Source organism: Peromyscus maniculatus, chromosome 15 (assembly GCF_049852395.1).
Source record: "Peromyscus maniculatus bairdii isolate BWxNUB_F1_BW_parent chromosome 15, HU_Pman_BW_mat_3.1, whole genome shotgun sequence".
NCBI lineage: Eukaryota > Metazoa > Chordata > Mammalia > Rodentia > Cricetidae > Peromyscus > Peromyscus maniculatus.
Window position 1 is genome coordinate 55,062,106 of NC_134866.1, and position 72,089 is coordinate 55,134,194.

Consider the following 72,089-nt stretch of genomic DNA (forward strand, 5'->3'; position numbering starts at 1 on the left):
GATGTTGCTATCCCAAGGATATCTAGGAACATATAGTTATGGGAAGCCTCAGACATGTTCATAAGCTTGTGATTCTAAACCACAATGCTGTGAAATATCCCAAGTAGACTACTGACTCCAGATGAGGATATGACTTTTTGTTGTCTCTGAGGATATAATTCGTCATTTTGTTGTCAGTTGGTGGAATCAGACTGAGAAGGTCTAGACTGAGAAACATGGTTTAAAACACAGTATTAGTTGTTGTATGCAAATGAAATAGGGGAGATGTAGTGACAGGCTGGGGTCAACTCAGGTGTCTATTGCAGTGAGTCATAGGAGAATTTTGCTCTGTGCACATATAAGAATAGGCAGGCAGACATCAGTTCTAGCATGAACAATTAAATCGTGCTGAGTGGAGTCCATATGAAGAATGTAACAGCAATGCAGTATAAGCTGTTTTCCTGGAGCACTGACTAGTTTGTAACAATGGATGGCTTGCTCAGTGTTGTTTTGAGACTTTTAGTCTCTTCAAGTGAGACCATTCTTAATTCTAGTATTCCTAAGTTAACAGTAAAATATTTAGAATGACAAAACAGGGAATTGAAGACTGATATGGAAATTAGTATGGTTCTATTGGATTGTGAGGAAGTGAAAGCTATAAAGAGTCTGGTATATCTGAAACAAACACAAAATGCCCTGGGCCATAGATACAAGACTGCGGGTTTGGTCTTTAATTATCAGAAATAGTAAAGTCAGTAGGTTCCCCAGTGGACTTTCTTACATGCACACATATAGACAATCTCTATTTGTTGTTAGTCCGCAGCACCAGTACTTTGAGCTCAAGTCTACCTGAGTCCAACACAAGAAAGCTTCCCGTTCAAGGCACTGCTTGACTGTCACATGTATCTTATCTTTGTGGCAGAACAGACCCATGCATAGGAATGTTTTTTTTTTAACTATTCCTGTTTATTCCAATACCTGCAACATTAAGATATTTTTTGAACAACTGTTTCAGTAGGGAAAATTTCATAAAATTGAGTTTGTTTTCATTGATTTCATACCTAGGAACACTCCGAGAGTTTCTTCCAATCATCCTAAAATGTCTAAGAGCAGCAGATAAGGCGGTGGCAGCCCCGTGCTTGTTCCCCAAGAGCAGTGTCCAAGTGAGAGCTGTTCTGACCAAAGGGCCACTGCTACTCTATGCCAGCCCACTTGTCTGATTTTGGGGCTGGTACAACAACAAAGGCTATTCCTATGCTTATTTCTCACACTTAGCTCCTTTCCATACACTTTCATTGTCCCTTCTGTGTGTTTTCTCGGATGATATTCTAGAGGCACAAATTTATGTATTTATACGTGTGTAGAGAGATGGCTCTTAGTCATATTTTAACATTCCTTTAGCTTTTCTTTTGTGCAAGGAGTTAAAGGAAGCTTCCTTAAAACTAATGAACTATTCACACAGTAAGAGACTCTGTTATTGTTTTCTAATTGGAGGCAAAAATATATCAGAATGTTCCTAAATTTAACTACCATCATCTTTGGCTTCTCATAGTGATAGTGGGCAAATACATAAATAAAACATCTATCCAGGGTGCATCATAGTATATGTGTCATTGGAGGGCAAAGAAATGCACTGACTTTCTAGTATGAAGTAAACCCCAATTCAGCATCAGATACATGACTGATCCTACTCAGATGATAACGTAAGAGATGCTTCTCTATCCAAAAGAGAGGTCTTCAAAATTTTTTCAGTAAAAATGCTCCTTTTTTCAAAATTAATTTAAGCCAAAGTTGCAGAAGTTTCAACACAGAGAGCATTGCTGTTCTAATTAAGAAAGAGAGTATCACTGGATGATGGTAGAGCAAGCCTTTAATTTCAGCACTCAGGAAGCAGAGGTAGGTGAATCTCAAGGAATTCAAAACCAGCCTACAGAGTGAGTTCAAGGACAGCCAGCACTACACAGAGAAACTCTGTTTCAAAACCCCATTCCCCCCTAAAACAAAAACAAAGACAGAAAGAGAATACCATCTGCCTCTCCTGTGGTCCCTTTTCCTTCTATAGGGCACTGAGTCTCTGATAAAGTAGCACTTACTAAAAAGCTGAAAACCTCAGGTGGTGATGTTGTCTCACTCTTTATTACCCTGTGTGCATTATCTCCTCTCTCCTTTCCTCATATTCATTCAACACTGTCCACATGAGGACTCCTGTGAGTTTTTGTAGTTCCCTGTGTAAATGTCCCATTGATGCTATTGAACTGACACATTGCAGCATGACTGACTATAAATGAACTATGGGGCCATATAAAAGAGATGAATATGATATGAAGCATGCTGTGAAGGTGAAAACTATGTGCCAATAGGAAAAACTAGTTGCTAAACTGGTTAGGAAGACAGTAACTGAGTAGAAGGCCCTGTTCACAAAAGCAACAGCCAGCTAGGAAAGATCTCTATGATGTCAGTAGCATTGGCCCTTTCTGCAAGGATGAGTTAGGACTTGAGAGCAAGTTAGAATATAGGAGGCTCTTGTTGGTGGGAAGAAATGGAGAAGAGAATTAGTAAGACTTTTCTGTGTTCAGGAAGCAGAGAATATGGCAGGAAGGAAGGGGTGTATTGTGAGGAATGAGAAGTATTCATGAATGCATACACTGGGACAAAGCTGTAGATGACATTTGGAATCAGGCCACACAGGTGTGATTTCTCAGTGGGTAACTGTCACCTGCATCTAACTAAGAGAGTGATGTGGTGAGAGTGGTCACTTAAGTTCCTTAGGAAAAGAGTAGCAGGATTCAAGTCGTAGTCTAAGAATATTAGTTCGGCAATATTTTGCTGACAAAAGAGAGTTGCTGGAGGGCTGTTTTAATTATGAATGAGCTCTCTTCTCTCCTGCTGATAAGGAGATGTACATGCCTCCACTCAGATTCACAAACTCCCACATAATTTACAGCAAATGCTGACATCAGCCACATAGCCCTTCTTATATAGATGACAGCAATTCAATGCCAGATTTTAAACAACTTCATATGTTTGCAAACAAGTAAATTTCAAAAGAAAATGCAACAAAGCAGAATATTATCAACATTGTATCACATCAATAATAACGTTTTAGCTATTTTCAAACTTTATTTGTATACTCAATTACTGGTATTTTATTAACTTCATTTAAAAATTTGCATATGAGTGGCTAGTGTCTGGTTGTTTTTCTTAGCAGTGGCAGGGGTGTTGTTATATGTAGATTCATGTGCATTTCTAAATTGCAAATCCAATTCACTCTTTTTAGCTTTAGAATTTGACTTGAGAATATTCCTTTCCAGCATAAGGGGCTGAATACAGATGAACAGTAAGTGAATATCATGAATCATAGAGCTCTTATACCTTATTTCTAATGGGTCCAATTCCTATTCCTTGTTTTGAATAAGTCTAATTTCTAATGGAAATGCTACCCCTTTGCTTACTAGCATCTGGTGCATGCTGCTAGGAGAAGGGCAGAACTGATTCTGGCTGTTTGGTAGAATCAGCATCAGTGATGGATTAACATCACCTTATCATGTCTTTCCACTAATTTTTGCCCTTCCGGTTTTGTATTTGGGGCTCATCTGCTTTATTGCCACCTTAATTTGGAAAAGAAGGAATCATATTAAAGGAACAATGGAGTCAACAAGTCTAATATATGATTCAGACAAATTCCTAAAGTATTTTTCTCTAAAGCAGAATTTGCACATAGAGATTCACATTCATTAGTGAAAGGCACAGCATGTCAAGCCAGCTGCAGGTTTAATAGAGAGGTCAGAACCTTTTCTCTCTGTCATTGCTACTGAAGACATCATTAGAGCTACAGTAAAACGAGAGAATGTCACAGAATGTCAGCCTAGTCATAGTGCAACTGTTCTTTTTTCATTAGTGACTCAGCTGGTTGCTATGGAAACACCACTCTAATATCAGGGATGCTAGAGCTGATGCTTCTCCACCTCTATTTTCAGTTAGCATAAATTGAGCCCCCACCTCATGGGTTCCTGCCATGATATTTATATCTGGGTCATGATAATAAAGCCATTTAGAAATATGTCTGTTGAAATTCTATCCAGGCAGAGAGGCTTCCCACTAAAAGGAAGGAAAATATGAGATCTCTGGGTTGATCTTAGAACCAATTACCCTGTGGGAGGCAGGTATTCCCTTCAGCCCTGTCTCCTGGGGAGACTGCAGTCCTCACGGGGACTTGTTCTCCAGTTTCCGTCCTGGCCCCTGACAACATATGTAGGGTTTTCAGGGCCCCCTCCATGATAAGATCCAACAGATGTCCGTTTATTTATATCCTTCCTCTGGATGAACTCAGTTTCACCTCATTTATTTACTTATGCATTGAGTTGCAGAGAGACGACAGTGAGCCAAATATCATGCTAAATAGCATGTTTAGAGACTATCTTGAACTCCAGCCATTCACAGTCTAACTAGGGACTGACCCAGGATAAACTCTGCAAGAATAGATTCTTATATATACTTTGTGATGCTTTTTAAAAAAATACTTTTGTTCTGGGGCTGGAACACAGGCCTGTGTGTATACAGCGCGAGTACTCTTACTGAGTTATATCCCCAACCATATGTGATACTTTTCCAAGTTTTATTCACTATCATTGACAATTATGTATTTTCCAGATAAAATGTAAAGCTCTGACACATGTACATATTGTTGAAGTATCACATTGTCTTAGTTAAGGTTTTTATTGCTGTAAAGAGACACCATGACCATGGCAACTCTTATAAGGAAAATATTTAATTGAAGGGAGCTTGCTTATAGTTTCAGAGGTTTGGTCCAATATCATCATGGTGGGGAGCATGGTGGCTGAGTGTATGGTGGCATACAGGCAGACATGGTGTTAGAGAGGTAACTGAGAGTTCCACATCTTACAGGCAACAGAAATTGAACTGAGACACTGGGCAGTACCTTGAGCATAGGAAACCTCAAAGTCCACCCCCATAGTTACACACTTCCTCTAACAAGGCCATACCCACTCCAACAAAGCCACACCTCCTAATAGTGCCACTCTCTATAAGATTATGGGAGCCAATTACCATTCAAACTACCACACAAATTATCTAATTATCATATATATATATATATATATATATATATATATAAACTCTAATATCAGCTCATTGTAGCAGTGCTTAAAATTCTATAGGATGCACGTTTTAGTTACGGCTTGACAATCTTTTAGAAGTTGAGAAGGAGAGGGTAACTGACTGTATTGTCTGGTGCACTTCCGAATCAGGAAAACCATAAACTCAAAGTGTTGAAAATTCCCAGGATTTACAACTGGGGCCAAAGGACATTTGCTACAGTGCTATGTGGTTGAAAGTCCATTTACTTCTTAAAAAAGTATTAATGCAAAGCATTTCTAATGCAACTAGGATGGTACTCATTTTAAAATGGGAGAAAAACTGCAAGACCAAGTTAAGAGGCTCATTTTGGAAAACTGTTCTGGAATCAAAGCAAGCCTGAATGAAGAAAGCAATTTGACAAAATCATTTTCTGTTAAACTTTCCCCTAGAAATGATATAACATTAGAGGCAAAGCCAACAGTGAAATATTACTAAACAAAATGCTGTGTTTGTCTTACAGTGTGGTATATGAAAAGAGTCTTTGCAGCACCTATTTCCTATACAGCAAAGCTAATTTATGACTCTGTAGGATTAATAAACATTATCTCTTTCCTGCATATCAATCATTTCTTACAAGCAAAGATAAATAAAGCTATTGCAAAGAGGACATGGTTGTTTATTAAGTATATTAGGGCCTCCACAGTGACCCAAATGATATTTATAATGAGCCAGGGAAAGTCCTTTCCTCCTTCTCCTGTGTCACTACATAGCCCAGAAACTCAGGCAGCACCTTCTTTGATGAATGATGAATGTCCTGCAGTCTGCTGGTGACAGTCTTATACACATGGTCAGAGAAATATAAAGAACATACATGTCACAGCCTCTCCATATACTGAGATCTGAGGTGGCTGGGTGTCTTCATTGATGTCCCCTGCCCAGATCCTTGATGATCATGTTTTCCTTTAAAATCCTAGCAGCAGTTGAATCTAGTAACTGCAGTAGTTAACAACCAAGCAAGCTGGACCTTTATAAAATATTTTTGTGAAGCATGCTTTCATGTTTTCATAAGTAATACATATGATATGATATAAACTATATCTAAATGAAGACACAGTGACAACTGTATCTCACTGCTAGTCAATGGTTTGGAAAGCTATTGAAGGGAGCTACTACTACAAAGGAGTACAGAGGAAGGAGAGTTTTTCACATCTTCTTCCAGATAATCCCAATCTTAGGGAAATCATAGAATATGATGCAAGCTTTATGCTTTCTGATTTCATTTTACTTAAAATACTTGTTGGATATGCAGAAACTGAAAATATCTTTTCTTCTTTCTACCCCAGGTTCATGGCTGGGGCCTCTGTGACATGAGACTGACTAACAATAATACATTATACAAGCAGATTTAACGCAATCTTCAGGAGTGGTGGGAGCTACCAAAAGGGACAGGAGATCAGACCAATGGTGATAACTAGGTTAAAAGAGTACTAGCTGGGGCTTCTTTGTCCAGGTTTTCTTGGCATTCTATGTCTTTGGAAACAAGGAGGCTATTTCTGCACATAAAAAAGACACTTTTCCTTCAGGGGGTTGAGAGAATCTTCCCCACCCTATTTGATGTGCTTCAGGGGAAAGGTTCTGGAGAACAACAGAGAACTTCTTTGACTATATTCTCAAGTTTCTTCAATTTAAAATATATTCGGGTAGCCAGGTGGTGATGGTGCATGCCTTTAATCCCAGCACTCAGGAGGCAGAGCCAGGCGGATCTCTGTGAGTTCGAGGCCAGCCTGGTCTATAGAGCGAGATCCAGGAAAGGCACCAAAACTACACAGAGAAACCCTGTCTTGAAAAACCAATATATATATATATATATATATATATATATATATATATATATATATATATATATATATATGGGGTAGTATGTCCTTAACCCTATAAAACCTTATTCCACATTCCAAATGAGCTGCCTCAGATTTCTTAATGAACCACCCTCTATTACATGCAATGACAGTATAATATATACTCAACCAACCCTAGCTCCCTGTTGAAAGCAGCACCCACTTTTATGCTATCAAAGAAAATCCTAGTTTATGTTATTGTACACCTAGGCAACACATTTACAGTAAAATTTGTAGAAGTATAAATTATGGATGAACTAGTATGTATACATGAAATTTTGATAATTTTTCAAAAACTGCTTTTGATTAAGGTTGTATCATCTTTTACTACCACATAATATATATGGCATTTCTTGTTTTCCCACATCCTTATTATAATTTGCTTCAATTTCTTTCTGCTCAATACTATTGAAGAGATAAAAATGTCTGTTTCATTATAGCTTGTATTTGTCTTTCCCTTGTTGAAAGTTAAATTGAGAATTTTCAACACATTGATGCATTTGGCTAACTAGACCTCTAATCTTGTACTCAGGAGACTGAGGCAGGGAGGATTCAAAAATTGAAGCCAGCCTGAGCTACAAAATGAGATCCTCAAAAATTAAAAGACATGTATGTGTGTGCCTGGCTGTGGTGGTGCATGCCTTGAACTTCAGCACTCAGTAGGCAGAGGCAGGTGGATCTCTGTGAGTTCAAGGTCAGCCTGGTCTAGAGAGTGAGTTCCAGAACAGGCAGAGCTGCAACACAGAGAAACCCTGTCTCAAAAAACAAACAACAACAAAAAAGACATTTGTGTTCATTTTCATAATTAAATATTTGTTCATATTTATACATACATTTTTGATAGGGTTCATATATTAGATATCCCGGTATATCAGATTTTTATATTATGATTCATAACAGTATCAAAATTATAGTCATGAAGTAGCAACAAAAATAATTTTATGATTGGGGTCACCACAACATGAGGAGTTGTATTAAAGGGCCGCAGCACCAGGAAGGCTGAGAACCACTGATCTAGACAATAACGAAAATGTCTAGCTGGAGTCGTCACAATCCTGACTTGAGTCACCACTGTGTGGAGTCATAGCCTCCTCTCAGTTTCAGTCCTATGTCAATTCATACACCCTTTGTCTCTTTTTATTTTAATTTTGTTTTTAGCTAGCACACAAAGTAGTGTTTCATTATATTTTCATAAATGTATATCATTGTATATTTCATGATGTGCTCTCCTTACCCCCATTTCACTTTTAGTGGCTTCTTTTCTCCACTCAAATAGTCTCCTTTGTTTTCACATACATATAAAATGTGGTTCTCACTGTATCAGTGAATATTAGAAATCTATAATGTGAATCTTTCTTTACCCTTTCCCAGTGGACTTAGAGTGATCACTTGCTGGATAAGAGGATACATTCAAACCTTTGGGGAATTACTAGATACTGACTATACAACTATGGAATGTTTGGGAACTTAAAATCCCACCATGGTCTCTCAGTCAATTGTGGGGGTTTGTGGTTCCAGATAATACAGTCTTACTTCAAGTCACTATGGACCAAACTGATTTAGGAACCTATCTTTGATTTATTTTCCCATTTTTTAATGTAAAATTGAAATATATTTGGCAACTATCATAATTCTTATATTGATTTAAAACCATTAATAGGAATAGTAATGAAATAATAGAAAATATTAATAGTCCTATCACCAAAGAAGACTTGGCAAGAAAAAAGAGCACATGAAAAGACACACAAATCATTTGTCATTAAAAGGTAGAAACTTCAAACAAGCATTCTGTACCTACTATAACCCTATTGTAATGGAGAAACTCAGGAGTTGACAGTGACAACTACTGGAGAGATTATAGAGCATATGAATTCTCATTGCTATGTGCTGCAAGTTGCAGGAAAATTTAATAGATCAGCTACTATCACAAAAGTTACTACTTGGAAAAGCCAAGGACTTCTTCAAAGTTCAAGCCATGGTGATATTTTATCTTGGTGATATTTTAGCTTTTGAATATACATTGGCCGATTTCCACAATGATTTTCTTGTATGTTATGTGTGGTTCCAGAACTTCTATATTTGTCTAAAATGCCTATCAAGCATCCAAGGCCAAATGATCTCTTGAACTAAGGTAATACCCTTATGGAAACAACAACTGTCTCCTAGGTCAGGCAGATAGCTTTATTTCTTGTGCAATTTAAGGTAAGACCCTCCTTTCTTATACAGCCTTACTAACATTATAGACTCCAAACTTCTCATCTAACCATTTCTAGGAATGTAGTTTGAACACACAAATTCCCCTTTTCCAATATACTAACTGATCATTAGCTCTCAGTTGACCTTCTCCTTTACCACTTCTCTTTTGGATTATAAAAGAAAGTCTGACAGTCATTGCCTGAGAAAATTCTTACCTGCCTTTATGACCCTGTAGGAATTCAAGCCTGGTGATCTGGCTGGAGGGGAGGATTGCTATTGCTTGGGTTTATAACTGAATACCCTAGAGAATTTGAGAAGGAAGAACTGGCCGGTACAAGGAGATTCAGAGGAAGAATTTGAGAGACTTGACTTGAGAATGAGACAGAAAGGAGAAAAGAGAATGGAAGAACTAGATGGGTAAGAACTGGAGAAGAACTAGATTGAAGGGCGAGAAGAGAGTACTAGAGGAACAAGATAGAGGATGAAGGAGAGCCAGATGGAAAAGAACAAGATGAGGAAGAACAAGATGATAAAGAAGGAGATGAGAGAAGAGCTAAAATGGGAAAGAACTAGATGGATGAGAACCTAGATGGGGCAGAACTAATATGAGAGAATTAAGATAGAACTTAGAGAGGACAGCAGATAAATGTAGAGAGAATTCAGGCAAGAAAGGAACTAGACATGAGAGCAGAATAGAAACTGTGTAGAGAGAGAATTGACACAAAATAATAAAATGTATAAACTAAGGAGTTTTGTGTACATAGATTCATGTCCTATCTTCAAAGATTGTTATTAGTTGGTTGTAGATTCTTCCTGGACCCTGGGAGAGACTATTGAGGGGCTGGACCCCCATAGTCCCTGATAGCTATGAGGATGCAAAATGTCACGGCCACCTTGAAAGACAGTCAACAGTTTCTCATACTATTAAACATAGATTCACTTTGACTAGTGACTCCCCAGTTGTCTACCTAGATCTTTACACAACTGAATTTCAAACATACAAACAAAATATGCACATGGTTCTTTATAACAAATTTATTCTTAATTGTCCTAAAGTGGACCACCAAAAGTGTCCCTCAGTAGAGGAGCTGATAAACTCAGGTACATGGACAGAACTATATGTTATGTATTACTCAGAGCTGACCTTCCAACCTAAGAAATCACACAGAAGAATCTTAATTAGTATTTCTAAGTGAGACAAACCAGCCTGAAATGACCACATCCTGTAAGATTCCAATCATTTGTCATTCTGGAAAAAAAAAAAGATAAAATCTCATTTGTGACCATGGATTTGGGAGAAAGAGTAGAGTGATGCAAGAGAGGGTTCTTGGGGCAGTGAGATAGTTTTGGAAAAAAATAAAATAAAATGATAGACACTTCAGATTTTGTGTTTGTCAGAACCTATAGAGATTTACAACACCAAGACCAAATCTTAGGGAGGACAAGGACAAAGCACAGAAGTGTGTTGCACATGTATGCCACATTGCTTCCTCTGATGAAGAAAGGGCTAGGTGAGAAGCTAAATATCCTTAAAAATGGAGTTTTAAACTGAAAGCAATAAAGCCTTTGACAAAGTGTGACAGCAAATGATTTTTATTCAACCTGAGCACAGATTAACAATTCCAGAGTGGCTATGCACATATACTGTCTTTCAAATGAAAAAAGAATTAGAGAAGTTTGAATGGACCCAGAAATTTACAAACAACATAGGCTATTGCCAATGTTCCTAGTTGCTACTATAACTATATGATAAAACCCTAGTGTTAAGGACACCACACACTTTGGTTGCAGGACATAGAGAAACCAATTTCAAAATAATCAGGAACTTCCTTACCACTGGTTATCTTTCATAGTTCTGTTGGTGCTATGCAAGCTGATGTGTCAGGAAAAAAGTAACCAGTGGTCATAACCAGCATTGGACTTCCTGCTGCCAGGCAAGATGTGCCATGGTGAAATAGCAGCACTGTTACCACTGTTATGATGGGGTAACTAAACACTTTCTGACTGAATATGAGGCCTGTTCCACAGAAGTAATTTATTCCTGGAATTTAATAATTGTCAAAACCATTGGCTATGGTGGTCCTAGGCCCTAGGATAGAACTTGCTATTCTTATTTTGTTAAATGGTCATGCTGTCGAATTGGCTTCTAAATACACACACACACACACACACACACACACACACACACACACACACACACACACACACGTATATACACACATAATAATATATGCATACACCTGTAGGTCTAGGCTGCTCTCCACCTTGGTCAGAGAATCTTATTTGGGGGGAGTGGGTAATGCAGATAGCACACACACACACACACACACACACACACACACACACACACACACACACTACCCCCATCAAGACTTAGTAAACATGTTGCAGGGCTCTGTGAAATGCTGTCTTCTGGAAATGGTATTGCTACTGCATTCATGAACTCACAGCAGCTGTTGAGCACCAGACCTGCTTAAGATCATAGTACCCAAAATTCTGGCATAGACAGGTAAGTGTTTTCCAGGTCCCAGCAATGTGTAAATTCTCAAAGAATAAAAAGTTATAATAAAAAAAGAAAAGAGAATGTAATCATGTCAAGAATGGTGCAGTTAGCAATGAATTAGAGCTGAAGATGAAAGAAATCACACTTAATTTAACATAAATATGTCTAATTTCAAATAAAATAGAACTATAAATACAAGTGCATACTACTAGGCAAGAATATATTTCATTACTATATTAGGTCAAAGGGAATGAAGTGAAATCCAATTAGCAACACAAAGGACCAGTACCCAGATCTTGGTTTCTAATTCCATTCCCAATAAAAGGCAAACAAATCTCCTTAAAGAAGTGATTGTTTCTAGAAAGGAGAGAGGTGCAAAGTGAGCAAAGGAACTTCTAGTAAGAGATATTCAAAAATAAAACAGCTACACTGCTATATGTTATAGGGCACAGAAGCCAACTAAAATAGTTCCTAGTGTCCAAAGTTAGGATAGTCTAAATCTAGCATTGTATCATAATAAACTATATAATATTTATGAGGTCATAATGATAATTTTAAAGTTAATGATAGAGAAGGGATACTTTTTTGTTTATAGAATTCAAGTAAATTATATTGATAGTCTGTCTTAAAAGAAATGATATATTCTGTGATTCCTGACAATAAGCATTATTTGGCAAATTTGAAAACAATGTGTAGTCTTAAAATGTAAAGGCCTACAAACATTCTATCAGTAGACCGAGCTCAACATCATCAGTGATAGAACATGTTGGTAGCACACATGTCCTTGATGTGATGTGACCCACATGCCACTCCACCTCTGTGATCTTTCTCCCGGAAGTCCAAAACCCTGGTGCAACCATGACAAACATACCCAAGAACTTCCAATAGAAGAGTGTACTATGACACAACTGACCAATTCTGCTAGAAAATTTCAAGGTCATCAAAGCCAAGGAAAGCATCAGGAACTGTGACAGCTAAGAGAAGCTTTTAGAAGACTGAATACTGAAAGTCATGTGGTATTATGCATGGGATGAAATATGACTTTAAGTAAAACTGGAAGAAATCGGAATGTACTGAATTTTAACTGCATATACATTATTTTTAGTTAATAATGGTTCATTAATTATAATAAATGTACCATATTCATATAAGATGTTGGTAACATACAGTGTTAATGTGGAGAAACATTTCTTTGTAAATCTAGAGATGCATAAAAATAAAATCATTAATGAATATTATATGGAGATAAAAAAGGTAAACCAAACAATTTTCCAGACATTCTAATCTGAAAGATTCCATGTGGTGATATTTTGTTTGTGCTCTAACAAATAAAGCTTGCCTGGAGAGCAGAGTTTGGAGCTAGCCACTAGAGGCCAGGCAGTGGTAGCACACATCTGTAATCCCAGCATCTGATCCTTTGATCTCAGTACTTTGGAGGTACATGCCTTTAATTCTAGCACTTGGGAGGAGAAAACAGGAAGTGATATGGCTGAGTGGAGAGACAAAATGATAAGGTGGGTTGGAGACAGAAGCTTGCCCCTTTTGGTCTGAGGATTTGGCAGAGGTAAGAAGTCTCTTTAGTGGTTGGCTCCTTTATTTCTCTGATCTTTCGGCATTTACCCTGATATCTGACTCTGGGTTTTTATTAAGACCAATTAGAATTTGTGCTACAATTCCATCCACAGTAGACATAGAAAACAAGAAAAGTTAAAGTAGATCCTCCAGGCAGGAGAAAGCTGACAGGTGGACATCTAGATATTCACACAGTATTAAACAGCACTGATAATGTTGTACAATGAATTTTTCTTATGATTCTTTTATTAGTCATATGTTATGTGTATGACATGCTTTGGGGAGTGTGTTAACATGTGGCATACACACAGGGGTCAGAGGACAACTTTTAGGAATTTGTTTTCTCCTTCCACTTATCTGACGATCAAACTCAGGTTATCAGTGGTTTTACTTACTAAGCTATCTCATTGGTCCTCTTTTGTGATTTAAATCTACTTTAAAAATAACAGTTTGAGCTGATAGTAAGTGGTAGTTTAATATTCAGTCATAAACAGGACATTTGTACCACTCCCTCCAAGGCTCAGGGTATATCACTAATGAGTGGGTAAATAAAATCTTAAGAACTAACTGGACTGAGAAATTCTGTCTTCCAGACATGATACAACCATTGTAATCATGGCCCCAGTGCAGCTGAGGTGTTTTGCACAAGATAAGATCTGTTAACAGGTAAGTATGGGTCAAGGAGAACCTCATGAGGACCTCAGCCTCCCTGCTGAAGTGTTGGCTGCTGACAGACTATGCAGTTCTGCACTCACAGGTGAGGCATGGGGTGCCAAAGGATAGCTCAAAACCCAGAGTCACACAGACAGCTCTACTTACACTCAGTGGGACACAAAACAAAATAAAAAACAAAAAACAAAAAACATGACTATAAGAAATGGACTTGTAGACAGAAGGGTGGGGTGGGGTTGGCAACGGAGAGCAAGAGATTAAGAGAGGGTGGGAACAAAAGTAATGAGAGAGCATTATATGCATGTGTGAAACTGCCAAAGAACAATTCACATAATGTCTTGAAGGAAGTAAAAGAAAATAAATGCCAACAAATGCAGTCAATAATCTAGAGAAAGCCATTTTACACTGCCGATGAGTACATAATCTAAAGCAACCATTCTGGAAATCAATATAGAAATTTCTAAAATAAAACTAAGTATATAAATGCCCTATAACACCTCTTGCTACTCTTGGGTAAACATTCACAAGGCCGTAAGTCCACATACCACAGTGACATTTGCACATTCGTGTTTATTTCTGTGCTTGTCACAATAGGTATTAAAACCAGCAAAAAATATCTACCAGCAAAAGAATGGATTTAAAAAGGTGCTATATATCCACAGCTGAATTTTACTTAGCAATAAGTTAAAACTGAAATCATGATATTTGCAGGAAAATGAGTAGATCTGGAAGTCATGTTAAGTAAATAAACCAGACATAGAAAAAAGTACTAGCATGAAACAAATAGTACAATGCATGGTAGAGCTTGTACATATCTTGTACATATAAAGGAATTTTATAACAATAGTAATTTATAAACGAGGAAGAGAAAAATAGGAGACCACTGTGATAAGAATTTTATGCTACATAGTGGAAGGTGTATTGTATGACAAATATGTCAACTACAAATCCCAATGTAGTCAAGAAAATAACAACAAAGTTGTGCCTATAAGGCAAAAATGAAGACAGAGCAAAAGTAAAATCATAAAATATCCAATTCATAATAAGGCAGGGGAAACAGGATACTCCCCTGCCACCATCAAAAGCAACAGATGGGTATTACATAAACAAGTTAAAAGTGAAACAATGGAAAATGATGACATATCAATGTTAATGAAAAGAAAGAAAGAGTAATAACTTGTCAAGATAGACTCCACAGAAATGAACATTACTCAAATAGTGTCAGCTTCCAATAATAAAATGGTCAATTACTTAAGGAGATAATCAATTCTATACATCTATGCACTTAGTAACAAAACATGAGGTGTCACCAGCTGTTGATTCTTTACTCTCAATTGGTATGACAAAGAGTTTCCCAGTGTGTTTGAACAGGCTTATGTAGTTGTTGGGGGTAAGAAGTGAGGATTGAGCGCCGGGCGGTGGTGGCGCACACCTTTAATCCCAGCACTCGGGAGGCAGAGGCAGGAGGATCTCTGTGAGTTCGAGGCCAGACTGGACTACCAAGTGAGTTCCAGGAAAAGGCGCAAAGCCCCACAGAGAAACCCTGTCTCGAAAAACCAAAAAAAAAAAAAAAAAAAGAAGTGAGGATTGAATACAGGAACCTATGCATACCAGGCAGGCATTCTGCCACTGACTCTACTCATAGCCCTCAAACAAGCTTTGAGTGTATTTCTTTAAGTTTTCCTCAGTCACTCAATATATTACTCAGGGCTGAACATCATGAGTCAGTACTGATGAATTTTTTAAAAGGGTGATATTTTGACATTTGCTGCAATTGTCTTCATATATATTTTTATAAGAAAAAATGCAAGTAAAAGAGAACAGAGACTGGATTTTTTTTTCCTGCAAATGTTAGTGCTTGATCTAGCAAGATCACAATAATTGGAGTTCTGTTTTCTGTTTCATATAACATTCAGAGTGATGTGCTATTACAATGTTGACCAAATAGAAGGAGCTCCCTTTTAGGATGACATGATAGCAGCAGAACTATTAAAGTACTTCTTTTATGAGTCACTTGGTATTGACTTTTGATGTTTGTGTTTGTCTGTGGTGATGACTGAACTTCGACCTTGCACATCCTACGCAAACATTCTACTTCAGCTATATCCTTAGCCCTGCTGAGTTTTGGTCTTCTTTTCCTGAGATATTTTTAAATCCCAGTCCAATAATCTTATATTCTATAACCAATAGCATGACACAGATATTGTATCCCAAAGGTCATTCAACTTCCTGCAAAAGAGCATGTAACTGAGGGAAGTTCAAGAGGCCTTATGTACAATGGAAAATACAATGTTTAGGTACTAAATGTTCTGCTACTTTTCATTTCCAACACATAAGCTAAAAATTTTAATGTTCAGTCAGTTAAGAACCACTGACTATTTGAACACCTAACTTGCTTATTAATTATTATCAGTTCAGATATTCAATTGGTGTTCCAAACTTAATCTAACATTGTCTCATGCTTTATAACTAATAGGACATACTTGTCTGGTCCAGTGTTTGTTATCAGTCTACATGATTTAAAATTCTTTTACAAACAAGTTATTTTCAAGGTATATCCCCCAAGATTGCCTTTTACACATGAGTACACAAGAATGTCCTTCTTTCCATAGGCACAAACAGTACATCTGTATGTCCCCATGGCCTTTAATTCCTTTATGAACTGCCATTATCAATCTCCTTTTTTTCAAACTTCAAATTAACTAGTGATTTTGTTTGGAGAAGCTGGTCCACTGGAATAGAGCCCAGCTGGTGGAGTGCTTGTCTGTATTAATGAGTCACTGGGATCAGTTCCTAGCATGCCCACAAACTGGGTATGGTGATGTGCCTGCAATCCTTGTACTCAGGAGGTGGAAGCAGGAGGATCACAAGTTCAAGGCCATCCTTCCATAATACTGAGTTTGTGGACAGCCTGGGATAGAAACTTCCATCTTAAAAAAAAAAAAGAAAAAAATGAGTGGATCTAGAGCTTGCTGCTCATGATAACCTGTCTAAAGACAGCTACTTGCTGGAAGGTTTGAAGGATACTGCTTAATTCTGGGGGCTAACAATTTTCCTTTTTCTGGCTTTAACCAGTGACAGAGGACACATTGTCAGATCACGGTGTTAAGAGGGCTAAGAAAACAGAGGTAACCTGTGAGTTAGAGAGGCTGAAAAGGGAAGGGTCAACTGGGAGATAGAACTGAAGAGTAGAAGCTACTTTAGGGAGATATTTTTTGGGAAGAACAGATGATCATAAAGAGCGTATGCAATGTCATCCCCTCTCAAAACATTAGCAAACAAATGTATTAATATTCTTTAGTTTTGAGGGAAGAGATGTACATGAGAATGGTCTCAGGGAGAAAGAACTATGGCCCAAGAGATTCAGTGACAGACAGGAGTACTTCCAAAAAAAAGAAGAAAGTAGTTTACCTCCTGCTGGTATTCCACTATTTTGATACCAAGGTAAAAGAGTCTTCGGATAAAATAGAGAAAAAATTTAATGAAGTGGAACTAACCTTTTTGAAGAGAACTTGTTGAGCCATTCCATGAGAGCCAAAGACATAGGAATTTTTTCTCACTTTGCTGTGTTGCTCACAGAAATACAGTAACAATATTTACGGCTTTTATCACCCTAAATTAATTGTAGATGATAAGAGCTTCAAGGCGACATTTTCATATCATGTATTTCAATTATATTTAACATTCAGTAACTTCTCTTTCCCTTTCTTATTCCTGCTGAGTCTGTTCTTTACCCAACTAGTTAGGTTCTTCTAATGTCATGTATTTTCTTTACTTTTTTTTTTGTGTGTGTGTGACCCAATGAGTTTCATTAGGGATACTAGGAATATGACAGAAGAGTCATTCTGTTTAAATAACAAGTTCTCATCTGAAGACTATCAGTGGCTCATCTTACATACATATGATTTCAGCAATCAAATTAGATGGATTTTCAAACCATAGCACAACTGATGGAGGGTAGAGTCCTTAGAAAGCTTATATAAGAGTAGGTTGGCATATGTATTTCAACCTAGTAAAAATTATGTTTCAACATTTAATAAAAATGGTTAAAGACTGGCAAATTATTTCTGTATTTTTGATAAAGACACCAGTTCAAATCCAGTTCTGGGTGAGAGGAGTTTAAGGGGGTAGGGAAGCAAAGCATAGTAAGTGATTTGGGCTGAGGATATAAATAACAGATTTTAGTTGTCTGGAGAAGACATGAAAAGTAATAATACCAGTTGAAATGCCAACATAGATGGGGGAAATCTTATTAGGCCCTACTCCAAGATTAGGTACTATACACAATTAAGGATGGCTGAGAGGGAGAATCAGTCTGTTTGAGGGATGAGGCCTCCGATAAGTCATCTAATACCAGGTGGTCACCTCTACACATATATGCAGAGCAGCACTGAAAGGACTCAGCAGGTTGTATGTAAATGTGTGTGTGTGAAGAAGAGTGGTGGGTGTGAAAGGAGTTGAAGGGGGGGGAGAAAATGCTTTAAATATAGCACTCACATATGAAATGATCAAAATAGGAATGAAGACAGAGATTAACAAGGGTCATGTTACAAGGCCAAGGACAAGTCTGAATGTACTAGCCACTGTTTTGAAAGTTTTTGGAAGTAGGTACCATAGTTTACTCATATTGTATTTCTCTAAGACTTATATGTGTATTATATACTTAATATGAACACTGTTAAGTTATAAGGAATTTAGAATTTCAGGTCAAAGACAATATCAATGTTCCTGAAACCAAATATAATAAATACAACCCAATCTCTTCTGTTCAACTTCCTAATCATTGGATGCTATCTCTCTTTCCTTCTCTTCTTTACTTTTAATAATTGATCTTAGGTGTACAACATGTGGTTATTTAATGCATAATTAAATGGCTCAACCATCCCAAAGGCCCATTATAACAAAATAGTTTCTTTAGTTGTATGTCAAACCAAATAAAAATATGGGACACTCAGTCAAAAAACTTGAATTTCAGGTTTGTTATACTCTTAAATAAAGGTGAGTTCAACTTATACTAAAAAAGGGTTCATTATTTTTCTGAAATTAAAATTTAGCTGAAGTTCTTGGATTTTTATTTGGCAACAAACAGCACCATGTTTAATGTCTCCTCTTCACTGTTCCCCAGGGCACTAATTTCTACATTTTGGGTCTGTTGCTCTTGGTAGTCAGCTCTATATTTCTAAGCAATTTTCCCTATTTTTTTCCTATTACCTTTTTGCTTCTGTGATGGTAACTGAAGATGTAGCTTCTGGCATTGTTTTTACTCTCCCTTTTCTATTCAGTCAGTAGGATTATGCCTCTTGTGTTGATTGTTGTTTCTTTAAATATTTAGTAATGTGCCAACAATTTTGTACTTTAATCCAACAAACTCTAGGTAATGTCTCTGGGTTTTCTAGAAGATGAGAGAATTAGTTCCTTTACTCTATGATATATGTCTGCTACTATTTCTACTTTCCACTTTTCACATTTGTCTCACTGAGTACACAAAGTTAACACTATTAATTGCTATATAGCATATGGCATGATGTCATAATCATTTCATACTTTGTTGCATAAATGACTATTACTCTATTTCCCACCATAAATCAATCGTTTTTGCTTATGTGACTTTATAATCTAATATATTAAGTATTTAGAAAATCATGTTTCATTTTACTATATAGCTCTTCAGAGTATTGTTACAATTAGTTTTATAATATCAAGAGATAACATTTGTTGATGTCATCACCAGTCTCATCAAATCATTTAAGGAGTGAGAATCTGTTTGGCTCATAGTGGTGAAAATAAATTTCAAACTCTTAATTTCTGCTTGAATGTCTGTATTTTAGAGTTGGCAATAGATATTGTCAATTGTTTTTATGGATTAATAAGTACATTTCAATCATTTTAGCAAAATGTCTGTCAGAACTCCAAGTTTAAGTAACCATGGTTTGTCTAAATGGCTTTCCATAACAAAAGCATCTAATTCAGCTAGAATTGAAGCAATTACCCAATACTTATGTCTAAGAATGATCATCTATTTGAGTAAACAAAAGATTATGGACACTTCTTGTTAATCTATCATCTATCTGTCTGTCTGTCTGTCTATCTATCTATCTATCTATCTACCTTTCTACCTATCTATCTATCATCTATCTTGTTACAGGATATTTGATTGCACTGTGATACTCTGAGACTGCGTTAATAAAGTTAACCTTTAATAAGTGGGTGGAGCCAGCAACTAGTTGATGGGAATTAGGCATAGAGAAATCAGTAATGGGGATAGAGAAGACACACAGAAAGGATAGGGTGGGACTTGGAGTTTGGCTCTTCTTTTTGCTTTGGGTTAAGTGAAGAGATGCATCTCTTGTTGGGTCTCTGGCCAAAATATGTCAGTGGTTTGCTTCTTGGCCTCTCTGATCCAGCAGGTTTTCATACCCACATCTGACTTCTGAGTCTTTGTTGGTAAATAGAACAATAGAAACTTAGTTTAAACCTACATGCCATGGCCACAGGACCAAAAGTCTCTCTAGGTCAGGATCTGAGTGGCTGGTGGGATGCTGACTGCAGGGCCATGGGGCCACAGAAAATAATTAAAATATCAGTAGATTCATATGTAGCTGATAAGCTGACAGGAAGATCTCTCTTCTCTCTCTCTCTCTCTCTCTCTCTCTCTCTCTCTCTCTCTCTCTCTCTCTCTCTCTCTCTCTCTCTCCCTCCCTCTCTCTTATGTTGATTGTTGTTGTTGTTCTAAAGATTTATTTATTTTTACTTTGTGTGTAAGTATGTTTTACCTGCATGTGTACAAATGGCCCACATTCATGCCTGGTGCCCTTGGAACTAGGAAAGGGAATCAAATCCTCTGGAACTGGAGTTACACATGGTTATAAGTCACCATGTGGGTACTAGGAACTGAAAGAGGGTCCATTGTAAGAGCAGTAAGTGCTTTTAATACTGAACCATTTTTCTAGCATCCCACTGTTGTTTGGACGTATAATATACTCAGGGGTCATGATCAATAAAGCTAACCAAGTTTGCTGTCTGCAATGACATTTTAAAGTGAGAAGTGTCACTGTGGGCTTTTTTTTTTTTTTTTTAATGCTCCACTGACTCATGCTAAAGTGTCAGCAGTTTTCCACCATTGCTTATGCATCATCATTGCATACATCAAAGCAATGACAAAGACATATTTATGTCATCATTCTGAAAATAGTTGTGATGTCAGTCTTGTTAATTAACATTTTATACTAATGTGCTTGTTAGAAAAGTAGTCATTATTGAACCTTGGAAATCGCTAGAGGAGAGGGAGGGGCTAGAGGTGGGGATATAGTTCTCTAACTGCTATGGGAGGAGATATTTTTGTGCATACTAGAAATTCAGAAGGTAAGAGTAAGGCAGATAGAACACCACCAGTTGTGTGCATCCTTTTAATAAATTACTCACCATGACAACCACGTGTCCTTTCAATCTTGACCACCTGGCATATTCTGGGCAGTTCCTGGATCAGCCTGAGGTCTCTTGGAGCCTAGAGACCTTGTGTGTTCCCTCCTTGCACTTTCCCTGAGCTGTGATTTCCTCTGTAATGCACTGTCACTTCTGTTTGCTTACCACCCTCCAAAAAGCACTGATACCAAACTACAGATAGTGACTCCTTTCCTGGGAAATTTGCTCCTGTGAGTTTATGTCTTCATTTATTTTATTATTTGTCCATCATTTAACAGAGTCTTGATATAGGAAGGGCAGAAACAGTCATGCTTATAATTGCACATTTTTGCCAGTATTTCTCTCTTATCTGTCTTCTCTGAGAAGATATTCCTCTATTCTTCCTTTCTCTAGCTGACTATATAGAATCCATTTTTTAAATTGAAAATCATTTTATACATTATATTCTTATTATAGTTTCCCCTCCCCCAACTCCACCCAGATCATTCCCAACTCTTCACCAGCTTAAATACACACCCTTTTTCTCTCTGTCTGTCTCTGTGTCTTTCTCTGTCTCTCTCTTGAATAAAATGGGTAACTAAACAAAATAATAATAAGATAAAATGAAAAGAAACAAACAATAAGACAAAACAAATAGAAAAAAAAAACAAAGAAAAAAGCACAAGAAACACATACAGACATCAAGACACACACATTCCCCCCCACAGAAAACCCATAAAAGCAAAATCAGAAAACATAATATATAACCAAAATATTAGTAAGGGGGAAAAATAGCTCAGACAAAGCACTGTGAGAAAAAACAAATCAACAACAACAACAAAAAAAAAAAAAACTACCAAAACTACCACTGAGTTTGTTTTTTGTGTTGGCAATGTGTTGCTGGGTATGGGGCCTGCCCTTAAGTGTGGTTCATAAATCCAGTTAGATTTCATTGGAGAAAGCTAATTTTGCCTTTGCTAGTGTCTATTAGTTGAAGATAGCTTCTGGTTTAGGGCTAGGGGTTTGTGTCCACTTCCCCTCTCAGTGCTGAGACCTCTTCTGGCTTAGACCTGTGCAGGCCCTGTGCCTGTGCATGTCTCTGTGAGTTTACATGTGTGTGAATCCTGTTGTGTCTTGAAGGCCTTGTTTCCTTGGTGTCTTCCATCCCCTCTAGCTCTTGTAATCTTTCCACTTCCTTTTCCTCAAAGTTCCCTGAATTTAAATGGAGGGATTACTATACATAATCTTTCGTCTACTCTGATAGCTTGAGATTGTATGCTTCTTTCTTCTCTGTCCCCCTTTCCTGGTCAGAGACACCCCTGTGTTTTCTTAAACGTTTCCTGGTTTCCTCCTGGTTCCTGACTATTTTCCTTACTCTTTCTCTTGTATCAAGACCTTACTCTTTGTATCTTGTGTATCTTTAGCCTACGTGACATCTACACTTCAGTGTTTCACATATACCTCAAATGTGGGCTTCTAGTATCTCCTCTTCTAAATCAGTGTTTCCTGATTAGTCCTCCCTACCTTTGCAAGGACCTCTCACATCCCGAAACCCCTCCCAGAATTCCATTTTCTTCTCTTTCTTGCTTGACTTTTTATCCTTCTCATCCACTGATCTCCACTTTTAAGTCTTCTGCTCTGAGAAGTCTTCCATGATTATACCAGGTTGCTCCCTCCTTCCCACCTCCCGTGCCTATTTTGTCCACAGATCTCTCTGTCCACGTAGTACTTTTCAAATTAGAACGTATTCACTAGTTTGCTTTTCTCTGTCTTGTGTAGGCAGACCCAAGAGAAATAGAGAGGATACCATCAGTTTTATAAAATTAACATAGATTGTTTGATAGGCTGTGAACATTCAGTTCAAAAAGAAATATGATTCACTTGAGAACATAGGAATAATAAAGAAGCAAGAGTTTTCTGCTAAATCCAGACAGCTCTATCTTATCCCTTTAAACCTGTCAAGTAGAATGTTAGCAAATACAGGAGACAAAGATGAGAGGATCTTACTGTCAGGATGAGCTGCACTCACCAAACAGATGCAGTTGTCCCACTACAGATTCTTGGCTTGGTCCTTAACACCTGCTTCTTCCAAGAAGACCCAGAGTTGGAAACAGTTATACAGAAAACTCAGAGTTGAGAACTGACAGAATAAGATATTATTGATGACAATGGCCGTAGCTGGACTAGAGCCTTCTCTTACCCATTGAAACTAGAAATAGTCATGTGGGATTAAGTTTACAGATGTTAGAAGCTAATGATTTACATGCTATCATTCTTGAATGTAGTGGGAAATATCTTTTAAATGAACATTTTATTCAAATTTGGAGTGGAGTACACATTTGATGTAGTAATAGGGGCATTTTTCTGTTGACTAAGAAGGCCATATCTCTGTGTATTAATAAGACCAAGCAAGAGAGATCAACTTCTTGGGGAAAGCATTTATTCTTGTCTCCTGTGTCTTGAGAGACACTTGGAACATTTCTAATATTCTTCTGCCTGGTGCTCCTATCCTGCAAAGATATTGTTCACAGGATCATACTCGAAAGGCCTTCCTCTGCTCTCAAGGGAAAAGCCTGGGTCTGGGGATCAGTGTTTGCTCAGAAGTGACTGTTGACAGAACCACAGGTGGGCAGGAAGCTTCACTAATTAATTGGATTCCACTCTTTAGCTTCCTTGGCCCCTTAAGCCCAGGGTGACACCTGCCTCCATCAGTGTGCTTCAAAATGCTTTGTGATGAGTGAGACTGAACAATTCTGAGCTTTGAAGACAGATGCCTGGATTCTGACCAGCTCAGCCATTTCCCAGTGGTGAGACTTCAATGAGTTATTTAGCCTTACTGAATTTCAGTTTTCCATTCTAAAAATGTACAAGAAATTAGAATCTTTCTCAGTATTTGTGTTTTGCTCATGAGAGTTAAACTGAAATATTCTTTTTTAAAAAAGGGTGGAGAAATAAAGTGAGTACCAATTATTATTATCTTTTATGGACCCATTGCTTATTTTTCTATCAAGGGGTTACTATTCTTTCTCTCAGGAACCACCTCACCTATGTTTGTGTTTGGGGGGACTCATCTCTAGAAGGATTTTGTACTTTTTTTTAATACTTTAGACAAAATTCTACATCTCCCTGGATATGACTAATATATTCCTGGTACTAGTCAAGGGCACAGAGGTCAGACATAAAGTAAGAACAGAGTCATACTTCCTGACCATTGTTAATAGTTCTCGGGAGGGCTTGGGGTGATTTTCAGGGTGGAGCTAGGGCTTCAGAAAAAGAATATCCCTTTCAGAGGTTTCAGAGGGGCAGCATCTTTGTTAGCGATGCTATGTTGTGACAATGACTGTTGCAGTTTTCCAGAGGATATAGATGTTTACATTCCTCCATTTCAGAGCGAGAGGTCAGAACCACATATCAAAGAAACCAGCAGGATTAACTGAGTTTCCCATGATCTTGGGTTCAAGGATGCTGTGGTCATAGTCATGGAAGGACTCCACAAGTAGACTTTCTAAGTCAAGATCAAGGTACTAAGCAACCTGGGATCAATGGAAAAAAACCTTTATTCATGAATTTCCTCCCCATTTTTGTAGTTAGTTCTCATATCTCCAAATCTGAAATTCCTTTTCCTTCCTGTTGTGATTCTGTGTGTCCATCACCTGGTTGCTTCCCAAGTCTCATGTATTTGTCTGTTCCATGCATATCTATATAATTAAAAATGTTTTTTTCTATACTCTGTTTTATAGTAATCTAATTCTTAGACTAGGCAAATAACCTAGAAAAGTAAGAGAAGGCATTTTTCTTTCCTACAGGACATTAGAATCTTGAAAAAAAAAAGGAGTTCTTGAAGATCCATGCCTTTCTTCCAACAGCATGACCAGCACAGAAGGAAATGTTCCAATTCTGGCAAGTTTGTAAAAAGAAAAACAATGACATCTCTGAGGATACCATGGTTGCAAGCGAAAGTGAAAGTCACTTATAAGGTTACAGATGCAAGTTTCAAAAATCTACAGCATGTGGGCTAGCTGTGGGACATAGAGAATTTTTCATTATTTGGGCAATCAATTATTACTCTGTCTTTATTCCTATTTGTCCTGGTTTGATGCTCTTCATGTTAAAAAGAATTAACATCAGACAGTAGAAGCAGCAGCTGACAATAGTTTCCAGCCTCCCGCTGGCAATTACGTTTATCCATGTTTGAAAGAAAATCTTGGTGTGTCAGTTTTCAAATTGTCAGCCTCTGTAGAAAGCATCATAAAGCTAGCTGTTATTTATAGTGTATTTATTGTTTGTTTATCCACAATACTTATATTTTTAAGCTTAATTCAATGACCACATAACGAGGTCCTTTATATCTGATTATCAGAAGCAGCATATATTGACAAACAAGAAGTTCTCTCAGAGTCTTTAGTCATACAGATAATATTTAAATATGCACAGAGAAAGAATATAACCAAGTTGGATTTTCAATAGCTTTTTGGAAAATGCTTCATGAATTTTTAACTGTAATAGGCCAGGAACTTGTGTTTATGACTCAGCAGAATGATGTTTCTTCATAATCCACTGGTTTTATTAGACATTCAGAAAAAGAACATTATCTACTAAATTATCAATATCCCTGGATGCAACACCTTGGGTTTCCCCTAGAGACTTAGTTTCAGCCTATAAATCTGCAACCAGCCTCAGATACAGAGGAAAAAGATCCTGGTGAGTACCAACAGGCAATATTCCTCCTCATATACACAACACTGACAAGAGAGAACTCTCTTCTGCCTTTTTTCAGAATAATTCATTTTAAAAAAGGAACCAAAAAAAAAAAAAAAACCTGGTCAATGACTTAGCATTCTTGATGAACTGACAAAGGATGATGATCTCTTGGATTAACTATTATACCTGTGGCCCATGTAACAGAACAGACTGAGCATCTGTCCTTAATTTGTTTCTATCCTGAAAGGCAGCCAAATAGTTTTAGCTCAACGTGTTAAAACAGAACACAAGACGAATCAAAGAAAACATATGAGGAACTAAGGCGAATATTCCATTAGTGATGAATCTTGTTCTTACTTCTATCCTTGAGCCTTGGAAATAGCAAAACTACATGAGAATACCATATAAGGTCTCTTCCCAGAAGGCTTAAGCTCTCTGTCTTCAGCTCTACTCTTTCTTTAAAGCATAACAAATATGAAGAAACAACCCACATTAAGTAAATGAATAATCAAAAAAGAAACCCTATGATGTTGGAAATATAAGATTCTTCACAAGCTTCTATCTGCCTATGATGGTATAAAACACATCCTTGAGTTCATTTTGGGAAGTGACTTTTACCATTTTAGGGTTACATTATATGTTGTCTTCATTAGGATGCCCAGAAATAGGAGACTATCCCTTTCGTTTTGGGCTCACATTGGTCATTCTTTCTGGGAAATACGTATCCTCAGCATAAGAACCACCCCTAGGTTTGGAGGTGCTTCAGAGCCTGTATCCAGCTCCGGCCATTCTTGCAAAGCATATGTATGGCTCAGAGTGCTGTGAACCATCATGGCATTGATCTCCACTCCATGCTAGACACATAGTGGATGGTTTCATGTCACCTTGACACAAGCTAAAGTCATCTGAAAGGAGGGACCATCAATTAAGAAAAGCCTCCATAAGATCAGGCTGTAGGCAACCCTATAGGGTATTTTCTTAATTAGCTATTGATGGGGGAAGGTTCAGTCCATTGTGGGTGGTGCCATCCCTGGGCTGGTGTTCTTGGTTTCCATAAGAAAGTAGACTGAGGAGCAAGCCATTAAGCAGCAATCCTCCATGACTCTACATTACCTCTTGCCTCCAGTGTCCTGCCCTGTTTGAATTTATGTCCTGACTTCCTTTGATGATAAACAGTAATGAGGTAGTGTACACTAAAAAAAACCCTTTTCTCTCCAAATTGCTTCTAGTCATAGTGTTTCATCACAGCAACAGTAACCCTAAGGTAAGACTCGAAGCTCTATCTCCATCCAGCTTCATGAAAGTACCAAAGCCCCTTCCCTACTTGAACTGGCCCAGCTCTGCTTTTCCTAACCTCTGTGGTTCCCTTCTCTTCTTTGCACTTTGGTGTCACTGCTTTCCTGAACTTGTGCCTCAGAAACAAATGCTGAGGCCTTGGTTTACCTGCTCAGTACCTGTAACTTCTCATTTTATCCACACACTTGAAGGTATTTTTGGCATGGCGAATATCTTAGCAGTTGTTTTGATAGCAGGGAGGGGCATGTATTAATCTTAGTAAGAAGAAAACGCAAGTCTTCCATACATCATCTTGTCCCATATTGCTATGGGTGCACAAGCAAGTCAATGATTTGTCACAGCTTAAGGGGGAAACACAGGCTACATTTTCTTTAAGTCCCTTTACAGAAGATAATGGCTGTTTTTCACTGGGAAGCATCTGTTTTGATAATATATGGACTTGGGACAGGCTAAAATAGTCTTTTCTAACAACAATCTAGAGCTATTTAAAAACTGTATAAAAAGATTTGACTTCAAGAAATTAATACTGTCTTACATATAGATTATGTAGGAGGTAATCAGTAGGTGGTGTACTGGTGTACCATTCCACTATAAATAGAGAGAGAACATTCTGAGGACAAATAACTTTTTACATTTAAAGAGTAACACAAGTGGAGAGTGGGTGGCCAGCCAATAAAACAAGTGTATTTATTTAAAAGACTCATTTGAAAAGAAAATTCCTAATTTGCTTTGACAATAAGGCTTTGAATCCTGTTTTCTGTGGCAGTTTTAAATATCCTGAGGTTTGTTCCTTCTCTGGTTTTCCTACACAATACCATGAAGAGCTACACAAATTTATACTTTCATTTATATTTACTATCCAACATTACCTATCACCTGTTGTTTTCTAGACGTAGAGACATGTCATATGAAGGTGGTAAGAATGGAAAGTTCAGTGAATTATAACCCCTGTTCCTTGGGGTATTAAGTGGGGAAGAAGAAAGACATAGGTAACAAATCATTGCAAGATAACATGACAAATGGATCTACGTGACTGTATTACCAGAATAAGAAGTCTATGGGAAATGTGTGACATGTGGGGCTATGTAATCTTTTAGTGTCACTGGCTGGCCACAAAAGCTTTCCTCATCTACCATGAAGATCATGATCTTCCTTAAAGCAAAAGACAGACTAACAAGAGAAAAGTATGACAAATTTGCTTTATCAAAGTTTTCTGTGATGTGAGCACTTCAGAAATAAAAACTAAATACACAAGGAAAGTTATTTTTATGCTTAGATTTAACCAAGAGTAGACAAGTATGTTTAAATATGATGTGATGGAATGGTGTGATCTAATGATAATATACTTTATAGGGGCTAGGTAGGCAGGAAACCTAGAAAGGCCTGTCTCTTTAGATTCTTCTTGATGTCTCTGCATAATATTTCTCCCTCTGGCATGATTCCTCTGGGTAAACAGTCCTCAAAACAAGAAATAAGAAGGAATAATTCATCTTCCTGGGCTCTATAGCTTTCTTTTGAGAAAGATAGGATCGAATTTGAAGAAGAATTCTGAGTTCTAAGAATTGTTTCAAGGACAAAAAGTCTGGCCTGAGACAAGAAGACAATATGTCAGTGGGTCCTTGCTTCTGAGAGCTTCTAATCTGTTTAGGTCACGGTGCTCAGTGTCAAAGTGACATAATTAGGATATGGTGTGCTGAGATGCAGCACCATGGATAATAAGACTTTATTAAAAGTAGGTAATTTAGTCGGATTTGGTGGCTCACACCTGTAATACCAGCACTTAGGAAGCTGAGGCAGGAGAATCACTATTGGTTCAAGACCACCCTACCTGGGTGTGTTAGTCAGGGTTCCCTAGAGGAACAGAATATATAGAATATATATGTGCATACACACATAGAATGAATATATGTTTATTAGAATGGCTTACAGACTGTGGTACACCAAAAATTGCAATATACCAATAGAAGTTCCAAGAATCCAGTAGCTGTTCAGCCTGTGAGGCTGGACATCGAAGTTGCTCTTCAGTAAATGCTGGAATCCTGAAGAAGCAGGTTGTAATGCCAGAGCTTCCTTCTGCATCCTTTCTATGTGCTGCCAGCAGAAGGTGTGATTCAGATTAAAGTTGGATTCTCCCAGCTCAAAATATCTGGATTAAAAAGGTGTCTCCCTATCTTAAAATATCCTGATTAAAAGTGGGTTTTTTACTTCAAATGATTTAATTAAGAAAATAAGTTCCTCACACATATATCTAGCCACTTAGGTTTCAGTTAATTCTAGAAACAGCCAAGCTGACAACCAAGAATAGTCATTACACTGGGCCACATGATGAATTCCAGGACATCCTGGGTGACAGAGTAAGGTACTGGCTCAGAAAACAAACAAAACAAAACAAAGTTGTAAAGTTAACTAGATGATTTCATAGAAGGCCTCTGGAAATTATAGAGAACGTTATTTAGGAGGATGAGAAATAGTTTAGTGTAGCTGGAGCACGAGAAGCATGCCTGGGGGCTTGGTAAGACACGGAGAGAAGGGCAGTTTGGGACCAGCGTGAGAGAGAGGACTGTGTGTCCTTTTAAGAAATGTGTACTCAAGCCTCTGGCACTAGTGACCCATTGTAGGATTTTAAACAACAGAGTGATGTGATCAAACTGATATTTCTGACAGCTGTTCGATCAACATTTATGGAGTTCCTGTTTGGTTCTGAACTTAGGAAGCATAGCAGACCCACGGCAGAAGCTACTCTACATTCTCTATGATTCCCATGGTCCGCAGAAGCTACTCTACATTCTCTATGATTCCCATGGTTCGCAGAAGCTACTCTACATTCTCTATGATTCCCATGGTCCGCAGAAGCTACTCTACATTCTCTATGATTCCCATGGTCCGCAGAAGCTACCCTACATTCTCTATGATTCCCATGGTCCGCAGAAGCTACCCTACATTCTCTATGATGCCCATGGTCCGCAGAAGCTACTCTACATTCTCTATGATTCCCATGGTCCACAGAAGCTACTCTACATTCTCTATGATTCCCATGGTCCGCAGAAGCTACTCTACATTCTCTATGATTTCCATGGTCCGCAGAAGCTACTCTACATTCTCTATGATTCCCATGGTCCTCAGAAGCTACTCTACATTCTCTATGATTTCCCATGGTCTGCTATGAAATTTTCTTCCTGACATCTATTTTAACACAGCCTCATTTATTGGTCATGATACTGGGGCTTACCACACCATGTTACAGCAATGGTCTTGAGTAGCTATGTTCAGCTTATCTCAGCCTGGAAGCCTTGAGCATGTTCCAAGATAAACTAAACTGAGTCTTGCAGATGTTCTAGTAGAGTAGAATCTCAAAGACATTCAGAAGAATTTTTGGCAAAGTATAAACATTGGAGTATTTGTTAGAGTGAATACTTTTTAAATGAAAGTTAAGATAAAATATTAGTTTTTGTCATTAACAGCACCTAGACATAGTTGGTGGCATTTTCTGATAACAATAAAAGGAGACAAAGGATGATTAAAGATATGATTAAAGGATGATTTAAGTTATACAATGACTAAAGCTTGAATATTTAATTAGAAGAGAAATGGGGCTGTCAGGATGTAGCAGGTTTTCCTTCTGCTAAGCAGAGAATATACACAAAGAACAGTATTTGATTGTGGTAAAGAATTCCTTTTGGACATCACACGTTGTGGCTGCTATGGGATATCTGACTGAGCATGTGCAGAAGGCTGTAGGGAAACACAACCGAGCTGAAACAATGTGTTAGCTGCTGTTTCCTTTGCTGTGTCAAAATACCTGACAAAAGTGACCTAAGGGTTTCATTTTGGCTCAGAGTCTCAGGGGACAGTCCATCATCGTGAGGAAGTCATGAAGACAGGAGTTTGAGACAGCTGGTGATATTGCAGCCACAGTCAGAAAACAAAAAGAGATGTATGCTCACCTTGTTTTCTCTATTCTATTAAGTCCAGGACCTCAGTCTTTAGGAAAGTTCCACTGACCTTCAGAGTCTTTTCTCCTCAGTTAAACATCTCAAATGCACCCATAGAGGTGTGTCTCCTAGGTGATTCCAAATGCAGTCATGTTGACAATGATGATTATCATCACAGGAAGGAAGATGGGGATTGCAGACTTGGGACATTCCTGATTCTTTCCTCTGACCTCTAGAAAATAGCAGATGGGAATTTAAGGGAAACTAAATAAAACACAGTGATAGACAACAGGATGGGAGACTCTTATTGACTAGAAACTGTGAGTAATCTCTGAAAGATAAATGCAGATAGATCAAATTAAAAAAAAAAACATATCACAGCTTAAGTTCAGGAAAAAGTGAGGCTGGTTTTGAGGACTAAGTATGGAACCTGCAAATATGGAGACTTAGAAGACTGGAGGACATGAGATTGATTACAGTGTCAGCAAAGAAGTAGCCAAGTGGGTATGCCACTTATTTTACTTTGGGTTCTCTGTTGCTGTGATAAAACACTGGCCAAAATCATCCTTTGGTGGAAAGGGTTATTTCATCTTACATTTATAGTCCATCATCAGGAGAAGACAGGGCAAGAGCTCAAGGCTGGGACTTGGAGGCAGCAACTGAAACAAAGACTGTGAAGGAACTCTGCTTACTACCTGCTTCCTTTGGCTTGCTCAGCTACCTTCCTTACATGACCCAGAACCACCTTCCCAGGGGAGGTATTACCCACAGTGGACTGGGCCCTCATCGATTGGCAACCAAAAAAACGCCTTCATAGATATGCCCATAAGCCATTTGGACGAAGTGATTCTTCAGCTGGGGTTCTTTTCCCCAGGTGTACCAAGTTAACTGAAGCTAACCATGACCCTATTCTTCCTCCAAAACAACATTTAATCAAGAAATGATTCATATAACACATATACATTTAACATAGTTTTTTTAAAAAGACAAAAACAAGAAATGAAACTATCTAATGAAACTAGGTATAGTGTACATTGAAAAGCACACCACAAAATCTTATATGCCTCCTAGATAGAAATGTGTTCATATTTTTCTGTAAATTTTCAATCACAGAGAGAAATGAAATTATGTATTTATATAATCAACACCATCCAACGAACTAAAACAAATTATTTGCTTCTGATATGACTTAAATAAGCCCAGCAGGGGAATTTGTGTATGTTCAGGGGATCTACACAATTAAATGTGGTAGACTAGAAAGGAGACCACAAATAACAGTACATGTGCTCAGCTCAGGAAATACAATTATATTTTCTAATATCTATGTCAATATCCATAACAACTTACCCTTGTTTCTATCCAAATACTTGCTATTACCTAGTTATTAACAATTTGCAAAGGTATCTTCCACAAGATTTTGTTTTATTAATTGAAAATAAGTTTTTCAGATAGTATATTCTAATCACAGTTTCCCCTCTCTTGTTTTCTCCCAGATCCTACGTACCTCACCATCCAACCAATTCCACATATTCTTTCTCTCTTTCTTGAGAAAACAAACAGGCCAATAAACAGACAAACAAATAAAGCAAAGCAAACAGACAGAGAAAAGAAAAAAGAAAAACAAACAACAAAGAAAAAAATATAAGAAACACACACACATACACACCATTAAAAAACACAAATTCAAAGACCTTAATATATAAACAAAATACAAGAAAGGTAAAAAAAATTATTAGACAAAACATCTCCAAAATTTAGTTCATCATGTGTTAGCCATTTGCTACTGGGTATGGGGCTTCCCTTGAGTGCTCCTTTTAATGGATGAATGTAACCAACATCACTGAGACAGTTATTCTTTAAGTTTACAATAAATTCTGGTGCCTGAGGTTCAAACAAGTTTCACTATCACCATATACTTTCTGATAAAAGGTTTGTGGATCTAACATAATGTATCCTGGGATCCTAATAATCTCACTGAAATATTTATGTTCTTTGGCAAAACTTGGTCATTGGGTGCTGTCCACCTGTGTTCTGAAAAGAAACTGAATTTAGAAAGAGGAGCCAACATCATTCCAACTGGATCTAACTTTTGAATCAATTCACATGGATAGCTTAAATGTATATATTAGGGTAAATTGTACTCAAATGCCTATCAAGAGTTATGTGTGCACTGAAGTACAAAAATGGTATAATGTGGGAATCTGTATTTTCCAAGCATGACTGTCCCTGATACTCATTTAGGTATCCTAAGTGAGACTTTTAAATATCCCCCTTTCCCTTTTTAGCTATTTGGTGTGAAATCTGACCTCTGCATCTTGGAATACCTAAAGATGTATATGTGGTGAGTAGGAAGAGGCAAATGAGTATTTAGGTTTAACCTATAATTAAATACTAGCACAGATGTGTGTAGGTGCTATAAAGACACAATATTGCCCTATTATTTTTCACTAGTTATCATTAGGTGTTATTTTTCATTAGTGCATCTATTTCCTTGATTTGAATTGAAGCACTTTAAAAAGAATTTCATCTTATTAGAGTATAGAACTTGATGAGACTGATTTGACTACTAGCATCTCCATTTTCTGGGCAATCTTGTACAAAGTATTTAATTTCTACATCTCAGTTTCTATTTGATAGAATGGAGAGAATTTTCATATTTCTTTTTTAAAACTATGCTTCAAAGCATGTGTGTGTGTGTGTGTGTGTGTGTGTGTGTGTGTGTGTGTGTACAAATGCAGAAGTAAAGACTTTTAAAGCCACCACTCTACTATTGGTGAAATTATTCTGGCCACTTCACGTAGTTAAAAGGAAGATTTATTTAGTGGGTAACTTACAAAAAAGGGAAAGGTAGGTTGTAGGGTCTGGGGAAGGTGTATCGAAGTCCAGTGGTGTTCTCTGGAGCTCTGCTCGGTCAACTTCCACTGTCTAGGGTCAAGGAACTGAGAAAGCGCGCAGGCCCATCCAGATCTCGGGTTTCCCAGTGCCTCCCTTCACCCCGCCTTGTAGGCATGACAGTTGCTGAACCCTCAATGGGGGTTGGAATTTCCAGATGAAAGCTGGAATAGCTACCCACTACACTCTACTTTATATTTTTCATTTATTCTGAAAATCTCATACATATATACAATATATCTTGATCATGTACTCCATTATTCCCTCTTTCCCATCTCTCCCAGTCATTCCAGCACATCTGTCCCCTAAAGTCATGTCTTCTACATTTTTATATCCCACTGAATTCAACTAACCACATGCCTGTGGCTGAAGGGGTCATCTACTGGGCTTGGGCAACCCCAAGTATCCACCTTCCAAGAAAATTGACTCTCCCTTTCTCAATAGCCATCAATTTCCAATAGCTCTCAAGTAGTGGTGGGGTCTTGGGAATCCCTCCCTGTGCCATGCTCAGAATTTTTTAGCTGGCTTGATCAAGTGTAGGTAACCAGAGTTGTAGTGACAGTCCCATCCTATCCAAAGGACAGCATTTCATAATACTCTTTTCCATCCTATGGCTCTTACATCTTTCCTGCCCTCTTTCACGATATTTTCTGAGCCTGGTGTTCTGGGAAGGAGGCAATTGATAAGATGTCTCTTCTACACCTAAACATTCATGCATCACTACTTGCCAGCAATTTGAAAAGTTATGGGCCTCAGCATTAATCAAATCCTCTGCAATGGGACGCTTCTCTCAAGACATGATACTTATAGCAGGCTTATTATGGCCTCCATGCTATCTAGTCACTTAACAGAGACTAGATAGCATGTTATCACAGCATAACTGTACAGAACTTGTTATACTAGCAATCAGTGTGAAAAAAGAAGTGGAAAGGTGGACAGAAATTACCTCTAATCCGATAATATTTTAACAGCTGATGAATCACAATAACTAATCCTCTAAACCTTGAAATTTGCCTAAAGGTTTATTCTTGCTTGTTAGTAGAGCAATAGTAGCACAGATATATTTCACATGAAAGCTTGCCTTAAAAAAATCCCAGACTGTTCTCACATAAATCATGTCTGGTTGTATAATTTCAATTCAATTTGTATCTCTTCCTTCAGCAATCACCTCCATATCTGATGCCACATGGAGTTAATCATCAGAGTGTTTATTCAGATCTCCATGGTGACAATCCATTCTCTGGTCTCCACGGTGACACATGCAAACACTTATAACCTCTTAGATTCATTTTGTTTGTTTATTTGAAATGTCTCCTGATTTGTCTAACCCATGCATAACAACACAGATATACTTTCCAAGAATAAAAGAGAGGAGATAAAGTGAAATAATATTTGTATCCCTTTTTAAAGATTTATTTTATATTTTCAGTTATGTGAGTTCCATTGCCCAAGAGACCAAAGGTGTCAGAGCCCCCTGGAGCTTGTGAACTGCCTGACATGAGTGCTAGGGACCCAATCAGGTCCTCAGCAAGACTGAGAGCTGTACACATGCTTAACTGCCAGGCATACCTCCAGTTCCTGAAACATGTTTAATACATAAATAATCTCATAAACTGTTTTAGGAAGTATAATGAAGAAGTAGGTCACCATAGGACCTTAAATCTACACCCTATTTTTGGAAGTTCATCAAGGCTTTTAGGTCACTGAAACTTAGATTGCTAAAACCAGGACAGATATGGAAAAACAGGTAATGGTTTACCTCAGTGTGTCAATGTGAAGCAGCCAACTGATGCTTTGTCCTAACATTCTTAATACTGTGTGTGGAGGGAAAGTAGAAAAATAACTGTAGTTCCTTCCAGGTCAAATATGTTGCTTCTCTAAAAACCAGAGTGGAAAGTTTAAGCCTAGAAGCATCCTAGTTCATGGTAAAAATGGTATGTTATATTTACTTGTCAAATATAAATGTTCTGATGTGAAAGAGTTAAGCAACTATTAAGTTGTGCTTTCTAGTCAATGATAATAAAATTCTTCTGGACTATTACCCAGCATTTTCAGCAAATAATAGAAATTTGGGGGTGAGGAGGACAAGAGTGAGTTGCACATTAAAAAAAATGCCTATGGTTTTTAGAGTTCATCATTGCAAGATTGCAAAATATCTTCAAGAACCATGAAGAAATACACTTCTCCATCTTTTCCTAGTGTTTAAACCTTATGGCAGAAGCCACAGTATCCACTATCTACTAGAATAACTAGAATAAAATAGAGGGAATACTTATGTTTTGGTACTTAATATTAGCATTTAAGGCCATAAAGACTTGAAATTCTCTGCTGTTTCCATTAATTTTTTCTTTCTTTTTATTTATTCTTTGTGTGTCTTTCATATCATACCTCCAGATCCCATCCATCTCTCTCCCCCCACCAAAAACAAAAACAAAATAAAATTTAAGAGAAAAATGGAAAAAAAGGAAGAAGAGGAAAATCTCGTCATGGAAGCTGCAGTATGACATAGTGTGTCATGTAGTAAACTCCTTTATCCATACATTTTTACATGATTTTACAAAGAATCACTGGTCTGGTTCAAGACCCCTGGTCCCTGATACACCATCAATGCTGGGCCCTCACTGGACTCTTCCTGTACATCTTATTGCTTCCCTTTGTCATGGAGATCTTGCAGGCCTGGGTCCTCAGTACCAACTCTCTGCCATGATCCAGCAGATCACAGACAGTGAGGATGTTAGGATTAACCAACACAAAACCCTGGTTCTGGGTCTGTGTAGTTTCAGGGTTGGTCAACCCACCAGCTCTCCCCTGTCTTCCCCACCAGGGTGAGCTCTCCAATATTGTTCTAGCTAGTTCACCCCTTGCAGCAAGGAGCAAAGGGTAGGGCCAGTTTTCCCACTTTCATGTACTCAGGATTGGTTCTCCCACACCAACACCTTCAGGGTAAGTAAGCTCTATTGTGCTGCCCAGGGCCTGCTCTCCTGAATATTGCAACTGGTGAGGGGCGGGAACAGCTCTCCCACTCCTCGGACCTCAGGGCCAGCTCTCCCACCTGCCCCAGGTATTTAGGGGCGTATCTCAAAGACAAATGAGTAACTCGGACAGCTATCCCATGCTCACAACTTGTGGCTAGCTCACCCCCACCTCCACCAACAGGGTCAGCTCTGTTGTGCTGCCCTGGGGAAGTACAGGAAAGTGCTGCATCTGGTGAGGAGTTGGGTCCTGTCCCCAACCTGCTGCAGAAGGCGAGGGGTGAGGGGAGGATGGGATGGAATCTTTCCCTCACCCATGCCACCACAAGGCACACAAGAGGGGCATGACCTGCTCTGCCATTCTTATGCCCTCATGGCCTGTTTACTCATGCCCCTGTGCACAGGCTCAGCACTATTGTAGTGCCCAGATGAGGTGTAGAAACCTCTCTCCTGAGTACTTCAGGATCAGTTCTCCCTAGTGTTGTAGCTAGAGAGAAGAGGGGCCAACTCTGTACAGCCCTATCCCCCTGTCTTTGGTGTTATCAGGAGCCACAGACATCAACAGAGACCATGAACCCAGACATGATCTCCAGAAGAAGCCCAGGCCCAGGCACCACCATGGTCCTGAGTGGCAATGAAGCCATCTACCTCAGCCCACTCCTCACCACTTTCACCTCTTCAGATATGCCTCTGTCCACAGGACATGAACCATTCTGTGTTTCTCTCTACCATACCATATCATACCATACCATACCATACCATACCATACCATACCATACCATACCATACCATACCATAAATTTGCTCACCACAGTAGTGCCCTTTGCCTAGAGCAGCAAGGTATTGTGTGGGTCAATGTTCTCCTCAGAGCCCGAGGAGGACTGCATCAGGCTCATGTGTGAGTCTCCTTGTCCTGTTTAGACTATCATGGTGCTGGGCAGGACCATGCTTCTTTATTACAAAAAGGTAATAATAGTGCCTATAGGCACTGGGCAGGTTCCTGGTTGGTGTAGAGGTGTTGCTGGAGTCTCTCACCCAGGCTGCAATCCATTGAGTTTTGCCTGCTGTCTCTATGAATTTTGAAGGAAAATCTAAGTCAAGCATTGGGTTCATGTGGGAGAAATCAAGATTTGTTTCTTTTGGGAAAACTGCAATGACTACAACAGAGTCCCAGAAAACAGAAAACAGTCCATATATTTCAAATACAGGATGTATATATACAGGAAGTTGCTAAGTCAAAACCTGCTTCAGTGTGGAGGCCTCAGGAATAGCAACTGGGAAAATCTACTACTACCACTAAGTAGATAGGTGATTGTGGAGACAGTGGTGCTAGGTTTTAAGAGCCAAAATAATTTGGTAGAAGGTGGCCTTTTCTGAAGGGCAGATACAAGGTTGCCATAGGTATAGTTAAGTAAGATGGCTCCTTTGCCCAACATGACTTATATTCTTATAAAAAAAAAAAAAGGAAGAAGAGCCATAGACACTGAAAGGGAATATATTCCATGCAAATTGATGCACACATAGACTGATGCTACTATATAAGCCAAGGAAGGCAAGGACGGCCTTAGAGAGAAATAGCTATACAGTGGAGTTAATCTAGTGCCCACCCACAGAATTTATCCCTGGGCAGAGATGAGGGAAAGAAACCTTCTGACCTGCCCTCCTTGCCCCTCTAGGATTCAACCCAAAAAGTGTTGGGGGATATTCAATCACACTGTGAACCCCAAGTTTGTACTCCTAGTAGTGCCACTCCTTATGAATGAAAATGGGAAAATGGGAGCCATTTTCGTTCAAATCACCACAGCTTTCCCTATCCCCTAGAGAAATCCAGATGTAACTGCCTTATGTTGATAGTAAACCTAGGTTAGTAAGAAACCAAACTCCTTCTGTCTTTCTTAGTGTGTAGCTAGCTACCATTGCTAAGGTCACTTTATGCTCCAAATAAGAGATGTTGCACCATTTCTCAATTCTTAATCAAGTGTAAAATAGGATAGATGGCCATGGATAAGGGAATCTCCAGAAACTTTGCTCCATGACTACTGCTCATAGTATTCCTGTTGACAATCTATAATCTAAAATGTTGCTTTTCAGCAAGTAACTCACCCTGGGCTTCTGCCTTTAAGAAAAGATAAGTTATGTATTAGACCAACCACAATCTCTATCACAGAAATAAAGAGAATGATTGACATTTAAGAATTCAATTAAAAGAAAACCAGAATTTGATGGTGTAATAGCACTACTCAGGAGGTCAAGGTAGGAGAATAACAAAGTCAAGGTCTGCCTAAGCTACAGAGCAAATTCAAGACCAGCCTGGAGAACGTAGTGATTTATTTAACAAAATACAGAATAAAAAGCAGGCTGACGATGTAGATCAGTGGTAGAACTCCTGTCTAGCATGTACAGAGCCCTAGTTCAATCCCTAGTATTGACAGAAAAAGAATTAGTATAAGCCAAACCAGTGACCAGGCCACACCTCATAGTCAAGCATAAGTCTTGAGATGCAGAGAGAGATGAAGGCAGAAGAAGGGGCTAGGAGAGGAGGGCTGTGGTGGTGGGATGTGGCTACTGTTTTATATGATGCTGTTCAAATGCAACAATAAACTTGAAAAAAAAGATGGAACTTTGGATATAGTTAGACCAACTCTGAGTGAGACTGAGTTCTTGCTAGTAATAGAATACTCTTACAGTATTTGATGACAAAAATGAATTGATCTGTATTTATTCACCCACTTGACATCATTTCGTCAAGCACTCTAGATGCAGGCCTGAGCAGTCAGAGCTACACCTGTTCTTGTCAAGCTGAAACATCTTCTGTAGGCTCAGAACTAACAAATGACTTGGGAATCACACACAGAACTCATTAGCCCACGGAATATATCTCGGGTGATAGGGAAAAGCACAAATTAAATTCATGATTATTTATTGAATTTCTCTCTCTCCATATATATGTTTATATACTTCTCTATATATACATAGTACATGTGTGTATATGTGTATATATGAATACATGTGTGTGTATCCTACATTATGTGTATCCTTACCTCCATTTCCTCAGAATTAAGCCCCATTTGGAAACGGAGGTGTTACACATGGGGTTCTACTGGGTAGAGTGGGCCCTTAATTTACTATAATTTGTGTCCTCAGAAGCAAAGGGGAGACGGACACTCAGACCTACAGAAGGGGATACCATGTGAGGACTAAGGTGCACCTTGCACTGGCACAGCTTCAAGCCAAGAATCTGCTGGGATGGCTCAGAGGAAGCACGGTCCTGCCGATGTCTTCCCTTAGTCCTTCATTGTTCTAGGCCTGTGAGAGATTACATGTCTTTTGCTTTAAGTCACTTGTTTTGTTATGATAGCCCTTGAAAACAAACAGGCAGTTTTTAAAAATCAAGATGTTTTGCATCAAAGAAAATGGGCTTTCAGTTTCCCCTAGAGGAGATATAAAGCTTATGTGATGGAGCTGAGCGACTATCACATTTGCCAGTTACACTAGTTGATTAATTTACTCTACTGTGGTCTGTAGGAAAGTAGAATTTACCTACGCTGCTATCTATGCTTTGTTTTTAACTTCTGGCCAGAGGCTTACCCTGCTCATGAGCAGGGGAACGGTGAGGCCAAAGGGCAGGAAGTTTAACCCAAACCTCAGGGGAGAGGATCATGCTCAACTCACTTCACATGCCACTCCCACATTCTCTTCTCTGCATTATTTTTCATGCCTGTCTTTCTTTGGTTTTTATTTTCTGTTTCCTGATTAATTGTAAGTTTACTAAAAATGGTAATTTTTCATCACTGTTCAGGGATATTCAACCTTTCAACATTGAGATAATATTGTCATCCACAAACAGGTTAGATAACATTTGTCTTAGACTTTCTATTGCTGTGAAGACACCACGACAACAGTAACCCTTATAAAGGAAAACACTGAATTGGAGTGGCTTACATTTTCAGAGGTTTAGTCCATTGTCATCATGATGCAACATGTAGGCAGACTTGGTTCTAGAGAAGAAGCTGAGAGTCATATATCTTGACTCAAAGACAGCAGAAAGTGGTCTGAGTCTACACTGAGCAAAACTTGAACAAAGGAGACCTCAAAGCCAGTGACATACTTCCTCCAATAAGGCCACACCTACTCCAACAAGGCCATGCCTCCTAATAGTGCCATTCCCTATGAGCTTATGAAGGTCAATTACATTCAAACTACCACAACATTTATAGCTATCCTGGAGCAATGTGTCCTCTGAGCCACAGGATGAACATGGCTGTGTTTAGCTCCAAAGTCCTCAATAAATGTGCAGGACCAGTTAGCAGGTGAGCCAAGATCTGTATCCAATCTCCTGCCACTAGCCCCCTGGAAGTTCTGCTTCCATGCCACCTGTCCGTTCTGTTAGCTGTGTGTATCTGAAGCATGGAGAGACTGACATGGCAATAGAGAAATGTTGCCAATCATATATTTCATCTAATCACCTAGATACTAAATGTTTTGAGAACTCAGTTTTTAAAATTTCTAGTTTCTGATCCTGATATTTGAATATATGGTAGGAAGTTTTCTGCTGCTTTTATTTCTCATACATAGCATTTAGTTGTTATGTCTTAATGAATAAGACTTTTTACTTCAGTTTTGGAAGAGGATGGATAACTGATTTCTTAGCACTCATAACATGTGTCTCTTATTAATAAAGTAAGAGAAAAATCCAACTGCATTTTTTTTCTCTCAAAATTTGAAATATACTAATTTTGGAAAGTTGAACCATAGGTTTTTCATTAATTAAGCCATCCAAGTTTTATTGAAATGTTTTGGCTTACTATTGAAAAGAGAATACAACCTACAAAATCCAGTTAGCACATGTTTTTCAATGGGATTTGTTGAAGAACAATATAAGGAAGTTCTATTTTATACCATATTGCTAATGACAGAAGCTAGATTTTGTCAGTTACTTTTGTTGAGTTTATATTTTAAAGTCATATTTTTCAAGGTGACTACTGATAGGGGTATCCTTGGTGATGAGAGTAACATAAAGCAGACATAGTTCCTTTTAAAATGTTATTTATTTTGTATGTGAGCCCGTGTTTCTTTGTATGTGTTTATATCTGTGGGGAAGGAGGTATGTGGTTGCATAGAGGCCAGAGCTGCTGTCTACCTTGGGTTTTTCTTTGTTTGTTTGTTTGGATATGTTGTTTATTTGTTTTATTTTTGTTTTTGTTTTTCCGAGGCAGGTCTCTCAATGATTCTGATAGGCTGCTGGCCTGTCAGCCAGAGAATCTCCCTGTCTCCGCCTCTCCAGAACTAACTAGCATTACAAGCATTACAACCATGCCCAGCCATGGATTCTGGGTATGGAACTCAGGTTCTCATGATGGAACAACAGAACTTTACCAACTGAGCTGTATCTTCCCAGTCTTCACTTTAAAAATGTCTATTGATATACATTCCCTGTACAACATTACAGGTTTTGTAGTGACATGTATAGCACACACTTGATTGTATTCACCCTTCTCAGTGCTAATCTCCATCTCAGACCTAGAGAATCAGAAACTCAGAGAAAGAATTGAGATGCTATATTCAACAACCAGGTTTTGCCAAGCAGGTTTCAGAAACAGTTTTAGTAATAAAGAGTTGTATTAAGCAGGGATAAACTTACCCTGGGTAAATTTACAAAATGGTCAAAATTTGGAAAATGACAGGTAATGTTATTCATTGATGATGTACTCAATACGTATTTATGGTGCTTCTGCTGATCCCACGTATTTCTCTGGGTCTTGGGACGCAGCAGTAAAAATATTTACTAACACAGACTTAGAGATCTGTGGTCATTTTGAAATATTTATTCTAATTGCAAATAGACAAATAATAGATAACAGACAGCAGACAACTCCACTCAAATGGCAGTATTTCATATGTTTCTAAGTGCTATCTTCTAGGAAGCCTTTTTTTGATGGGTAACTTGGTTGGGAGGAACAGGGAAATAAGGACAAAAGGTTGAATGTAAAAATCTTTGCTTTCCTGTTGCTGGGAGCCAAACTTCAGGAGATAAGTGAAACGTACTCAGATAAGGCTAGGATGCTTTCAGAACAAGAATTTTGCTCTGTTTTCCTCTGCTCTTATTCTGTAAAGACTCCTTGATTCATCAATAAGTCCAGAGTTGTCACTGAGCCAGGACACCCAACAGACACTGGGGAGTGGAGTAAAATCAGTTAAGCAAAGTCTTTGGAAGACTTTATCAATATTCTCTTTGCTTTACTGACTTTTTCATGGAGGGCATGTAGAAATAGCTGGAGAGTACCAGCTGATATGTTCAGAAGATTGTGGAAGAAGCAATATGACTCTGACAGCCATAATATAGGGTACTCCAGTCAGAAACAGAGCCAGGACTCAGAGAAACAGCAGCACCAAGGGCAGAGATAAAGCAACCAGGAGACTCAAGCATGACAAGGCAATCTGATTCTATTATGTAAGGCTCCACCCTTAAGAAGTAGACCAGACATCATAGACCAATCTGCTTTTACTATATAAGGTACAACCTTTAAGATGTAGGTCCAGTGAAGATCAGATCACATCAGGATCCAACTCCAGGAGGATATAACAGTCATCCCACAATGCAATGTCTTAGTAAAGAAGACAAAGAGATTACTAGGTTTGAAGAGACATTTTGAGAAAACAAATACTTTAAAGCATATACAAGAATGGAAAAGTACTAGGAACCCCTAAACATATAATCAATCATAGAACATACCATTTTTAATAAAATATTTCACAGCAAACCTCAGACATAAAATATCATTTTGCTTATACTTACTCCAGAATGCATGTCAAAAAACATAGGCAATTTCAACCATTGCCATAATGATATCCTCACACCTTAAGTAATACTCATTCCACAAATTGATTACTAGTCAGTACATCTTAAATGTCTGTCTCATATTGTTATTATTTTTATTGTCAGATGGCTTGCTGAATGGAGATTCAGTTAGTGTGATGTATTTGGTTATGTCTCCTAAATGTCTTTTAATCCAGAGAAGTCCTCCTACAATCATCTGCAGCTGAAATTCAAAAACAACACAGGATCCTTGGAGGGTGAGTAGGTAGAGATAAACCCAAATTACCTGATATGTCTTACCTGGGTCTGATTTTGAGAACTCTGATGCCACCACCCACAATACAAAGAATAAATGATCAGGAAGACCACACTGAGTTGGAAGCTTACTCTAGAAAATTTTGCTGTGTGAATTTTATTTACTGAGAAGCAGACAGACTTTGCTAGAACAAAGGCTCTCATTCAGAAAATACTTTTATATACTATTTTAAAGGATACTGGGTGGATATGGGTCTCAGTTTCTCAGTCACCTTCCTATAAATCCTACAAGACTCTTTATCATCAGCACCCACTCTGACTCAGAGACTATTAAAGCTTATTGAGAAATAACTTGGACTTCCCAGAAGACTAATTTACGTCAGCAAGCAAGGGATAATCACAGCTGTAAATCTTAAACCCAATCCAGGAGTACAGCTATTAAAAAAAAAAAGAAAAAGAAAAAGAAAAAAAGTTTATTGTATTTTGTTATTTTCAACCCAAAGAAGATTTTTAATTTTTTTATTTTCTTTCTTCTTCTTTATTTTTTAAAAAAATAGTCCTGCAATGCTTTAAGAGGCATTCTTCTTTATTACTTACTTTTCCTTTTCTGTTCCTGAACAGGATGAGTGTCGGTCATGGCCAAAGGACCAAAGCACATTGTTAACTTCCTTTTGTTCCTTGTTAGAGGTTGTGTGGAAACTAGAGGATGAATATTCAAAGGGAAACAACAGTAAGCACCTACACAATGGTCTGAATCTTGGTAGAAAGATTTCTCAAATGAAAGCTTATCAACAGCCCTTATCTGTATAAATTGTCCTTTCTAGAAATTGAACTCATTCCCTCAAACTAGTTTATTGGTTAAGACAAGTGCCTCTGGGACTGACTCCTAAAAAAATGGTGATTAAAATGATCTCCTGAACCACAGACTTTCCCTGTAACCAACCCTGTTTATTTCTCTCCAAGATCACATTCTATTCTCTGACCAAAGACGGATTATTTATAGCCGAAGCACTAGAGCACAAAGCATCCCGCTTACCTTTTGTTGTCAAGGAAACAACTTAGATGTTATTTCCCTCCACTGAAAGGTCAGATTTCTGATAATATGAGTCACAAAGCTCAGAGGGATATTTCAAACTGAGACGGCACTTTTTCAAAGACAAATTAAAAACCAAGAACTTATAAATATCCAGACTATTTAAATTGGATTTAAACCACCAGGTAGGTTACAATAATTAACTCTGACACTTCCTTGATTGTGTGACAGAGATCCTTTCCCAGGAGGGACACTCTCTCTGATACTTACAAGCCTATTCTTTGTAGATCATAACTGCTATTTCTCTCTTGTACAAGGTGTATAATAAAACTTGGTTAAAATGTTTTTACTATAAATTTCGGATTTAGAAAATTCAAAATGACAATATGGAAGAAATCCTATGACTGTAGTAATAGGTGAGACCTGTGGTATGATAATGTTGGTGGCACATACATTAATTTTTTTCTCAAAGCAGCACAGAAACAGAAGATGCTGTCACAATTGCTTCTTCACAAAAACAAGGGAGATAAGCACAGGTTCATCAACAGCCTAGTCAAGGTCCCAAGTCTGACAAACGGTAAATGCAAACTTGGGTTCTGATAGCTCAGCCACACTACCTGGATTCCTTTTCTGGGCATGGCAGTAAATACTTGTAGTCCCAGCACTGAAGGGACAAAGCCAGGAAGTTCTTGGAGCTGGTTGACAATCCAGTCTATCCAAACTAGCAAGCTCCTGGTTCTAGTGAGGGATGCTATCTAAAAAAGACAAGACAGATGATTCCTGAGTAACTCCATCCAAGGTAGATGTCTATGCATGTACAAATGCACACACACAAACACACATATGCCCTTAATGTGTGTAACCACATACACATATAAAAACAAACAAATAAAATACTAAAAATCATATTTTGTACTTTCCCAAATTCAACTTGGTCTTTCAAATTTTAAAATGTCATGAACTCGGTGTGCTCTGAGCCCTAGGCAACTTTCGTTATTTCTAAGAGCTACTATTAATTAAACATGTTTCTTCGAAACACCTCTGAGAAGTTTCTAATCCAGTTATTAAGAAAGTCCGTGTGTGTGTGTGGGGGGGGTGAAGTGGCAAGAAAGTTGTCCCAAGTCACACAACAGGAGAGGGGAAGATTTACAATTAGAACCTTTGTCTTTATTGCTTCAAAATTTGCTCTTTTTTTTACAACATCATTTTAATCTTTAGAAAAAAAGTAAGTTGGGAATATAACTCAGTGCATCAACAAAACTATATTTAAAAAGATCTCTTAAAACAGGGTAGAAATTTTGTGTATCTCAGGTCTTTGTGAAATGCCCAGAAAAATGATCATGAAAATGATTAGTTTTTGTTTGTTTGTTTGTTTTTAAATAAGTAATCCTGGGCAAAAAGCAGATTTAAAAAATGAATGTCATTTTCTTTGTTGGGTGTTGGTAGTTTTCACAGCTGATAGAAGGCTTAGTCCATTCTTAGCTGTGAACTTTGTACTGGAGGCTTATGGGGAAAGGTCAAGGACAGAACACCTTAAAAAAATTCCAGGTGAGGAAAATATCCACAGTTCCAGCCTTCTTTTCCTTAGGTTAAACAAACAAACAAACAACAACTACAAACAAAAACCCCACCGATTTCAACAGCATCTCTCATCTCTAATTTTTACAGGGATCACAATCCCTAGGAGGTTTCATCTAAACACGATTTTTAAAATTATTTTCTTGGCTTCTCTATATAGCTACATGATGTGGGTTCATTCTAATTTATAAGAGATTATTTAGATCCTGGGAACATCTGACTCATGTATTTGAGAACTGCATAACCACAGATAAGATTCAATCGGATGCCTCAATTCCATACATCAAAGAAAAACTTGTTATGAAATGGTAGACTATTATACAAATTCAGATGACCACTGTCTAGATCATATTCCACCCTTAAGCATAGTATCTATAATTAAAGTCTGATGTAGCTAAGAATAGAGTGCATGTACTCTATTGAGCTCTGTATCCCTGATCTTCATGTGGCTGGTTCCTTCCTGTCCTCAGTACCAAAGCAGACTCCCCCTGGGCACTCACACTGACAGAAAGAAAGAAGCTCTGAGGTAACAGGACTCTTCTGAAACTGAACCATGATGATGACTGTACAACTGTATGTGTTCATCAAACTTGTCAAATCGCATACACAAAAATACATGATTTATTGTTAAACTATACATCAGTGAAAATTTTAAACACATGAATAATCTATTTAGGCAATGATCTTTGGAACTGGAAGGGAAGAAATGGGGTGGATTTGATCAAAACACATTATGTGCATGTATAAATATTAAATAAAATAATTTTAAAAGAAACATAAAAAGTATGTATTTGATTAAATACAAACACATATTCCAAGCACAAACAAGCATATTCTTGATAGAATATGACTGAAGATTTGAAATCTGCTTATGAAGAAATTAAAATTTGTTCAAACACAGCTATCATCTGACATTTCAAGCTAGTTCCTGTGTGGGTTGAAATATGCAAGCACATTCATGGTACCCTGTTCTTGGAATTCTCTGGAGGACTTTATTTTTTTTTTAACAGGGGCAAAGAATAAATGCTTGTCTTTCTTCAGAAAGAAGAGACAAACAATAACTGCTGAGCTAAATGTGTGACATAGGCCTTTTGCACAAGCCAATGAGGCTAGAGGGGGTAAGGAAAATGATGTGGCGATTAGATTATCTGTGGCTGCCATCAAGGTTTTAATCCAGTTCCCACAACTAGGAAGCTGAAAAGGGTTTATGGACCGGCCCTCAAAAATATCAAACTATGGTCAAGGTGGCATTTTAATAAAAGCAGACCGCTGCCTCCTGCCCCACATCAGCCCCCCTGCAGCTTTCAGAAGAACTTTCTCTATGGGAAAGCCTGCTAGATGTATATTGGCTGATGAGAAGGGCTTCTTTTCTGTTTTTTTCAAGTCAGCTTGAAGCTCATTAACACCAGCAATGTGAGAAAGGCCCTCTTATAAAATATGAAAGGTAGGGTGCAGGCAGGCGAAGGAGAGTCAAGCACTGTGGAAGCGTTCAAAAAGGCAGAACAAAAGCCTAGTGCAGAGGAAGGTGGGAGCCCTGTCATTTGGGCTGCCACACTTGGGGCTTCTATTCCCTCAAGTGAGGCTATCAGAAGGAGTCCGCACTCTTCAAAAGAGCAGCATGACACTAAGCAGATGGTTGCTGAACACTGGCACTCCAGACTGCGGGATCTCTGCAGGTGGGTTTTATGCTATACTCTTTGGTTGCTGGAATATAAATCCCACATGAATCGTGCCATAGCAGCAGGCTTTGAGAATAAAGAGGATTATTTGAGGTAGGGAAGTGGCTTTCTCTCCCTGACCCCTTATTTTGGGTGGAGGCATTTGACTTCCCAGAGAAATGTAAGCATAGCTCCACAGCCCCAGGACAAAAGAGAGATTTGAGGAAGAGCTCTATTAATTCAGTCCAAAGAAGATTTTTGCTGGTCAGTCACCTTACCTCACATATGAATGCACATGCTGAAAAGTGTTTCTGAGGAAAGAGGAATACAGAGGAGGAGGAACAAGAATTATAAATAGATAACTTAAAGACAATGGCATATTAATTAGAGTTAGCATCTTATGAAGAAGCTTTAAATTTCTGGCAACAAGGGAAATGCAAACCAAAGCAACCTGACTTACCAGGGGTGTGTGTGTGTGTGTGTGTGTGTGTGTGTGTGTGTGTGTGTGTGTGTGTGTGTGTGTACGTGTGCATGCATGTGTGTGTGTGTGTGCTATACATTTTTCATTAACAAAAAATGCAAAGTAATATAGTGCTCAAAAGTCAAGGAGTGTGTACTTTAACATATTGTATATGAGAATGTAAATTACAAGTCTCTTAAAAAGCTGATAAATAATTCTAAAAAATATATTTCTAATTAAAATACAATCACATCATTTTGTCATTCCTTTTCCTACCTCTGGTCCCTCTCAGGTACCTCCTTCCAACCCTTTCCATGTCTCCCCCAGCCTCAAATTGATAGCCTTTTTTCTTTGATTATTAGCGTTTCATACATATGCACAAATACATAAATACAACATGTTGAGTACATTTTTGTTGTTTGTATATATGTGATTTTAGGACTGACCACTTGGATAACCAATAAGAGGGCTTATCCTTAGGAAAGGCTAAGTTTCCCTCTCTTAGAACTCATTAATTTCTTTAGTTCTTTGTCTGGAGATGGGATCCAGGAAATGTTCTCCTTTCCACATTAGTTTATCAATTGAAATTGTCATTGTTCTGGGCTTGGTTGTGCAGCCATTTCTAAGATAGACTGTTTCAAAGCAGACTTCCTGATATTCTAGCTCTTGCAATCTTGTTGCCCACTCTTCTGGGATATTCTCTTATCCATACATACAGGAGCTCTGGTGTAGATGCACCTGTGGGAGCTGGAATCTACATGGTGCTTTGATTTTGTTTTGTTTCCTGTTGTGTTTTTCTGTGATCTCCATTTGCTCTGAAGTTTCTTTGATAAAGAATGGTAATTACACTTATCTGTGAGTATAAAGACAAGATTTAAAATGTATCTAGGAATTATGCTAGTCTAGCAAAATGATGGGAGTAGATTCTTTTCTAATGTCCCTGACCTTACTAGCTCCAGCAAGCTGACTAGATTTTCAGTACCAGACATGCTTTCTTTCCTGTGGAATAGGTCTTATGTCCACTTAGACAGCTGCTAGTTGCCACCAAGATGTCAGTGTAGTCAGAATTTTCTTCTTCCTGCCAAACAGCTCCCAATGAAGACACGGAGACATTATTAATTATGAATACTTGACCTGAGCTTAGGCTTGTCCCATTACCTCTTTTAAGTTAATTTAACTTGTTTCTATTAATCTACATTTTGTCTTGAGGCTTTTTACTTTTCTTTCAATCTGTATGTCTTACTTTCCTGCTTCTTCCATGTGTGGCGGGCTGGCCCCTGGTGTCTCCCTGATGTCTCTTTTTCTCTTTCCCCTTGAGCCTAAATTCCTCCATCTACTTACTCTTCCTGCCCAGAAGTCCCACCTATACCTCCTCCCTTGCTATTGGCCATTCAGCTTTTTGTTAGACCAATCAGGTGATATTTACATAATTAAACAAATGCAATATACCTTTACATAGTTAAACAAACATTATGCAACATAAACAACATAACAACATAAACACATCTTTGCATAGTCACATATTCTGTGACATATGAGTGCCATTTATTCTACCTTTATGTGTACCTTGCCATGCTGGTCATTCTTGTGGTTCATCAGGGTCACAGTTGGGTAGGACTATTAATTGCTTCCTTTACTTGGCCACTTGCAGAGTATTTTCTGATACGGTGGAAAGACTACAGGAAAGAGGCTTTCGGGTTAGATCCAGCTCAATTATTTGAGTCTTGTGTCCTAAATGTGTGGTGTCTTCAGCAATAAGTGCTTATTTCTGAGAGGCAATCAAGGACTATATCAATAGTTTATATTATTTTGGGAGTTTCTTAGACTGCGCTGACAAACCATTCAAATGGAAATTTCTTGCTATGGTGCTTGTGGGGAGCATTGTTACCTCAAGTGTATAATTTGAGGCTTTAATCAAACATCTCTTGTGTATTTTGTCCCCTGTCCCTACTCCTTCTGTATTGATCCTGCTCCCTACTCCCTAGTTGGTTTCCCCTTGAAGTTCTTCTGTTTCTCACACTATATCATTTATATCCTGCTACTTCCCTCTTCTCCTATAATCCCTTTATGTTTCTGGTTGCTGTGATTCCTCCATATTGTATACTCACATCTGAGGATTTAGAGCTAGAAACCACAGATGAGAGGGAACATTCAGCATTTGTCTGGGTTACCTCATCAGTATACTCTTTTCTAGGTTCATCTGCTTTCCTGAAAATTTCACAATTTTATTTTTCTTTATGGCTAAAAAGTATTCTATAGTGTAAATGTACCACATTTTCATTATATACTCATGTTGAAACAATTAAGTTGCTTTCTTTTCCTGCCTGTTGTAAACAAGGCAGCAATGAGCACTGCTGAACAAGTATCTACGGAGTAGGAAGTCAGTCTTTGGGGCACGTGTCATGGAGTTGTGTACTTGGTTCATATGGTAGATCTATTTTTAGTATTTGAAGATTCTTTGTACTGGTTGTTAGAATACAGTTAAAAGAATGATGCATGAAATGCCTTGGATAGAAAGGCTCCAGGATAAAAGGCAGAGGGCCTTTTACCTCAGGTGCATTTTGTTCCCTGTATTGTTCTTGGACTTGATATCGTGTCTCCTGTGACAACCTTTTACATTTTATTTACAAAATATGTTTATTCTTGTTGGATGTCAGAACATAGCCATAGAGTCTAATCTGGTCAGTGTGCCCTGAATCTGAATATGGCCTTCTGCCTTGCTTTCTTGCTTTCCCAGATATAATCTCTAGTATGTGCCAGACAATTGTGTTTAAATTGATCTATCCTGAGAAAGTTCTGAGAAAGGTCTGTTCTGTTAATATTTAGTAAGTGCATACTAACATTTATTTGCATGTTTTTCTGATCATGTTTTCTGAACTCAAACAACCTTCCTTAGATGATTACTTTCTTTGTTTTGTTCGTGTAGAAATGTGCACTGAAACTGAAGTAAGGTTGTCTGTCCGCTCCATTCTTCCAGGTCCTTGGATCCCAGGTCCAGCAGACAAGATGTGCACAAGTTGACTGAAAAGCTGACACTAGTTTTCAAAGTAGCTCTAGCAATTTGCATGCTCACTGACAGTGAATAAGGATTGTCCTAGAAAGAGTAGGACTGGAGGGAATACACCTTAACATAATAAATGTAACATATAACATACCCATAGCCAACATGATCCTTAGTAGACAAAACCTTGAAACAATGCCATTAAAATAAAAAAAAAACTAGGTAAGGCTGCTGACTATCTCTCTTTTTCAATGCAGTGTTAGAAGAACAATATGGAACAGTGAGAGAACAGAAGGAAATTAAAGGGACATAAATAGTTAAATTGACTGTTTTTGAAGTGAAATCAAATTGTCCCTATTTGCAGATGATAACATGATATTATACATGACTACATGGTACTATATATAAAAGATCCCAAAACTTCTATCAGAGAACATTTAGAAACAAGTAATGATTTCACAAAAGTGGTAAAGACAATAAAATACCTCAGAATAAACCTAATCAAGGAGGTGAAAGGCCCTTACAGTGAAATCTCCCAAGGAAGAGACTGAGAAAGACACTAGAAAATAGACAGAGATCCCATGTTCATGTATCAGTAGGAATAATATTGCAAAAATGAGCATGCTACCCAAAGTGATGAATGCATTCCATGCAATCCCAATAAAAAATGCCCACAACATCCTTTACAGCAATACAAAAACATCCTAAAGTCCACATGGAACCAAAAAGACCCCAGATAGTCAAAGAAATTCTGAGGGAAAAAAAAGCATACTTGGAAAATTGCTGTTAACATATATTACAGAGCAATAGTAATAAAAACAATATGCCACTGACAAACACATGCATACCAATGAAACAGCATAGAATATCCAAATGTGAGTATTCACAACTATGCCATTTGATATTTGACAAAGAGACACACAACTCCCCCTGCCCCTCCCCCCCCCACATTTGATAAATGATAGTATTTTTAACAGTGCTGGGAAACAGAATGCCCACATGTAGAAAAATAAAATTAGACCTGTGACCGTTAATCTGCCCCAAAATTATATCCAAGTGATTCAAAGACCTCGTTGAAGCCCAAACCACTAACACTGATAGAAGAAAGCATAGGCATCACTGTATATGATATATATTATATAGGTGTAGGAAATGACTTTCTGAACAGGACTCCATTTGCCCAGGAATTAAGGCCAACAACTGACACCTGGGACCTCAAAAAACAAAAAATTCTTCTGTACAATAAGGAAACAATCAACTGAGTGAAGAAGAAACCCACAGAATGTTTAAGAATCTTTGCAAGCTATGTATCATATATAGGGTTAATATTATGAAGACAGAAAGAATGCAAAAAAAAAACAGTCAAGGAAACAAAGGATCCAATTAAAAATGGGTTATTGAATATATGCATATGTATATACATATATATTCCTAAATATTACCTGCTCAGTCTATATAATGCTACTTGTATCTATGTTTTCAGAGCTGGATAAGCAGTGGGTGTGCTCTTCCTTGGGAAGACTGTTTCTCCCACTCTCAGCATTCCTTAGTTGTCTGTAGTTCTTTGTTTAGGGTTGAAGTCTCATGGACTTTTCCCCATCCACTTTGACATGTCTGTTGGTGTTGCCTGTGTTCAGCATGTTTAGGCAGTCATGTTGGTGAGACTTTATGAGTGTATCTTCTGTTACTACTAATATATGGGGAAAATATCTCTCACAAAGAACAAAATTATAAAAATTCTAGGAAAAACAGCACAATATAATGAAGCCCATATCCCCCAACACTGCTGAAAAAAAAATATGAATATAAATGCAATTATTCTGAAAGAAAAAGAAGAGACTACAGAAAGTGAAATATGGAAAACTTGCCTTAAAAACATAATAAATGGGTAATAGAGCAAGAAAAATATTCTTTTTTTAAATAACGTAAGTATTGATTCTTTGGAAATTTCTCATTATATACCCCAATCCCACTCACCTTCCAGACCCTCCATATACATCCCTCACCCTGCCATATCCCTCAAATGAACTCCCCCAAATTAATTAAAAACAGAACAGACACAAAACCCACCCTGCTCCTTCATCTTTCCTGCCTTTCCCACACCTCTTCATTCATTCTAGCAGCATTGGGAGCTGTGGTGTATCATGCAGTATACCCTTTTTTCCAATCAGCCCCAAATGCAAATGTTCATTGCAAGGATTCATTGTTCTGGTTCAAGGCCTCTGGCCTCTGGCACACCATCATCACTGGACCCTCACTGAAATTCCTCTTGTATAACCTGCTATTGCCCTGATTCATGGAGATCCTGTGGCTATGGTTCCACAGGATCAATTATGGGAGGGCGACCAACCCAGACATGGCCCTTCCCTTCACCCAGTCCTGGATGCCACCATGGTCCTGGATGGCAGTACACGTCACTCAGGTCATCATGGCCATGATGGCAGCATGGCTCTCAGACACCAACATGGACTTGAGTGGCTGACCAGCCCCCAGGCATCCACATGGCCTTCAGTAGTTACTGACATCAACACAGCCCCTGGCTGGTGTAGGGCCACAGATGCAGACATGGCCCTTGGATGTCATCCTCAGGCCTGGATGTCATCATGGCCCCAAGTGACAGCACAGGCCACTCAGATTAGCATGGTGCCAGCAGTGGCATAGCCCTCAGACACCAACATGGCCACAGGTGGTAGTCCAAACCCTGTTGCATCCTTGTGGCCTTTGGTCACAACATGGGTCTTGGATGTCAACAATAACCTCCGCCATGGTAGGACCATGGACCCAGACATGGCCCTAGGCAGAAGCCCAAGCCAGACAACACCCTGGCCCCAGGTGGCAAGCAGGCCACCCCTACCAGCCTGTTCTTCACTGTCTTCACTTCTTCAGTTCTGTCTCTCTCTACAGCACATGAACTGTTCTGCTTCTCTTTCTCTCTCATTTCTCCACTATATATTTGCTCATCATAATGGCATCAGGCAGGCCTGTGAATGTCTTCAGCCAAGCCTGTGAGGACCCAGGCTCATAAAAGAATATTTTTGAGGTGTATATTGGAGATATATTTTTATGTTTAAAGTCAACTATGTATTTAAAAGTTTAAGTAGATAGTTTAAAATTCTATCAAAGAATCAAAAATTTGAGAAAGCTGTTTCTTCCATACTCAGCATACTTTATTTGCCTGTAGTTCTTTATGTAGGGTTTAGGCCTCTTGAACATTCCCCTGTCCTTGTTAGCATCTCTATAAAAACATATGTAAAAGTAACATACAGACTGAGCAGGCCATATTTATATATATTGGCATATATACAAATATGCATATACATGCATGTATGTTACAAAAATTAGTGGGTAAAAAAGGTCATGAATTTGAAAGAAAGCATGGAGGGGTATATGGAAGCATTTGGAGAGAGGAAATGGAAGGGGAAATGATGTAATTTTACTATAATATGAAAAAGTAAAATAAATTTAAAAACGGTCTGGAGATCTAAACAGAAAGTCCTCAATAGAAGAAATAAAAATAGGTAAGAAATACTTTTAAGATGTTTAACATCTTTAGCAATTAGTGAAATGCTAATCAGTTAAATCAGCCTTTAAAGCTTTAAAAAGAGATCCTCAAACTCCCTGTTAGTAGTTTGTCCTAACAAAGGAAAATACAAGTATACTTGAATTGAAACCCTGGATCAATGGTGGGTTGAGAATCATTGCATTTCTGTGTTACAGAGTGTCGTGAAATATGAAAAGGAATGGGCTACAGCTGTGTTAATTAATTTAAAATGCATTTCCATTGTCTTTCAAGTGTATCAAAGTTTCTAAGTAATATATATAGTCAATTCAACAGTAAAAATATATGCCTCCATGACCCCTAGAAACAAAACTTATATTGGTAAATATTATTCAGCTAGATAGATGATAGACTATAGATAGATAGATTGATAGATAAGTAGATGATGGGTGGATAGATAGATAGATGATAGGTAAATGGGTGGATAGATAGACAAGTAGATGATAGATAGGTAGATGATGAGTGGGTAGATAGATAGATAGATAGATAGATAGATAGATAGATAGATAGATAGATAGATGATAGATAGATAGATAGATAGATAGATAACTTGATACAATGAATAAGGAGGTAATCCAGATTATTTCAAGGAAAAGAAATGATAATTTTTTTTATATATTTGGGTTCTTGTAACACTGAGCATATTATATTCTAATATAACAAACAATACATTTATTTAGTCTTTAAAGAAATTAAATAATTTTCAAAATTTAAATGTCTCTAGTTGGAAATGCAATGTTAGGCTAGATGTGGTCGTGCAAAGGCTGAAGAGAAATGTTTCTAGAAGTTCAAGAACAGTTTTGACTCCATAACAAGACTATGTCTTAAAAATTAATGACTGGAAGTTGAAGCAATACAAAGAACAATATTGCTATGAATTCATTCCTGTGAATGTAAGTGTAGAACCCATTCCTATCACCAAACAACTTACAATGGAGTCCAAATATGGGATAAAAGCACCTAGAGAAAAACAGATGCCGATATATGGTCTGACATTCTGTGCATTTGTAATCTAGACAGTCGCGTGTATGAAGCAAAGGGGTAGAATTATGTGTTGTATGTGGTAGAAGAAGCAGAGTCAAGAATTTAAAACCTAGGGTTTGGGTTTGGGGGAAGATTAAAAGAGAAAAAAGGTTAATCATACAGGGTAGTACTTCCCTAACTAGTTTTTCAAATATTCCAAATTTTTCTCATGATTTTTATCTAGAAAAAAATGATGAAAATTGGGCTGGAAAGATGGCTTGGGTGTTAAGAGTGCTTGCTGTTCTTTCAGAGGATCAGATTTTGTTTCCCAATACACATGCTGGGCAGCCCACAACCACCTGTAACTCCAGTTCCAAGGGATCTGACATGTTCTTCTGGCTTCTATGTACATGCACAGACACATGTAAACACACACACACACACACACACACACACACACACACACACACACACAAACCCCACAAGAAAATTTTTAAAATTATGAAAGAGACATGGTATACTAAGACTTCCTTCTTAAGGTATATCATTTCTTTTGGAATGTTACTTAAACTGAGTAGTGGCTTTAAGTAACATTGTTTTATTATTGAGCTCTATCATATAACATATTTCAAAAGTTACCATATTTATTCAATGCTTGTAGAAGTAAAACTCACTTTCTGCCGGGCGGTGGTGGCGCACGCCTTTAATCCCAGCACTCGGGAGGCAGAGCCAGGCGGATCTCTGTGAGTTCGAGGCCAGCCTGGGCTACCAAGTGAGTTCCAGGAACGGCACAAAGCTACACAGAGAAACCCTGTCTCGAAAAACAAACAAACAAAAAAAAAAACAAAAAACAAACAAAAAAAAAAACCAAAAAAAAAAAAAACTCACTTTCTTATGGGAAATTTTTACATTTTCCAATTGGGGAATGTTGCTTAGCAATTTCCTCTGAATTGAAGCAGTGCATCCTGTGCAGAAGCTGGCTAAGACCCATGGAGTCATACAAGTCTCAGGAAGTTACTAAAATATAGAAGATTCACAAGGCCCCTCCCCAAAGTTATATAAGCAGTAATTACTGGGGAGACAAGGCTCTCTAATCTGTCAAGCTACCTGCAAATGTGTAGGGAACTCTAAGAATGGAGCTTTTCAGGGACTTCTTATCCACACTGGAGTAGGTTTTGGTGCTGTAGCTACCTTTGACTCAATAGCGCTCCTGCAAGAAACCCCTCATCCATACTCCTCTATGTAACTTCGATAAACTCAATCATTTGGTACTTTAGATTTTGATGGAATCATTATTTTGGTCTGTCATTGGTGCTCTATGTGCTGTGAATCTATACTTGCTTATATCTCCTCAGGAAAAGTTAATACAACAGGATGATACTGTCCTGGTATCATTGCTAATAATGTTTTTTTGTGTTTAAAACAAATTTTGTCAGATATTAATGTTTTTCACCAATGTTCTTTAAACTGATATTTAAGTAGCACAACAAGTTTATTCCTGCTTATTTTTAAGGTATGTCTCTATTGCTTATACATAGAACAACATAAAAGTTCTCACTTCTAATATTAGTCTTTTAAGTGAAGAGTTTAGTCCATAGAATAGTGCTGGTGATTTATTCAAGTTTGTATTAACTAAATTATTTCAATTTATTTTTTATTTATTTTTGTCCATGTACTTTAATTTATTGATTTCTTTGCTTGGTGCCTCTGTTGTCCATCAGGTCTGTTACCTTTTTTTCTGGACATGGCATCTCTGACAAAGCTTTCAGGTTGACACCTTACCTAGGCAAACTGTCTGATTATCATTCTCTTTATTTACACTTGGAACAAAATGTTTCTGCTCACAATATCTGATTCTACACTGCCTGAGACTGCTCATCTACTGAAAAAAAGATTGCTTATTTACAACCAGGATATTTATTGATCATCTCATTTTTGTAATATATATGTTGACTTCTAACATGTAAATTAATAAATAATAGTTAATGATTATTTACACAGACATTTATGGAGGTCCTTATGGCACATGGAATTTGGTATCATCCCATGAACTTCTTTTGCCTTCTACCATGTTAATGGAGACAGTTTTATTTAATATTAAAAGATACATTACAATTGCATGAGGAAATCAACTCAGCTTCAGGAAACAAATAATTGTTATAAACCAGGAATTATAGTCACATTATTCCAGTTGGGTGTTATGTTTAAATTTAGCTATATAACTTTATTTCAAATAGCGTGATAAAGCTAAGTCTGGAAGATTATTGGAAATGGCTTTTTTTCCTCTGAGAAAAATATGACTCATGGTAGAAATTGGAGATATAGTGTGTGTGTGTGTGTGTGTGTGTGTGTGTGTGTGTGTATGCGTGTGTGTGTGTGTGTGTGTGTGTGTATGCGTGTGTGTGTGTGTGTGTGTGTGTGTGTGTGTGTGTGTGTGTGTAACAGTCTGAAATCACTATTCGGAGACTACAATAGAAGTAAAATCAATTTGTTGAGAAGCAGTAAGATAGAAAAATCCTATCACTGGTACCAACTCTGAACCAGCACAGCCAGGACCAGATATCACCTTTGCCAGTTTTACACAAACTTTCTTGACTCACAACACTAAGCTGAGCACCTGCTGTAGACTGAAATTATTTATAATCATATTACCATTTAGGTGGCATAAAGAAAAGTGAGATATCTGTAGAACTGTTCATTTAGACATGACTTTTACCCAACTGCTCTCCAGTACAGAGCTGACTGAACTGGTTCATCAGGTATGGTTAAGAGGATTATTTCTGCTTTGGTTCTTTTCTCTTTACTGTTCTCCTTGTTGCTTTGTATTGGGATTTTATTACCATTTACAGAAAACCAATAGCCTCAGATAAGGAGGCAACTGACATTTCACTTGAAGTCCTAGACATTTTACAAGATAATGATGTGTGTCCTGAATTGTGCCCATCAGGGTTTATGATTACTTAAAAAAATTGTTTCCATTTTTAAAAAAATTATTTATTTAGTGTGTGTGTGTGTACCTGTGTGCCTGTGTGCATGCCTAATTATCTGTGCATCCATCACAAGAGTGCAAGTGTCCTCAGTGTCCAGAAGAGATGTAGAAACCACTAAAATTGGAACTACAAGTAATTGTGGACCACCTGATGTAAGTGCTGGAAATTGAGTCTATATCCTCTGCATAAGGAGCATACACTCTTACCCAGTGGGTCATCTCTCCAGCTTCTACCAATACTTCAACCTTACTTCCCAACCCCTTTGTGTTCAGTCTGCATGAATGATTAAGAGAATTCTAGATACTGTTCTACAAGATTATTCATTTTTCATATTTTGATGCTATTCTTGGTTAATTTAAATTAATTTCCTTACTGTAAAGAGCCATAAACTCTGATTCTCTCTTGTAGCATCAAGAACTCTTCCTGCCATGTTTCAAACCAGAAATCTCATAATATATTCAGCATGATGCTATGACATAAAGGGACACATACTGATTTTAAATGTCCAAGAGACAGTGAGCTGCACTTCATCTCTCTTTCTGCTCAACATCCAACTAGAAATTACAATCTAGCTAGTGAGGAACGCAATGCCACTTCCCCTTATCTTTTCTAGTGAAGAGGCAAGTTGGCTTATACAACCAGACTGAAGGACAAAGCAAAACTTCACCCTATTCTCTGCCTGTGAGGAGTCAGTTCTCTTCCAGACTGAAAGGAAAAGTTCAGACTTAAAAACAAGTGAAACCAGCATAAAACAAACATTATATAAAATGGCACTTCAAAGAAAAAATGGGATTTAGTTATGTTTACATATGGTAACTGCGACTTTCTATAGTAAATATTCTCATAATCTTCAAAAATACACTGTGTTTGCATTTCACTGTTTCTTTCTACCATAGAAAGAAAATTCCCTATAACTTTGCTGTACTGATCCTTTAAAGCATTTCTTGATAGTATGTTTTTATTTTTAATAGAGCCTTCTGTATGTGACATACAAATTTTTGAAAAGTGTTTTTCCCATTCTCAAATCAATTGTCTTGTTATTTTGGACTCTAACTCACGTCATCCACCTTCACTGAAACCCTTGAGGGTATCTCTACTGCTATACTCCCTTAATTAATCATTTCCTATTCTGTTGAGTTGGCAGAGGCCTCTCAGTCTGCCATCCTGTCCCTCAGGCTCATAGCCTTCATCTTTTTCTGCTTCCTTTCGTGTTCTGCATTGAAGTTTATTTTTTCCATCTAGTCATTAATTAGATGATGACCCCAGGGGAGAGAGAAGCTAATTCACAAGTGGGAATCTCGAGAGGAAATTGTGAAGATCTATATTTTGGAGGAGATTTTAAAAAAGAATTAAAAACCACATAAAGACAAAACAAACTCTCCAAGATATGAGTGACCAGGACAGAAGCTTTCTTATGAGCCGAGGTCTGTGATGACAGTGTTTTCTCCAACAAGGCTACACTTCCTAATCCTTCAAAGAACAAATTCTACTAACTAGGAACCAAACATTCAAATAAACGAGCTTTGGGGATCTTTCTCATTCAAGCCATCACATTTCACTTCCTGGACTCCATAGGTTTATAGCCAAATCACAATGCCATAAATAACAACAAAAACCAACAACAATAAAAAAAATTTGATTCAACTTCAAAAGTCCTCATAGACTTTCACAGTCTCAAGACAGTTTAAGAGTTTAAAGTCCAAAGTCTCTTCTGAGACTCTAGGTAATTTCTTAACACATGTAAAATCAAAAAGCAAGTTGCATACTTCCAACCCACAATAGTGCAGAATATACATTATCAAAACAATAGGGAGGGAAGAGGGGATAATGAGGAAACACTGGACCAAAACAAGACCAAAACCAAGCAGGGCGAACTCCAAATTCTGTAACTCTATGTCTGCTGTCAAGGGCTACAGATGGCCTTTCAGATTTTTCCACTCCTTCCAGCTTTGCCGGACACACTTTTCTCTTTTACACTGGTTCCACTCCCTGTATATAGCTCTCCCTGGATGATATATAGACATCCAAACATCTTGGGGTATCCAACCCAACCCCGGATTCACCTTTCTGAGACTCCATAAAGGGACTCCCATACCATATACGCTTGACCTCATCAACTTTCCTCATATGTGGAGGAAGATTTCACAACCGTTTACTCCTGAATCCTTCATGACTCTAAATCCAGAATCATGTGGCTTATGCTGCCAATTTCTGTTGCCTGTTTGGGATGGAACATGACCCCACTCCTTGAATTACATTTGCATAAGCTTTGATTTGTTGTTGCTCTTAGGAACAGTTAATTCCTTAGGCTTTTTCTCCCCCTAAGTTGCAGTCTCTCCCTGAGAGCTCCAGTCCCTTTATTCCACTTAGTATTAGGCCTTTCTTTAAAATTCTCATCTCTTTGAGCATAAGACTTGGCTCAAGAATTAAGTTTTCTGGGTGCTCTTTTTCTTCTTAAACTGCATATTTTGCATTTTCTTTTCTCCTGTTTGCTCTTTTCCACTGTAGATCTAAGAAAGAATGCCCACTAATAACAAGACAGAATCAATTTTTAGTTGTCTTGAAATTTCCTCTACTGACAAAATCAGTCCTAAACACTTTAATTCAGGCTCAGGCAGATTCTGAGGACAAGGGCAAAAACAATCACATTCTTTGCCAAAATATCATATGAATAGTCTTTAAGTCAGCTGTGAATGTTTCTACCCTTTGAAACCTCTTGAGCTCGGCCTCCACAGTCCACACAGCTCTCAGTACTACTGTCTACCAAGATTTTACTAGGTTGACCCAATTTATAGTGTTCAACCACTTTTCTAGTCACAAATGCCAACATCTTTCATATTTCTCCAAAGTACATCATATTTGTTCTGCCTATCACAACAATATTCCAGTCCCTGGTACCAACTTCTGCCTTAGTTTCTTTTTTATTGATGTGAGGATATGCCATGACCAAGACAACTTATAAAAAAATACATTTAATTGGAGGCTTCCTTACAGTTCCCAAAGGTGAGTCTGTGACCATTATGGTAGAAAGCAGAGCATCAGACAGCACTGGAGCAGTAACTGAGAGCTTACTTATATCTGATTTACAAGCCGGGTGGGGTGGGGGATGGGGGGAGACAGAGACAGACAGACAGATAGAGACAAACAGACAGAGATACTGGTGCTGGAGTAGACTCTTGAAACCCCCAAACCCACCTCTGGTGATACAGCTCCTCAAATAAAGCCATACTTCCAATCTGTCCCAAAACAGTTCCATTCACTAGGGACCAAGCATTCCAATATACAAGCCTATGGGGCCATTCTCATGCAAACCACCCAGAAACTGCTGCTCTCATTATGAGCTGATTATCTACTAAGGGTTTTCTTCAACTTTGGAAGAAGCTATCCCAAATTATTTTCTAGTCTCCCTCAATTTAGCTTTAAAAGAAATAAATTTAGGGGTTGAGGATTTAGCTCAGTGGTAGAGCAGTTGCCTAGCAAGCACAAGGTTTGGTCCTCAGCTTCAGAAAATATAATTAAAAAAAAATAAATAAAGGGGAAATAAATTTATTTGTGTCCAAGAGTCTGTAATTATCCTCTCAAAACCTGATGTTTTGTTATTCACAATGCTCAAAGGACTTTGGATAGTTAGGCACATTCCATGTGAACTCTATAGGTTTTCCATGAATTTTATGTATATGTTCAAATACTAAAACAGGTCCTGCTGGGGTCAAGTTATATCCATGGGTAGTATATCCAACATTGAGTCTTGGTCTCTGTTCTATGTTCTCTTCCTTAAGGCCAATGTGGCTTTTGAGGTCCTTGTTATTTTTCCTAACTAAAATCTTCAATCTGTGCCAATTCTGTTCATTGTAGAAGTTTTAATAGTTTTATTCTTTGTGTTTTTTTTTTTTTTTTTTTTTTTTTTTTTTTTTTTTTGGTTTTGCGCCTTTCCTGGAGCTCACTTGGTAGCCCAGACTGGCCTCGAACTCACAGCGATCGGCCTGCCTCTGCCTCCCGAGTGCTGGGATTAAAGGCGTGCGCCACCACCGCCCGGCAATAGTTTTATTCTTTAAAGGAAAGAGTTGAGAGTCTTTCTTAGTTCTATCAGCAAATAAGCATAATTTGTTCTCTAAATAAGTTATTTGAACTTTTCCAATGCCAAAATCTTGGGAAGAGAAGCCTTTGTCAACTCATAGAAAGTCCTGCCTGGTACATCTTTCATTAAAGAAAATGGTTACCTCCCACTCACTGTGCCATTGTATTCCATCAAAAATACAGCCACAGAGATCAACACAAGGATCTGCTACCATCATCGAGACTGAACTACCTAGAAACTTCTTTGTATTGAAAGAACTCAGTATCTCCTAAGTCAGAGTGTAATGTTTAATGTACCTTATGTATACACCATTAAAAAATGGCAATTACCAGATGTTATTATTTTGGAGATCTTGACTTTTTCCACATTGTAATGTATCCCAGGATGCAACAGAAATTAAAAATGGGGAAAAGTAAAAGCTTATCAATATATGCTTTGCAAACATTTAGTTTATTAACTGTTGTCACTGTCTCCTCCATTTTTGCATTAATCAATATGAGTATGTTACCACCTGGTTAAGGGACTAGCCCTCCATAAGACTGATCCACCTTAAGCAGTACTAAGGAGATAGGAGGAATAATTATCCCTTTAATGAGATGGTGTACTTTACTTTCCTAGAATTCCAGGCATACTAAGGTAGTTCCTGTAAATCTCCATAAGGTTCTGTTGAAACTACCAAATTTTATGAGAAAGGTGGGCTCAGAACAGTACAACTTTTCCTTTCTCCTCTCTTCTGTTTCTTTCTTTTAGGTGTTAGCCAGAGCATAAGTCTGGAACTCTGAATTTCTCAACCCTCTTCCCCTTCTTTGCTATGAAGTTGTTTGCCTGTTGTGTGGCTAACCTCCATGCCTGACTCAAACTGCATATCTCATTCTCTCTCTCCCTTTTAAATTCCTGTCTAGGAATATGTAATAAACTTATCTCTAAAAGTGAAAAATTGTCTGGATAGCATTAAATGCTGATATGATTTCTTAGCATTCAAGAGGAAATTCATGGGTACTACTTACCACAGAATGTTAAATTCTCAGAAAAGGGGATTTCTATCCTCTAGATCTTTTATACTCATTTCAACTCTGCATTAGACTATTTTTTTTTTTGCATTAGACTCTTAAGGACAATTCTCCCCTAACACATTGAACTAATAAGCAAATAATTTTACTCCAAGGAATTACTTTTCCTAATCTCATGTGATTTTGTGTTGAAGCATAAGATTGATTGATAATTACAGTAACAGGTGATATTTTTAACCATATGTCCAATTCTATTAGAATTTTATGACTTATTCATATTGAATGAATTTCCAAGAGTAAAGTTACACAAAAGCAAGAGACTTACCGGGCAGTGGTGGCACATGCCTTTAATCCCAGCATGAGGGAGGCAGAGGCAGGTGGATCTCTGTGAGTTCGAGGCCAGCCTGGTCTACATAGTGAGTTCTAGGACAGCCAGGACTACTTCACAGAGAAACCCCGTCTCGAAAAACAAAAAACAAAAACAACAACAACAAAAAGCAAGAAACTATTCATGGCTAGTGGAATGCTAGAGAATAATCTTATATTAAGTGTTTGTATTGTTCCTAATGTATAACATCAAGCATTCCAAACATCTATTTAACATTATGTGCATAATGCCATTTTTATATTGTCCTGATTTATAAAAATGAAAAAAATATAAATTGAGTTTAATTTATATACTTCCAAAAGTCATGTTCTACAATCAAAAGTCAAATCTGCTCTTTCCAAGCTCTTTCTTCAAGAGGGATATTCATGTTAAGCTTCTAATAAAGGTTTAAATTAAGGCAATCATGTCCTACAAAAAAACAGCAGGCTATCCACAGACTTCTGGAGTAACTTAAACTTGAGTGGTTACATTTATCCTGGTTCAGGAGTCTTTTCCTATGATCCAGTTAGTGATGGAGAATATATATGCCTCATTACCCAATTCACATTAACCCAAGCAAATGAGACCAATGACCCAAAAAAAGATGGCTGATATGGTAATTTACAAATTTACAATGAGACTGTAACTAGTGGGAGGAAAGGAAAACTCACCAGCAGATTAACATGTGAATCAAAATGATACTTGGAAAATATGGAAAATAGTTATTATAGTCACTGTATATCAAATGTTATTATACTGTGACAACACAATGTACCCCTTTATATAAAATTAAGCTACCTATATTTAATAAGCCCCATGAAAGAGCATCAGGGATATATATATATTCCAATGATTTTAATACATATCAGAATGTGTTATGTAGTGTTTATAAATAAATATAATTTTCTGATTGGTAGGGACATCTAAATTTCATTATGCAAAACTGCACCATATATTACAGGACACATAGCACAGCTAGCCCTTACTATAGAATACAATGATGCTACCCAGTCATTCCAATGGGCAAAAGAACCTTGTGTTTTCCCTTTAAAAAGAAAGAGTTCCCCTCTTCAGTGATTTTACAGGTTGGCCTTAGATGAAATGGATCAAGAAGATTAAAAAAAAAAACCCTTCCTTCTGCACAGCATGAATACTTTTTTCTTGGCATCTTCCTGAGATTTGGTGAAATACTTCTGTTTTTAGGGAGCCTCTTAGTGGTCAATGTCATAGACATACCCAGTGACATGTCTTAGGAGAACTAACTGAGAACCAGAATGGAGCTCATGTAGAAGACTCCTAAGAAGCCCTTAAGTGCCTTGCTAGCATAACCAGTGAATTGTAGTATACATTTTAAATTGTCAGAATTTTCCCCAAGGAGATGCTAATCCTACATAGAGCTCCAAGGTAACATACAGATAAGAGTGAGCTATTCTGTTAGAAATGGTGATGGCAGAAATGTGAGGGCAGAAAGTCTTAAGAAATCTCTGGCTTCCTGTCTTGCTTACACTCTGTGAAGCAGCTCATAACTATGAAACCCTAAGGTTCCAAGGAGTACAATTTGTAATTCTAATTGTCTAGTTTAATGCATTATTTTGTATTTATCATCAAGGAAAATGTAATGTACACTCTAGTCTAGAGATTGCTCTCAGGATTCTTCAATGGCAGGTGACAATGGTCCTTGAATTCATAAATTCATTCCTGCCTTCCTTTTCCTCCAAAGCACAGGTTACTCCTGATGGGAGAGTGGTACTTCTCTCCTGAGACTGTGGTATGACATGGAAGAGTGGGGCTATGCCCTGGCACTGTAGGATCCTAACCTCCCTTTGATGCTTACCTGCACTTCCTCCAAGACTGCTCTACGGCCCCTGGCTACTTCTGACTACATATGACAGTATCCTTAACTGGTCCCTAATTTTAGAGGCATCTGTTTTTAGGATTGTTTTTCATAACTCTGTCTCGATCTCTCTTTGTTATTAAACTTTATAGCAGCAGTTCCGTTTACTCAGATTTCTTTGGAAATTCTGAAGCATACTTCTGTGTTCCCATTCATGTGACTTCTGTGGTTAATAATAGGTAAATCCAGAGGGATATCTGCAGAAAATCTAAGAGATCAAAAGAAACCCTGGGCTTTTATTTTGTAGCATGCTTTTATAATATTCTCAGCAATTGATAAGATGAACAACTAATAATGAGATGTTTCCTATCAGTTTCCTATCTGCATTTTAAATGGAGAAAGGAAATTTTTTGACTGGAATAGAACTGAAGCAGATGTACCCTCTGAGCTCACTCTTTCCCTGTGGAAAATGTTCACTGACAGCCAATTACATGGTGAGTACTTTTTCCAACTTCTAAGGTTATACTGAGGCAAAACATCCTTTCCTTTAATAAACCCAATTATTAACTGTCTAGATTGGAATGACTCTTTTTTCCCTCTCCCTATACTCCCACTTTTGAAACTAATTGCCTATTTATTTCCTTTTTAGGTCTCCACATCAGCTCTTTGATAATCATCCTTACCCTTTTTTAAAATACTAACAAAATTATCTATTAAATACATAAAATGAAGATTTACTGATTACAGATCTCAGGCAGTGAGGAGCTAAATAAGCACTATGGGTATGGGATGACTTTCTAGAGCACTGGATATCACTCTTTGTGGACCCCTTCTCTTTCTATAGCTCAAGGAAAAGGACTTGAGAATCTGGTCTGCTTGGGCAACTTTAGCTTGCAAGAGTTTATTGTCAAAGTTTGTAAAAAGTACTCAGCATTCCAATTCTCTTTTATCTAAGAGAATGAGTAGACTCATGCCCTCATCTTAGTGTCTGTGAGGCCCTTTCTTTCAATTCACATCTCTAGATTTCCCTGCTCCATAGACCCCATTTAAGACATTTATTTAAGAAGCAGTGAAATCTGTTTAGGGCCTACATCTCCTTTGCTTACTTCAACCTCTCCTACCAAAATGCTGCACTAGAATTAACGAAATAGCTGTTGTCCTTTCATGGAGTTCCCATAGATAATTTCACTGATGGCACTGAAGAGCAGAGGGGAGGAGAGGATAAAATTCCCCAGCATGGCAGCATTAATTGGCAGAAAGGAAAAAAAAATCCTAGGTTAGAGGCAATAATCACAGTGATGTCTCTCCAGCTCACTATCATGATGTCATAGCTTGTTATAGTTCATTGTTCATGATAAGTTTAAAAAGATAATTAATTAATATTAATCTACCATCTGTTCCAGATTGAGTAACCTGTATAATATCTGTTTCCAAGCAGTATCAACATGTAGCAGGGTCCTTGCTGTTGTTCCCTTTGTGGGTGGGGGCCAAGTAGGCGCAGAGTCAAACCACACAGACTCCAGGAGAATGTCCAAAGAACAAGCTCAGTTTATTCAGGAAGAGGCAAGCCTTATATACCCTCCACCCCACCCTTGGGGGAGGTCTGATGAATATGCATCTGTTGGTGTGACATGGCTGTCTCTCATTGGTCCAGGTTATCTCCAGATCATGTTTCAGCTGTTGTTGCTAAGACCCTTAGGCAAACCCAGGCTGGCTCTCAGAAAGTATCTTTTTTACTTGTTTGGGCTGTCTGGCCCTCAAGCCCTTTAGTGATGAGTCATCCACATCAACACATCTTCCAGATCTGCTTAGGTGTTGTTATGAAAGTTTATTCTTGGTTTAAAAGCTGATGTATAAGAGCAAAGTATAAATGTTTCATCACAATTGAGATAGCTTGTATTCTCCTCACAATTTTAGTGGGCTACAAGAGAACACTAGCTAGGATTAAGGTATGCTGAAGGGTTTTGGGGAAACTTAAGTGGTCTTGATGGTAAACCCAGCCATTGGTACATAGCACCCATAAGGAGTAGGCTCCAAGAAATCCAGTGCTGTCCTCAGAACCACAGAGTTGTGAAAATGTAACAAGACAGGCATTAGTACTCAAAATCATGTAATCATACTTTCTGGCTTACAAGGCTAAATAGGTATTTTCTTAGGTCCTCAAGCTTGCAGCACAAGAGGATATATGCAACACTAAGGAGAAATAATAGTAAAATGAACTTATCCCCCAAAGAGTCTGGTGTGAAGCTTTATACACATACCAAAGAGACTGCCTGGTGCAGACAGCACACAACACTGGACTTTAAAGCCAATGATGTATATGTGAGTCTTCACACACTAATTAGTGACTGGCATGTCACTTAGCTTCTCTGAACCTGTCTTCTTATTTGTAGAATTGTAGCAAAAATGCCTATAAAATCCCTCTAAAGTACAAATAAAAGTAGACCGTTCTTTTAGCTTTTGTTTTTGCATGTGTGGTGTGCATGTGTGTTTGCATGTGTGTGTACATGTGTGCATGTAAGCAAATGTATATAAAGGCCCATGGTTGATGTCAGGAGTCTTCCTCAATTGTTCACTACCCAATTCATCGTGGCAAAATCTCTTGACTGAACCTAGAGTTCATTGATACAACTAACGTAGCTGGTGAGTTTGCTCAGGAAATGCTCTGGCTTACCTTTTGGGAACTGGAATTACAGATGTGTCACCACCAGGCATTTGCTAGGGCCCTGACATCTGAACTACAGTGCTCTTACTTGCATAGCAAATGTGTTATCCACTGAGCCACTTCCCTGCCCCCATTAGCCTTTTTGAATCAAGTTGCAATGGATTGTGAGTATCAGAAAATAAAAATGTCCATCACTCAAATATCTAACATGGTATTTTATTAAAATAAACATAATAAAGATCATATTTAATTTAGATAACATATCAGCAAACTTATACACAAAAGCTGGAAATTATTTATTGGGAAAAGTTCAAATAAGTGTTTTATGAGGCTTCTAGTTGATAGTGTTGACTCATTTGTTTTTCTAATTAAATTTGCTTTGTGAGACAAGCAGATATCTACAGGGTTAATTCAATCCAAGAAATACTAACTGATGAAATAAAAAGTCAAGGTGCAATGTGAGGATCTGTGGAGAAGTGTGGCAATCATGGCCCTGCTTCTGCACACATGGATTTGTCTATGGCCAACATTCATGCTTATTCAGTGATGCCTGCTTCTGAGTGGTTGCTACAGGCTTTGACAATTAGCTCAGCATAAAAGGATGGATAAGTAGCTTCTCTTAGCCTTTGTCATATTTTGAGGTCATCTTAATTTTCTAGCTGAACAGTTGTCATAACACCAGTTAAAGCATAGACAATTCAAACACCAAATGAATTATAGCAGACTGAGACCACTCAAGTGTATTGTAAATGACTGAGACCACACTGTCAATGAGTTGAATTTAATTTGAAATTAATTTAGTATATCAACAATATTTTATTGATTAAAATGTGCTCACTGTTTGATTTAGTTGATCCTCAGCATGGGTTTGGTCAATCTAATTCAAATTTAGATTTTTATAGGGAGGATCTGTAGTTTCCTGACTTCAGTTTCTCTGGTACTTTACTGAAAACAGTCTCACCAACTGTTAGTAGAGTCCACTTATAATCGAACTGTATACCAGGTGATATATTAAGCTATATCTACTAGCTGGTAACTTCACAAAATCAATTCTATTCCCATTTTATAAATCAAGTAGATGTAATGTGTGCATCTCTGAAAGAGTAATGAGTCAGCAGCAGTAGAAGGGCAGACCCCAGGCCTACTTGAGTTCACAATGGGCTTTCAACCATTTTTACTAAGTGACTAGCATGGTTAGCAGGACTTGTCCTAATCGTGGGTTCTACTTCTCCAGCTGTATTCCTCTCTAGCACTAACACTTCTTTCCCATCAGATTGCAGTTCCAACTGGAGGCCCACATTCACACAGTGAAAAGCAGGAAGTTTCCTCTCTGGTACTAGCTATAAAGACAAATGGCATTCATGGTATGGCCAGATGGGAACACATCAATTATCAAAAAAAGAGTGGGTAGCGAACTCCTGTTATCATCAATAATAAGTAGCTCTTGTTTCATTAAAATCCATTTCTAGAGATTTCATGGATTTATGGATGGGTAGGAACAAGGACAGGAAAACCTCCCATAGATATTTCTAAATCCTGGCATGAAAACCTCTAAGCACCATCTAAACCAGAAAGCCACAGGAGGATACCCAGACAGGGGAGAGGAATGGGGGGCCACTCACTGATCAGACCATTGCTGTATGAAGGACACTAACCTGGGGGTTTCATTTGTTGCTTCTGATTTCTGCCATGACGTCACTGCAAAGTATCTTGTGACTTTGGTTTTATGACAACTACGCATGAGCTAACCTGTGCTAACCTTTGTGGATTCTGTTGTGTCTCATTTCCTGTCTCTCCTTCAGTTCTAGCAGGATTTTATTTGAAAGATCATTATTGACAGATTGCTTCCAAGGGATATTTTTAGTGCTATGGATAAGAAAATCTCCAACAAAGGTCAGATCTTTCACTGTTTTAATTAAATTGCAGTGGGAAAAGATTCTATCATGAGGGTGGCCAGCTAACTCACTCTGCTGCAATATGCACAAGGGTGCGGAACGTCACTTCATTACCATGCCTGTGTAAGAGTGATGTGGGCAACCAGGGCCAGGCTTTAATTTAAAATGAGACTTTATAATTACTAAGTTTTCTTCAGAGATGTCAAGGGACATTTAATAATGTTTTACAGATACACTGTGATTACAATTACTTCATTTTATTGCTATAATATTTCATCACTTTGCCTTCAGATATGAGTAGGTGGTTTCTAACCGACAGGGTCTTGTTGTTAGTCATTAAATGCCTCCAACAGAAATCCTTCCTGTGAATTTCAGAAAATATGTCTCTATTGGAAATTTTCCATAGCATTTTCTACTTATTTACCTCATCACTTACTCTCCTGAGGACAAACTTGCTAGAGTCAATTTCAAAAGCAAACATTACACAAATTTCAGAGAAGATGCTTTATTCTAAGGAAGAAATCCTGTTAAAGATTGTTTGTGCAGTATCATGGCTGAGATGAGGGTGAAAGAAACATTGATGCTCTTCGATGAATACATTCTCACTTATGCTACATCTCCATATAAATGAACACACAGCAACAGCCCACCTCCACAGATAATTCAGCTTTAATCTGCTTCATGGACTTAGCAGGCAATTGTGAATTTTACTTTATTTTAAATTGGCTTTCATGGGTAGCAAATTAGATACTAACATTTATTTAAAATGTTAGAAAATATTCTCAAAATTGCTTTTATGGGTACAAGGAGGCTCT

At 37.9% G+C, this 72,089-nt stretch overlaps 1 long non-coding RNA gene across 1 annotated transcript; it reads right to left on the bottom strand.

Moving 5' to 3' along the window:
* Window positions 1-24,894: 24,894 nt before the first annotated feature.
* On the bottom strand, window positions 24,895-35,331 carry LOC121822869 (uncharacterized). The gene is made up of 3 exons (XR_013044774.1): window positions 35,086-35,331; window positions 31,260-31,479; window positions 24,895-25,552 (listed from the first exon to the last, which is right to left on the bottom strand). It is a non-coding gene; the product is annotated as an uncharacterized LOC121822869 (long non-coding RNA).
* Between the last annotated feature and the right edge of the window lie 36,758 nt (window positions 35,332-72,089).